The sequence below is a fragment of the Ochotona princeps genome, chromosome 21, assembly GCF_030435755.1.
Source record: "Ochotona princeps isolate mOchPri1 chromosome 21, mOchPri1.hap1, whole genome shotgun sequence".
Lineage (NCBI taxonomy): Eukaryota > Metazoa > Chordata > Mammalia > Lagomorpha > Ochotonidae > Ochotona > Ochotona princeps.
Genome location: NC_080852.1, coordinates 29,175,456 through 29,234,511, shown reverse-complemented (window position 1 = coordinate 29,234,511; position 59,056 = coordinate 29,175,456). Strand labels below are relative to the sequence as shown.

The following is a 59,056-nucleotide window of genomic DNA, read 5'->3' as shown; positions in this document are numbered from 1 at the left end:
TGACTGTTATCCTTCACATCAGAAATCTGATTTATACCTTTATCATGATAATTCAGTGTTTTTCTTATGGACAGCTATACTCAGTTGTATGCAGTGCAGTAAGATAACTGGATATATGTATTCAGTGTGTATTGATCAAATAGGTGAAAAGATGGAATTGGCATTTTACCCTCAAATATCAAGAACTGCTGGGTGGCACTATTTGACTTGTAGCTCTTTGGGATACGTCATAAATGACTGAAGGCTTTAGGGACCCTGCTAGGCTGTGCCACTCCAGAATGAGTGGATTCATTAACTGTGTTCAGGCATCCCCTAACCTCCCTCCACCTCACGCCTAAACACACGCTGCTGGCAGCTCTTTGACTTTTTACTGGAAAGGTAGATTTTAGAGAAACAGGTGCCTTCCACCCACTGGTTCACTTCCCAATGACTGCAGCAGCAGAGCTGAGCTAGTCCAAACCCTGGAGGCACCTCTGGGGCTCCCGTGCAGGTACAGGCTTTGGGCCGTCCTCCACTGCTGTTCCAGGCCACAAGCAGGAAGCTGGATGGGAAGTGGAGCAGCCGGGACACGAACTGACGCCCGCATAGGATGCTGGCGCTTGCAGACAGAGGATTGGCTAACAGAGCCATCATATATACCCAGGAGTGTGGCCAATTTTAGTCTTTTTTTTTTTTTTTTTTTTTTTTAGGTGCCCTCAGGTTTTCCACCCTGGCTTTACGAATGTGATTTCCCTCCAACAGTGGGCAGGAACAGCCCTTCTCTGCTTCCTCACCAGCCTTTTTGTCCTAACTTATGGGAACAGCCACTCCAACTAAGACTTTTCACACACTTTTGCTTTACACTTGGTAACTATGGGGCATCTCCTCATACACCTGCTGGCCACTTCTGTGTTGTTCTCAAGACTTGTTCATGCATGCAATTGGTCCACGGTAGCACTGGAGCTTCCCTTGTTGAACTCCTTATATACCTGGACCAGAAATCCTTTTAAAGTGAGAGGTACAATCTTCTATCTGGTGCAGCAGGATGAGGTTAATTTAGGGTGGTAGCTGCACTCTGGAGCCTTGCAGTGTAGGCTCTCGGTTGTCCATGAGTTAATTCCCGAGTTCTCTCCTGCATTGGTCTATACAGTGATTTTTATGCCCACATCACAGTGTTTTGGTTTCTACAGCTTTTAGCATATTTTGAGATTGGTATTGGGGTGTTTAAAAATTTTTTTGCTCTATTATTGTCGCATATTTTCCCATTCTGTTTGAGTATCAGTGGCGAGGAACGACGTTTTGAGGAGGACTGCATGTTAATGTTAATTTTACGTGAGAGGACATGGAGTCTCTTTGGGTGTGTGGATGTGTTCCCGCTTAAATTGATTTCATCAGCATTTTAACCAGAACTGAAAGTGCTCTGTAGTGAAAAGTATTAATTTACTCATAGGATTTTTAGGGGTGACCTCTGTACGCCCGCTTGACAGCTCCCCATTGTGTGAAGACACGTCACTGAGTCCTTCAATCAGCTTCAACAACTTGCTGATGGAGTCTTCAGGCTTTTCCATATACGAAATCATGGATAACTGACTTCCTCCTTTAAACTTAAGTTCCTCTTTTTTTTTCTTACCTAATTGCTCTAAGACATGGATTACTGTTTAAGATTTATTTATTTATATTGGAAAAGCACATATACAGAGGAGGAGAGAGCAAGAGGAAGATCTTCCGTCCAATGATTCATTCCCCAAGTGACCACAACAGCTGGAGCTGAGCCAACCCGAAGCCAGGAGCTTCATCCGGGTCTCCCACACAGGTGCAGGGTCCCAAGGCTTTGGGCTGTCCTTGACTGCTTTCCCAGGCCACAGGCAGCGAGCTGGAAGGGAAGTGTGGCCACCGGGATTAGAACCAGTGCCCATATGGGATCCCGCCATGTTCAAGGTGAGGACTTTTAGCCACTAGGCCACTGTGCCGGGTGAAATTGTAACCTGTCTCCACTCAGAGCTTGTAGTGAATTTTCGGAAATACTGCTTGGCTTGTCTTGAACAGCCGCATCGTGTTGAGCTGTGCTCCCTCTGTGTGCTTCTGTGGCATGAGATGGGACGGTCACCGGGCTTTTCTTCATTCTGTTGAAGGGTTACATGTGATTTGCAAATGCTGACCTATCAGGATACCCCAGGGGAGATCAGGTGTGTGGTGTTCTGGATGTGCTATTGGGGCTGGCTGCTATTGTGGGAAACTCCCCGTCTGTATGCATCAGGAATACTGGCGTACAGCTTGTTCTTGTGTAACTGTTGGTGAATAAGGAGTTTAGTAAGTTTCCACGTACCTTTGTCCTGTAATCCAACTTGAATACATCTGCTAACTTACTGTTTGGATGAAGGGAGGTGCTAAACTCCTAACCCGTTACTGTACTGAAGCCCGTGCCTCTGGAGTTAAGACGCACAGCTCCGTGTAACTAGCGACGTCTGCCAGCTGTTTACTGTTGCTGGCACTCTGAGTGTGCTGTGACTCAGGGCTCCTGTCTCCCCTCAGTGCAGCCCCTTCATGTGGCCCTGTCACAGCTGACAGCGCCCAGGGTCTGATATGAACCTGCCTGGTCAGTGGAAAGGTCCAGGCTTTCAGGGTTCAGTGGTAACTACTGTCCCTTCACAGCTGAAGGCCCCGTCAGCCCTTCCTGGGAGGCTGGCTGAGTGGTAATTAATTCTGAGCTGAAGTCTGTCTAGACAGACGCCACTCCTGAACGGTCGCTGCTGCAGCTAACATTATTGGCTGGTGTCGCCCCGCCCTTTTCAGGTAATGTGATCAGACAATGATGGTTTCTGCTGGGGTATGTGCTTATATAATAAGGGAATTCCCTCCAGCCTGACTTAATGCCTTCTGCCTTGTCTGGTGGGGGGAGGAGGAGGAAGGGGGAAGATGTGGACCAAGCGAGGGAAGCAGCAAGCACATGGGCAGGCAAGGCCAGTTTAGAGTTTTCATATATAATGTGAGGGCTCAAGTTAGCAAACTGCAGTAGCCCATCACAAAAATGTGAGATGATTAATCTACAGTAACCATTTTTTATTTAAATATGAAAAGAGGGATGTCATGAAGGCAGACAGCCTCCTGGCCGCCGCTGGGTTGAGGGCTGTGCCTGGCAGCCTAGTGGCACCATGGATGCGGGACACTACGGATGGTCTTGAAGATGCTGGCTTCCTTGGTGCTAGGAATGGCCAGGAGTTAAAGTAGAAGGTGAGTTAACATTTGATCCCAAAATAATTACGATCAAATTTGAAGTATTTCTTCTAAAGAAAAGTTATTTTTGTTGCAAAGTCAGACATACAGAGAGGAGGAGGAGAGACAGAGGAAGAGCTTCCATCTGATGATTCACTCCCCAAATAACTGCAACGGCCGGTGCTGTGCTGATCTGAAGTTGGGAACTTCCTCCAGATCTCCCACACAGATACAGGGTCCCAAGGCTTTGGGCCGTCCTCGACTGCTTTCCCAGGCCACAAGCTGGGAGCTGGAAGGGAAGTGGAGCTGCTGGGATTAGAACCGGTGCCCATATGGGATCCCGGCGCGTTCAAGGCGAGGACTTTAGCTGCTAGGCCACCACGCCCAAATATTAATTATTTCATCTTGGTGGGCTTTAGCTCACCACAATTTTTTTTTTTTTTTTTTTTTTTTTTGCAATAAAGTTCAGGATTCTCATATCCCTCACTGAGAAGGTGCCTCTTTGCTGCTGGTCAGCATCTCAGTAAGTTTATGGAATCAGTTTCTTGGGAGATACTGCGTTAGACATTCTTGCAAACATGGATCACTTGGCACAGCCAGAATTTTAAATAATAAAAGATATACTTACTTTTACAAGGCAGATTTAAATAAAAATATTTTAAAGAGAGAAGGAGAAAGATTTTCTACAGCTGACTTCACTCCCCAAGTGGCTGCAATAGCTGGAGTCAGGAGCCTCTCTAGGTCCCCCACATGGCTCCAAGGAGTCGAAGCACCATGTTCTGTTACTTTCTCAGGTTATTAGCAGGGAGCTGGACTGCAGGTGGAGTAGCTGGCGCTTGAACCAGGCCCATGTAGGACTGCCACACCACGGCACTGTTGCGAACCTGTTTCTTCTTGTTATAAGCTTTCCCATATAAGAAACGAGCATTGCATCTTCTGTTTGCAGCTGCCACCTCAGGCATCCTGCAAGCATCCCACATGAGTGCTGCTCCACTTCTGATCCCTGCTAAGGGTCTGGGAGGGCAGAAGATGGCCCAATTGCCTGGGCCCTTGCGTCCATGTGGGCAACCCAGAAGCAGCTCCTGGCTTGAGACTAGCTCTGGCCACTTGGGAGAATGAACCAGCAGATGGAAGGCCTGTTGTCTCCTTCCTTCTGAGTCTGCCCTTCAAATAAAAGTAACTCTTAAAAGTACTCACTCTCGGGCCCAGTGGCGTGGCCTAGAGGCTAAAAGTCCTCGCCTTGAATGGCCCGGGATACCATATGGACACCGGTTCTAATCCCAGCAGCTCCACTTCCCATCCAGCTCCCTGCTTGTGGCCTGGGAAAGCAGTCGAGCACGGCCCAAAGCCTTGGGATCCTGTACCTGTGCAGGAGACCCGCAAGAGGTTCCTGGTACCTGGCTTCGGATTGGCGTGCAACAGCCATTGCGGCTCACTTGGGGAGTGAATCATCGGACGGAAGATCTTCCTCTCTGTCTCTCGTCCTCTCTGTATATCTGACTTTGTAATAAAGTAAATAAATCTTTATAAAAAGAAAAAAAAGTACTCTCTCTGGGCCTGGCACAGTAGATCCTCACCTTGCATGCAGGTGGATTACCTATGAGCACCAGTTCCTGTACCCGACTGCTCTATTTCCAGTCCAGCTCCCTGCTTGTGGCCTGGGAAAGTAGTGGAGGACGGCCCAAGGCTTGGGACCCTGCGCCCACGTGGGAGACAAGGAGGAAGCTCCTGGCTTCATACCGTCTCAGCTCTGGCCGTTCCAGCCACTTTGGGAGTGAACCAGCAGTTGGAAGATCTGTCTTTCCTCTGAAAATATGCATTTCCAATTAAATGGGCTCCTGTGTGGGAAACAAAGTGTCTCCTCCCGAGTTTTTAGGGGTCTGTGCTCAGGGTCCCCCCACAACACTCCCAGCTCAGCAGTGAGAACACGAAGGCCGTCTTGGCTAGTGACTTGGTCAGTGCATGCTCTACGCTACTAACATCAACCTGGCCTCAGCTGCAGAGAAACAGGTGAAGCCCCCTACTCACCCACTTCCACCGTCTGCTTGAGTTGTGCAGATAAATCCTGTTCAATTCATAGCATTACCTCACCCCCACACACTCTGCTTGTCCTAACATCAGAGTGCACTGTTCACCCTCACTCCCACAGCAGTGTCATTTAAGACCTTTTGCTTACTGGTTTTACCACTCACACCCCATTCTGGGGTGCCTGGGCTCAGAGTCCTGCTCGGGCTCCCAGTTTGCAGCTACTGGCCAGTGTGGGCCCTGAGAGGCCTGGGTTGAGTTTCTGGCCTCAGCTTTGACCACTGCTGCATTCTGTGAGTGACCAGTAGAGGGCAATGCTCTCTCCTGAAACAGTATTCGCATGGCCTATACTTCAAGTACGCCGTTAGAGATGCAAGGAGAAGGCCCAGCGGCGTGGCCTAGCGGCTAAAGTCCTCGCCTTGAACGCCCGGGATCCCATGGGTGCCGGTTCTAATCCCGGCAGCTCCACTTCCCACCCAACTCCGTGCTTGTGTTCTGGGAAAGCTGTTGAGCACGCCCATGTGGGAGACCTGGAAAGGTTCAGTGGCTGAAGTGACTGAAGTCTTCAACCTTGCAATTAATAAATCCCAATTGGGATCCTATATGGGCTCCCGGGGCCCACTTCCCCACCCCATCCAGCTGGAGGATGGCCCCAAGGGTCCCTGTACCTGGGTGGGAGGACCCGGAAGAAGCTCCTGGCTATCCAGCCTTGTGGGAGTGAATCAGTAGAAGACGTTTCTGTCTCTCCTCTCATATATTGTCTGTCTATAATATAATAGTCTTGTCTCTGACTTTGTAATGGGGAGGGATTTCACGGTACCTTGTGTATTCCAGGCGCCACCATGCTCCCACTGTGCTGCAGGCTGGACAGTGTCCACGCCAGTCCTGAGAGTGACCATCAGTATCAGACCCAAGGGGGATATGTCACCAATATGTCTCCATGGAACAAAATGAACAGGAAAGGGAGCGGGCTTGGCAATGGGTTCAGCTGCCCTGAAATGATCATATGGATGCTGTTTTGAGTCCTGGATGCTCCACGTCAGTCCAGCTCCCTGCTGACAAGGAGAAGATGGCCGCAGTGTTTGGGCCCGTTACCTGCAGGTAGCTAGGATGGGGGTTCTAGGCTCCAGCCTGCTCCAGCCATTGTTGTTTCAGTGTTGTTGAATCAGTGGGTGGAGGTTTTGTGTCTCCCTGCCTTCCAAATAACCTTAAAAAGCCACAGCTATAACCTATTTTTTATTTTTAAAAAAGGTTTATTTTATTTTTATTGGAAAGTCAGATGTACTGAGAGGAGAAAAAGATCTTCCACCCAATGATTCACAACAGCCAGAACTGAGCTGATCTGAAGCCAGGAGCCCAGAGCTTCTTCCAAGTCTCCCACGTGGTGCAAAGTCCCAAATCCTTGGGTCATCTTCAACTGCTTTCCCAGGCCACAAGCTGGGAGCTGGATGGGAAGCAGGGCCACCAGGATATGAGATGGTGGCCATATAGGATCCCAGTGCATGCAAGGTAAGGACTTTAGCCACTAGGCTACTGTGCCAGGTCCAACAGTAACACTATCTTTATAAACTTCAAAAATGAAACCGTGGCTGGCACTGTGGCATAGTAGGCTAAGGTCTGTGGTGCCAGCACCCCATAGGAACACCAGTTCGAGTCCCAGCTGCTCCAGCATTCTACTAATGGCCTGAGAAAGCAGTGAAGGATGGCTCAAATCCTTTGGCCCCTGCTCCTATGGGGGAAACCCGGAGAAGCTCCTGGCTTCACATCAGGTCAGCTCCAGCTGTTGTGGTCATTTGGGGAGTGACTTATTGGATGGACGATCTCTGTCACTCTCACCTCTAACTATGCCCCTCAAATAAAGTCATAAACAAAATAGAGAACCAATACACTTAGCAGGGACAACACTCTCAATGGCCTGAAGTACTGAGCCGGTCAACTGTCAGAGTGGACTTGCAAACAGGATCCTGCTTCCACTGAACCTTGACCACAACCTTGTAGGAGACCCTCAAACAGGATGGAATTCTTCAAATCACTCAGTGTGGGGATAATTTGTGACACAGGGAAGGGTACCTGAGGCACTGAGGCCTCTCTCACATTCTCTGCAATCCCCAGTTCGAATCACACAGACACTTCTCAATACATTTTGTTGAAATTATTACACTAATAAACTGGTAAAAGGGATTCTGCAAAGTTTGAAAGGCTTACTGTAAGCAGGGTGGGCATGGTGCTGCAGAGGGCTCAGCTGCCGCTTCCAGCACCGGCATTCCACGTCGGAGGACCTGGGGGGGGGGGAGGAGGGCCCTGCCTCTGCTGTCCCAGCTTCCTAACACACCTGCGAGGCAGCAGATGCAGGTGAAGTGCGTGCGTCCCTGTCGGCCATGTGGGAGAGCCGGGAGGAGGTCCTGACTCCTGGTCTTGGCCTGCTTTGCCCCAGCCATGGGAGGCATGTGAGAAATGAACCAACAAATGCAAGACCTCTCGGTCTCTCTCACTATACCTTCCAAATGAAAAACAAAAGTATTGTGTGACCATATGTACAATTTTAAGACATGTCTCTGTACTGTGTGTCACCTCTGAGGGATTTCCTCTCATTTCCCAGGTAGGTGAGGACCTTCTAGGCCCCAAAGTATTTGCGTCAGATCTTTCTCATGCTCACCGAGACCTTCCCGCGGCCTGGAGGGGACATTTTCTAATAAGCAAGCATTTTCCCACTAGTTTGTTACTTGTTACCGTAGAAACAAAACAACAACAAAAAACATAATTCTTAAGCGGGTGATACCTTTTCTTAGACATTATGCTTTAGTAAGTATTTCCCTGGTTTTCTCAATAACTAAAAAATAGCCATGTCTTTAGTAACTGCAATGCAGATTCCAAAAGCAACTGATTTTACTTACAATGTCTAATTCTTCTACAGTGATCATGTACAAGCTTTAAACAGAAAAATTACCAAGACAAAAGTACAGGAATGATACCAACAAGTTAGAAAAGGATGGCATTTATTCACTTATGGAAGTACAGTACATGAAGTAAGGAGAGCATCACAGGGCTCTGGACGACTGAGAGCTTATGGTTACCACGACGGGATCCGTGCACGCCCTGCAGAGCAGCCAGCAGCAGCTCGGATTTGGTCTTTGTTATTACAGCTCGTCATCAGCTCTTACTGTAAAATGCCCAGTAGCATTTGAATAATGTATCACAGCAGATGTGAACTAAGTTTCAATATTCCTTCTTTGGAACAATTTATACTTATTTACATGTTAAGAACAGGTGGCTCTACTTACTTACCCTACAGTGAGTGTTCATGACTGACTGGTAGCTTACAGAAGGTTTCTCTATTACTGCCTTTACAGCCTAAAAGCGACAACTCTTAATGTTTGTAAAAGATGTGGAAAAAAAGCTGATGCTAAAATAAAGACGCTTTTAGAAATATTTAAGGACAACAAAGTAAAATTATTAGAAAAAAAGTATTTTCAAACACAACACTGAAGTATTACATCAGTGTTTCACTGAATTGTCTTAAAATAGTGATAATTCTACTACCTTACATACAGTTCTAATATCTAAACTTCATAATTACAATTTGAATGTACAATCTTACAGTGAGAACTATGCGCAGCTTTCTGAAGCATGTTGTTCAGTTTTGCTTTTGCACATAAATTAGAGTTGGTCCTTGATTGGAGTAACCATCTGGAAGCACTGAATTTTAGACACACTTATTGACGGCCAACACAAACCCTGACCAAGTGAAAAGCATCTACATTGCCATGCATGAAAAAGCAGCTGCCGCCCCCAGGGCCGAACCCGCTCTGCCCTCAGAGCCTCTCAGAGGCCTGCAGAGTCCAGAACGGACGGGAGGCTGCAGCTGGCCAGCCCAGGGGACTCTCCACCTGGGACACAGTCCTTAAAACGAGAAGGCTTTGGACCTTTAGCATAAGAGAGAGACTTTACATTCTTTGATTTCATTTACACCTTTTAAAAAAGATAAAGCATATCTGAGCTCTTCCACTGGACCTGAACTGCTGGCGCGCTGCAGCAGCTCGAGCTGAGGTCACGAGGTGGCCCACCAGAAACAGCGCAGACCCCAGACCATGTGCGCCTCTTCCCCACTCATGAGGTCACAGACCACAGCGCAGGCTACACGGGGTCTGTAAGGGGCCTGCGTTTTATAAGCGCAGTAGAGTTACCTTATTGTTAAGCTTTTCTTAAGGTATGTGGAAAAGTACGTTTGCCAACAGTGACAGCTTCTACAATGACAACTATGCTAGAAAAATAATTTTGCTGTTTTAAATAATGAAAGAAGCTAAATGTTTAAAATATATTACTTATTTCTGCAGCAGTTGATTAAGCTGACAATGTGTAGATTCCTTCCATTGTGAGCTGAATTCGGGTACATTTTAATTACAACATAGCTTCAAATTATAACCACGCCAACAGTAAAGAGATCATCCAGGCAATAATATCGGAACAATTCTAGACCGTCAGCCCACACAGAGCACGGGGCAGGGAGGCTGCTGGGAAAGGCTCTAACCAGACCTCAGGCTGCTGTGGAAAGTGGGTCAGTAAAGACTCCAGCTCTGCATCGTGGAATCTTCCAAGCCAAGCCGCTTTCCACAAACACAAATTCAGTCTATCTTTTCTTTCTGGACCAATCTGGGAGCATCAACAAAATCTTTGCCATTGTAGAGAATAATTAAAAATGTTCCAATGCTTGCAACTCCCCAGAAGAGCACATATGCCAGTGTTTCCGTCCAAGTGTCACCTGTTGATATTAAAACAACAAACAACAACGACGTCAATACAGACACTGTTTCATGGGGCTGCACTGACTTGCCAGCGGCTGAGCTGGGCACATCTTAAACTTCAGTGGCATACACACGGGAAAAACAGAAGGACTTGCTAACTATGATTAAGCCAGCAGTCTAGAACTGGCTGGGACCAGAATCCTCTGCAGGACCAGATAAGCATCCACTGCTGGGCCCCAGCAATCAGCATTTTTTAAAAAAGATTTATTTATTTTTATTGGAAAGGTAGATATATAGAGAGGAGTAGAGACAGACAGGAAGATCTTTCGTCAATTGATTCACTTCTCAAGCGGCCGCAACGGCTGGAGCTGAGCCAATCAGGAGCCAGGAGCTCTTCTGGTCTCCCACACGGGTGCAGGGTCCCAAGGCTTTGGGCCGTCCTTGACTGCTTTCCCAGACCACAAGCAGGGAGTTGGATGGGAAGCAAGACCGCCGGGATTAGAATCAGCGCCCATATGGGATCCCGGCACATGCAAGGCGAGGACATTAACTACTACGCTACCGTGCCGGGCCCGCAATCAGCATTTTTAACAAGTCAAGTCTTCAGATGATGCCGACACCACAGGTCCAGAGGCCACACTCTGAACAAGCACCGGACTAAATCTCATATCCTGCTATACAAATGATAATCATCGCTCGACAAGTCACACTTTACTAATAGTTTAACTCATCATTCTATCGGACAGATATGAGCCATCAAAATACCCACAGAAAGATACAAAATGCATGTTTCATAAAATGTTTCATACATGGTTGCATATTCAAACATAGATAATAAAACCCAGTGCTAGTTAGCACACCCCTGCTAACAGGCATTTTTCCCAGTCCAGAGTTCCTGCAGCGCCTGGCAGTGGCGGGCAACGCCTGGCAGTGGCCTGCTGTCTTACCCAGGACAGCTGAGCCTCAGGCTGCTGCTCCTGCATCCAGACCCTGCTAACGGCCGTGGGAGACGTGCTCTGCTCTGCTGCTTACTGCCTCCAACTGAAGGGGAGGGCTGGACGCTGGACACCACGTGCCCAAACCACAAAGGTCATTATGTCACACTGACCTGACAAGATGTTACCATCCACAGCGCTCACAATCTTTATTCAAAAGTACTCCAACCTGTGCAACTGCTACTTCCCACAGATTAAGTTTTTTTTTTTTTTAAGATTTTATTATTATTGGAAAGCCGGATATACAGAGAGGAGGAGAGAAAGAGAGGAAGATCTTCCATCCGATGTTTTACTCCCCAAGTGAGCTGCAACGGGCCGGTACGCGCCAATCCGATGCCGGGACCAGGAACTTCTTCCGGGTCTCCCACGCGGGTGCAGGGTCCCAAAGCTTTGGGCCGTCCTCAACTGCTTTCCCAGGCCACAGGCAGGGAGCTGGATGGGAAGTGGAGCTGCCGGGATTAGAACCGGCGCCCATATGGGATCCCGGGGCTTTCAAGGCGAGGACTTTAGCCGTTAGGCCACGCCGCCGGGCCCAGATTAAGTTTTAAAATTGTTGGTGCAAGAACCAGGGCAGATTTTTCTCAGTCCACTCTGGCCTCCCCAAGAGACTCACTACTCCACTCAGGGTGAGTTAACCCTCCCTGTACCTCTCGAAGTCTTTTAAGGTGAATGTGGGTATAGTAAAAGATGAGAATGAAACAATAAAACAAATCGATTTAACCGTGGCATGGCTCCCAGAAAATGGCTCCACTGGGCAGAGCTTAGAGAAGACACAGGGCCAGGGCAGGGTGCAAGCAGCTGCTGGCCTCAGGGCTCAGCATTCCGTCCGTCCTCCTCGGTTCTGAACCTTCCCCAGGACCGGAGCCAGGCACTCACAGGCAGGTCTCGTGCCCTCAGCCTGTTTTTGTACTGTGAGACAAGGATGGTTTCCTATTTCTAAAGGGCCGTAGAAAGAAAAAGGAATGCCGAGCAGAGACAATGCAATCTGTAAAGACAATAACATTTACTTCCCGTCTCTCTCAGAAAAAAACATGCTAACTAAAGTAATGCTAACAGGACTCCTCCCCTACCCACAGTGCTGACTGCACACTGAGGGGCATCAAGCATCCCACCCCGCCGCAGGAGGCTGCACACACCAGGGTGCAGGTGATGACACGGTCATGGTGCTGGTGGCAGGGCAAGCTGTTAATTCAGTAAACACAGGAGGGCTCACTGCATCTCACAGGGGATAAAACAAGGAGGAAGACAGTCTCTGCTTTCGACCTGCTGCTGATCCAGTGAAAAAGGCAACAAAAAAGGATGTCAAGAAATATGCCAATCGTTACCACATGGAGAAAAACGCCCACTGAGTCTGTACAGCAGGGTCTGAGTCTGCCCATGAAAAATCAATTCCTGGGTGTTCAGGGGGCTCCAAAGGAAAGTGCTGAAGAGAGGCAGAGAGAGCACAGTGCCCGCAGCAAGGGGGGAGACGGCTGCTGCCAAGGCTGCCACGGCAAGTCTCAGAAAGTACGACAGGGCATGGAGACGAGAAGGGGCATTTTTCCAGAGTGCCCAACGCTGCTCCTCAAAGGTGCAAAACCACCAAGTCACAGACTTAACTCCCAAGCACAAGTTACTACCTAATGAGGGTAGACCTTAAATATGTATTAACCTAGTAGCAACAGGGAAGTACCAGGGTGGGGGTGGAACCCAGATAGCCTCTTGTCAGCTCTGGTTTGTTGGTAGTTTTACTCCCAATCTATAATAACTAATGTCTCCATCCATAATAACACTTATTTGTTTAACCAACAAGTGGCGGGTTAAACAGGCTACCTATACATAAATGGAATACTCTGCAGTCATTAAATAAAACACGGGACAATATTCATGATGTTCCATAAAAAGTAAGTTACAGCAATGCATAATGCCTTACTTTTGGAAAAAAAAATAAGTGAAGATCAAAACATCAAAATGTGAGAGTTGGGGCTGGGTACTGACACAGTGGACTAAGCCACTGCCTGTAACCCAATGTTTGGAATGGGCACCAGTTTCAGTTCCAGCTGCTGCACTTCTGACCCAGCTTCCTGCTGGTAAGCCTAGGAGAGCAGAAGACGGCCCAAAGCCTTGGCCTGCACCCACAGGAGATCAGCTCCTGGCCCAGCACTGGCTCTTGCGGACAACTGAGGAGCAAACCAGTAGATCAAAGGTCTCTCTCTCTCGCCTTCTGCCTTTCAAATAAATTAATAAATAAATCTTAAAAAAAGCTAATAGTGGGTGGTTTATCTCTGGCAGACAGAATACTGCCTTCCTCTCTGCCTTTCATTTTCTTTAATTGCTGTGTACTGTTTTCATCACAAGAAAAACATTTTCTGAGTCTCAATTACAAACTATTACATTATACATCAATCGACAATCTACTCCATTTTATTAAGTAAAGAAACATCAAGCATTAAGTACACTCAAAAACTTAAAGATGTTCTACAAAGTTCAGCTTTCTAAGAAATAAGTAAGAATGTGAGCTAACAGCAGACTTACCAGCCATAAGCAAACAGATAATGCACATTGAAAAGGCAACAACCATGATGATAGGCAACTGGAAAAGACCACAAGAGAAGGCATCACTTCAGAACGCTCACCAACGCTTACACAATCAGGTGTGCACGCCGTGCTTACACATTATGTTTTCAACAAAGCATCACTATTGAAGGGTTTGAACACAACCCTGGTCTTGGCACAGGCTCAGAGGCCAGAGCGAGGGAGCAGGCCCATGTTCCCGTCCCAGTCAGCGAGTGCTGGGTGGACGGGGCCTCCAGGCCTCTCTGCCATCCCATGGCACTTCGCTCACTGGAATGCGAGCCCAAGGAGGCTCTTACAAGATCTGAGGAAGAGAGGGGTCAGCAAAAACTTGCTTTTTATTTATTTTTAATCAAGTTTGTCTCTGAGAACTTCCTGAACGGAAAACTGGAATCTTTCCGAGGTGAGAATTCCTTCCCATCCCCCTGCCTCACAAGCTCCCACATGGAAAGGATGCGTGAGGTACGAGGGAAACAAAACTGCCAAGTGCTTTACTCCTTGCCCAGTTCTGTCTGGGGAAACCCAAGCAGTTACTCAGAACAGGAAACACTATTTCCAGAATCAGCAGCTGGCACACTTTCAGACAAAGCTTCCAACAACTGAACAACAAAAGTTTCTTACGGCCAGGAACTTCCAATCCCTTGGAACGCTTAAAGGACTATGAGATTCTAATTCATCCACTGAATAGTTTCCAAGAAATAAGTCTATGGAATCCTAGAACAGAAAGAAGGAAAGTTGTTACCTGAATTAACCACACTGTCAAGGAACAATGCAAAGATACAGCCACCTACTTAGGTAAATGAAGCACCAAATGCAAACTTACTTGTCTAAATCCATCTGAAAAGTTGTTCTTGTAATATCGTATTAGTGAGTTCCAGCCATCCATTATAAGTCCCAACTGAGTTCTCTTCCCAGTTCTGGTTGAAAGAGGTCACATTTTAAACACATAACTGCATACTACATTCTCACACTGTTTTATAGTCAAAAGCATATGGTGTGGAAATAGTGGAGTTGAAAAGCTTTTAACAAGGACTCTCACTGTGGCATAGTGGGCTAAACTTCCACCTGTGGCACTGGCATTAAATCCTGGTTGCTCCATTTCTAATCCAGCTCCCTGCTAATGTGCCTGGGAAAGCAGTGGAAAATGGCCCAACTGCTTGGGCCCCTGCACACACATGGTAGACCCAGAAGTGTTTGGTATCTAAAATATCAGATGCAATGTAAATGCTGTGTCAATCAACTACTACTACATTGTTGAGGGAATAACTACCCGGCCCAAAGCGACTAGACGCTTCCTCTGTATTCAGGGAACTCAGGCAGGAGTCCCAACCCCCAAGACCGGTTCCTTTCTAGCCTAAGGCAGCAGCGCCCGGCGCTTCCCGGAGGCGAGGCCCTCAGGCCTGCCAGGGCCTGCTCCACAGCACTGGTGGGTGAGGTGCACAGTGAGGTTTGAGAAGCACTGGGACTCCGTGGTTCTCAGCCCTCCCCCGCATCAGAACCCCTCAGGAAGGCTCTCCTCTCCCAGGAAACCTGACTCGATGGGCCCTCACGAGGCCTAGGGTTCAGTGTCTGCGCCTGTTTTCTGGAAGCTGCCACCTGACTCTAAGGAGCATGTGCACTGTGGGCTGCTGCCGTGGGACGCTAACGTCTGTGCGTGGCTTGCCTGGTGAAGTCAGTCTTCAAGGCACCGGTTCCCGCATACTGTTTGGCACAGGCATTTGCGTTGTCAGCCCAGGCTGTGGAAAAAGTCAGAAAGAGCTGCTGATGATTAAAATGACAACCACAACTCCAAGTGTAGAGTAGCAAGCAACTTTGTTAAAAAAAAACACCTACCATTTTTGTAAATCTTCTCAAATTCTTGTTGTTCTTCAAGCTTTTGTCCCACGTTCAAAACGCCTAGTCTCTAGAACAACAACCACAGCCACGTTTGTGTGTGACAGACTTCAGCAGACACGACACAGCCCTCACATCCCCACTGCTCCTGGCTGCAGCCACACACAGGGCCTGCGTGCTCTCCCCTCTGCGGAGCCCCTCCCCTGCTTCCCACCAACCCCCACCTCCTGCCTCCTGCCTTCCCGACCCTTCAACAGCTCAGCTAGCCCCACCCGGCTTCACCTCTACCCTAGAGACCTCAGGCAGCCTGAGCGATGCCGCATCTGTCAACCTCCCCAAAACACACCAACAGCTCTGGGCAAATCACCTCGGAGCTGCTGGCCCTGAGCACCCTCTCTGGACCCACCCTCTGAGGGCCCAGTGCCCATCGAGGAGCAGTTTTTGTCTCACACCATCAACTCTCACCCCAGATGACCCCTCACTGTCACCCTCAGTCACAGCACTAGAGCCACCCGCTGGGACTGTCAACTGGGGACACATTCTGTCCTCACAGTGGCGGGCAATTCTGCCGGACAGGCGCCTGCCCAAAGACTCTCTACAGCTTTGTAAGGTTTCATGAAACCACACTCAGCACATACAAAATTTAATTAGACAAGTTCTGGTTAATCAGTCTTGGAACACAAGCATTCCTAGTGCAGCTGTTTCTGAAAACATCTAAGATCCTGGCACAGACCTGCTGCTCCGTACACTGGCTATCAGACGTGGGTCCAGCCTTCAGTGTGACTAAGATCCAAGAACCCGCTTGAAAGCAGGTGTTTGGCCTCCATGGTTTCCTTCTAAGCATCACAAACTTAACAGATGAAGTTACATGAAGGACACCATCTAGGACACATCCTGTCTGCCGCTCACGACAAATGCCAATACGATTTAGAAATACACATTGGACATATTTTCAATTCCAAGTATCAATAGGCTGGACATTTACTTCTGTTTTTCTCAGAAGCACTGTGGCAAAGCAAGCTGTGTCGAAATGTTCTATCTGGCATTAGCAAAACAGATGCAAATGAAACAATCCTAAGGTACCACGTTGTAACATTAAAACAGGAAAAAAAATTAATGGGATTATCTACCGTTGGAAAGAATTCCATGAAATGGATTTACTTATTCACCACAAATACTCATGTAAATTGGTATGTATGACTCACTGGGAAAGTAACATATTCATTCTCTTAACCCAATAACTACATGTCTAGGAATTAATCCAAAGAAAATTATTCATATGAATAACCTAAATGAATACATTTTCTATAGTGTTTTTAAAAAGTCAAAGACACAACAATCTAAAAGGCTTAGTAAATCACAGTAAAATATAATCATAAAAAACTGATGACACAGGGCCCGGTGCGGTAGCCTAGTGGCTACAGTCCTTGCCGTGCATGTGCTGGGATCCTATGTGGGCACCAGTTCGTGTCCTGGCTGCTGCACTTCCCATCCAGCTCCCTGCAGGTGGCCTGGGAAAGCAGGCGAGGACGGCCCAAAGCCTTGGGACCCTGCACCTGCGTGGGAAACCCAGAAGCAGCTCCTGGCTTCGGATCAGCTCAGCACTGAACACTGCAGCTGCTTGATAAGTGAGCTAGTGGACAGAAGATCTTTCTTTCTCTTTTTCTCTCTGTTAATCTGACTTTCCAATAGAAATAAATACAACTTAAAAAAAAAAGCATATGACACAGATACTAAAGGAACACATAAAATTCAGAACTTTCTGGAAACTGACACCCACAACAACCAAACAACAAAATGTGAGGAATCACTTTAGGGTGGGGACAATGTAAACACTGTTTGTGCCTGGCTTCAAAAGATAGAGTTTCCTTAATTTTTTGTTGCACTTTTCCACTAAAAAAAGAGAGAAGCAAAGGACTTCACACCTGAAGCTGGGCCTGAAGCGAACGGCGAGCTAGCAGGCTCTGGATCACGTTGGTTCTGTCCAGACAGTCCATGCAATTGCTGCGGAACACGCCCTCCTGGCTGGTCACCACCTGGCCCGCAGAGTCCACTAGGAAATAACTAAAACACATTTGTATAAGCACTCTCATACCAAGTAGGTTAAAACTACTAAGGACACAGCTCGTAGAACATGGGTCTCATTTCAGGGACATTACTAAACAGTCAAGCAGGAATGCCCAGTCAGGCCTATCTCATTCTCCTAGACAAAACACAAGTTGGAGTGGCTGTGGCTAACCAGCCTGCTCTCTAGAACATGGCTGTAGTACTGGAGGTCATCTCTCGCAGAGCTGGGAGCAGCGCCAAGGTTCCTGTGGACACAGTGAGCCCTCCCAGGCCAGAGCGGGCCGACTCTGACCTCCTGCTTCCGACTACACCCGTCTGCATTAGGGTCTCTGGTCCCTCTACTGTCTGTACCCAGGTGCTCTGTGTGTTTGTTACATCCTTGGCCTAGAGAACAGCAGAGTCAGAATCTCTAAAAAAGGAGCTGCATACTGTGCACCTAAAGACATGTCTTCCTTCTCCTAGCAGCTACCACATGCAAACAGCACAAACTGTGCAAAATATGACAGGTTCCGAAGAATGTGCTTTCCCTTCTCTCACTCACGCAGCTGTCTTCCCTAAGCAGACTGCTGCCAGCGCCCGAGCTTGCTTTATTTCTAACAAGGTTCTCAGATGATGCTAAGCACTAGATCGACACTACAAACTCACTCGACAATGACTGGCAGCAGTCTCAGCATCTGGGTAACTTCCTCACTGGCAGTTTCAAGCACCGAGTTTTTTCATCATGAAAAGCAGGAGACAGCACCACCACCAAGCTATCCTCCAGCTCAACACGGTCGGGCAGAATGCGCCTAAGGCACACCGCATGGTGGCTGCAACACAGCATGCCATCAGCGTCACGTACTACGAACTCCCTGAAACAATAACCCAGAAGGAAATGCAACACACTTGCCGACGGCTAAATGAGTATCACAACATCAGGAAGAAAGGATTCAGTAAAAAAATATACATGAGGCTCATACACAGCTGGTGGAGCTTATTTACAACTGGCATGGACATGTGTGTGTGTGTGTGTGTGCGCGCGCGCGCATTGGCAGCCATTTGCACTTAGAAGATCAACAGCCATGGCCTGGTGGGTAAGGCTGCTGCTCCTGCCACTGGCATCCCATGTACACGCGGGTTTGAGAACCAGCTGCTTCAATTCTGATCCAGCTCCTTGCTAACGTGCCTAGGAAAAGCAGTGAGAACGCCCTAGCGTCCGGGCCCTGGATAAAGCTCCGGGCCCCTGGCTGACCCTGGCACAGCCCTGACCACTGCAGCCACGCAGAGAGGATTTGTCTCCCTTCTTTCAAAGGAATTAATAAACAAAACAAAACAAAACAAAAAAACACTTTTATAAGTCTTACTTCTGAAACCACACCATGAATCTATGGGATTGGTAATTTTTTCATTTTACAAATAAAGAGCCCAAAACTGGAGATAAATGGCCTGTGGGTCACATGGCTGATATGAGGTAAACGGACATGCACAACAGGATGTCTGGTCCCCAAACATGCCACGGCTCGAGAGCTTCAGTCACTGGGGAAGCTCACTGTCCTCGCAGAGGACCGTGTGGTAAAGGAGAGAGACTAACTTCAGCCCCCTTCTTCCCTGTAACACTGGTTTACTTGAAAGTTGAGAATGAGAGAGGAGAGACAGGGAGAGCTCCCCAGATGCCGCATTGGCCAGAGCTGGAACAAAGCAGAGCAGCCGGAACTTGAACAGGTGCCCACGGGGGCTGGTGCTGCAGGCAGAGGCTCATCCTGCAACATCATAGCATGGCTCCCTCTATGATGTGCATTTCTGTATGACAGCCACTAGTGGGCGAACTCGGCAACTGCCAGGCCCAGCTAGTCAGCGCTTCCTGTAAAAGCCTAAAGCAGAGGGCCAGCTCCCCCACGCTCAGGATAAAATCACACAGGAAAAAAAGCAGAACTGAGCAAATGTCAGAGAAGTTGAACTACATGACCCTAACATTAGAAAGTACATTTGAGTGGAGAGCTTTACAACCATCACTGAGGCAACAAAATAACAAAATGGCTTACACATTCCTTCTTCTGACCTTTGAGTAAGACACATGTAGAGAGTACAGGAGATCTGTGAACCAGTGTGATAGTACGTAAGTCACATGGTGAAAATACTACCAAGGTATTCAGACCTTCATCCCGTCCATCCTACTCTGTGAAGGACGGGGGGACAGGGAAGTGACAGTTCAACAGAAGCAAAACATACTCTTAACATCCAGAAGGGCTCACTACGGCAGCACAATCTTTCTAGAAAAACACAGGAGATAGATCAGATGCTCAACGTGAAAAAAAGCTTTTCATAAAACTATTTTATGACACAAAAGCCACTCAGGATCATTACCAAGACTATGCAATGTTTACAACAAATGTTTCACAAAAATCATTAAATATAAGTATAAAGAAACCATGTTCAACTATCTAAAGAGCTGTACATGTGTGAAAGATAACACATAATATAAAAAAAACCCTAGCCTTGCATCATTTTTAATTTAGAAAACCAGTAAGACTCATTTTCCGTAACAAAAAATTTTCAAGAGTAAGTCAGAATGGACAAGCACTGCTAACAGTTCACTGTATTGTATTTTAAGTTGACAAGATAATGCAACAAACACAACTGGTCTATACATGTCTCTCCTCCCCTCCGTGTTAAGACATTTGACACAGCTTACCTTAACTCATCTTGCATTTCTGCTACCTGATCCAACAGAATACTCAGGCGATCCCATCTCATATTTTTACATTCCTTATGGAAATCAAAAGCAATGTATCTATTGAAAGAAAAGATATTCAATACTGATCAGAGAGGACTCATTTTACTATTAGTTTCTTAGTGGCTGCTGTCCTCTCTGTATCAAAGCACACATACTTCTTAGGAACACCGGCGCCTCCTTTACTATGGGCTTCCCACAAAACACACGCTGCACACATCAGACAGGAAAAACCTAAACACACGCACACATCCACGCTCCCCTGTTCTTCAAGGGGGCCTCAGCAGGAGGACAAGCCCAAACCACAGCCACGAAGTCTGTGCTATAAGGCACAGCCTAACTCAACATCTAGCGTGTATTTATTCTCCATCCCCATGGGTAAGGAACAGAGATCCTTTTATTGAACCACTTTTCAAGGTGACAAACATGTTCAACACTCACTTCAGTCCGTCCGCTGTGTATGGGGGTTATGACAGCAGGCAGGGTTCCTACGCTGTGGTGAGAATGGAGGCAGCAGTGTACTGGCCTTCCCAACGCAAAGGTCACAATTTTGGATTTTAATTTATGTCTCAAGTTCTCAAAGTTAGCTACAGAAAACTCCAAATTCTTCAAGTCAACACTGTATGCAAAGCCTATTTATGGAAAGGAAGCCCATAGAGACAGAAAGTCTGGACCAGGGCCTAGATAGAAACCAACAAACTTTTTTCTTTTCTTTCTTTCTTTCTTTTCTTTCTTTTTTTTTTTGAGTACATACATGCTGGATTTCAAACCCAGAGACTGAGACTGTTCAGGTCTGAATGTACAAGCTGAGTAAGGTCCTCAAAGGCTTTCCACACACGTTTTTCAGGAATCCCTTCTCTGAATCACGCAAGATGTGTGTGGTCTAATCGACAGTCAGAAGGTGGAAACGAGGATGGAGTGAGTGGAAAATCAGCTAGAGCTTTCTAATTGGGAGAGATACTTAAATTCTTTCCCCAATTCCTGTGCATGCTTGAAATTCAACTTGTATTTGAAATTTCAAATACAAGTTGAAACAATTTATCCCCAAATAAAACCATACTCCTTTTGGGGGAGAAGCTGAAAAGTTTTCTTCAAATGTGCACGGCCACTTCTTCACTACACCACACTGCCAGTTTCCTGCTAGAGTGAGCTCTTGGCAGGCTGAGCTACCACCTGGCATCTCCTCATGGAGAAACTGGCCTTAGAGGAGGGCCAACTTTTCACAAGGCTGCACCCGTTTGCAACTGCTGCCTGGCAACTCACAGGAGGGCAAAGGTGTTGCTCCTGAGAAGGGCACCAAGCAAGCAAGAGCTCAGCTGCTGCAGCTCCTGTGGTGCTCAGGGCCCCTGAGAACACACGAGCCAACCGCAAGGAGCAGACCCAGCAACCACAGCTCACAAAGCCTCACAGGGACAGTCATGACAGGTCAGTCAGAGACCAAGCTCAAGTTACAACCCGACTGCACAGGCAGGTGTCTGGCCAAGTGCTTAGGATGTCGGTGTGAAATGGCCAACTTTGACACCTGGTCCCACTTCCAGGCTCCAGCGCTCTGCTGGGGCAGCCCAAGCACTTGAATTACTGCTTCTTGAGTAAGTTAACTTTAAAGACACTCAGAAGTTACTCTGCAACATCAATGTTGGAGAAAATTTCAAACCAACAAACCATTATTTTACTTCATCTACTATTTTACAAAAACACAAGCTAAAGTTTCACAAATCTAGTGAGCTCTCATGTATATAAGAGTTTTTCAAAAGATTTTGGAAGCCAAAATAAACTTGTATTAACATATCCTGTTTGAACAACATATAGCTGGAGGCGCTAAGAAACGTAGCAGTTTGAAAAGATCCCCTCTGGCATTTGGCCCAATGGTCAAGATGTTAGTTTTGTTTTCATATTCCAGGTCTGAAAACCTGGTCTCAATGTGCACCTCCAGATCCTGACTCTAGTCTGCTGCTAACGCAGATTCTGTGAGGAAGGAGAGACGGCTCTTGCTGAGAAATCTAGTTTCCAACTTTTTATTTTTATGCTTTAATCACACATTTCCACAGGCTTTTTTGAGGTCCCCTCATATATATAACTGCACATCTGACCGGAAAAGACTTGCCACAGTTTTCTAGGGAGGTACCTGATCATTCCACTTCCCAAGGAAGACACCATTGATGCAAACGCTTGTTCAAGTGGCTTCTCTGAACCCTTCTGGTTTACCTGCAAAAACAGAAAAATACCAGTAACTTTCAGTTTATTTAAATGCAACAATAACATCAAGAAAACCAGGGAGTTTTAAGCTTTCATTCATCCACAGAAACATTACCTAACAAATGAAAAAAATTTGGAGACTATCTGAATGAACTTGGTAGGAGCTCTGGAGAGACATCAAAGGTTTGTAGCAATCAACCAAATGTCCCATCAAGAAAAAGCCACCTTCAAAACAGTGGGAAAGTTTTGTGTCTTTCTTCGTCATCTTTTCAGCATTCTTGCCCCAGAGCACAGAACGTTCACAGTCAGTAACCAGGCTCTCCATTTTCCCCTCACTGAACCAGAGGAAGCCAATCCTCTCGTTATTTGTAAACACTTAGTTCATCTGCTCTAACCTGGAGGACGAACCTGCTTGTCTCTGTGCTGCCTAATCTGAATACTGCTTATAAAAGGCACAAAAAGATTATGAACAAACAGACATCTAAGGTTGCTTGGGGAGTCGGAGTGAAGACGCTGGGAGTCTGGAGAAGCAGTGTCATGGTGCTATTTTGTAATAGATGCCTGCTCTTGAGGTGGAAAATTCAAGAGGAGTTCAAGAGGAAACTTGAGCAGGCAGAATAAAAGGCAAACTTGAAGACATCAATTCTCAGTAAGAGAAAGGAAAATAAACGTCAACAGAGCCAGGGGATTTGTGGGACAGCATGTGCGTTCAGTACCATGGGAGGCCCAGAAGGAAGAGAGGCAGAAAAGGCATTATTTGAAGGAAAAAAAATGACCTAAAATTTCCAAAGCTGATGAAAGACATAAATCTCCAAATTCAAGAAGTATACTGAATTCCAAGAAGGATAAATCTAAAAAGAATCATACTGAAAGCATTATGATCAATGGCTAAAACAGAATTTTGAAAACAATCACACACACCCATCTGCAAAGACAGAAGGGAGAAGGAAGAAAGGAGAGTGGGGAGGAGGGAGGAGAGGGGAGAGGAGGAGGGAGGAGGGGGAAGAGGGAGGAGGGACAAGGGGAGAAGGGAGAAGGGAAGAGGGAGGAAGGAGGAGGGGAGGAGGGAGGAGGGGAGGAAGGAGGAGAAGAGAAGGGAGAAGGGAGGAGGGGAGGAGGGAGGAGAGAGGAGGGAGAAGGGGAGGAGGAGAGGAGGGAGAAGGGGAGGAGAGAGGAGGGAGAAGGGAAGGAGGAGAGGAGGGAGGAGGGGAGGAGGGAGAAGGGAGGAGGGGAGGGGAGAGGAGGGAGGAGGGGAGGAGGAGAGGAGGGAGGAGGGGAGGAGGAGGGGAGGGAGGAGGGGAGGAGGAGAGGAGGGAGGAGGGGAGGAGGGAGAAGGGAGGAGGGGGGAGAGGAGGAGGGAGGAGGGAGGAGGGGGAAGAGGGAGGAGGGACAAGGGGAGAAGGGAGAAGGGAAGAGGGAGGAAGGAGGAGGGGAGAAGGGAGAAGGGAGGAAGGAGGAGGGGAGAAGGGAGAAGAGAGGAGGGGAGGAGGGAGGAGGGAGGAGGGGAGGAGGGAGGAGGGGAGGAGTGAGAAGGGAGGAGGGGAGGAGGGAGAAGGGAGGAGGGGAGGAGGGAGGAGGGGAGGAGGGAGGAGGGAGGAGGGAGGAGGGGAGGGGAGAGGAGGGAGGAGGGGAGGAGGAGAGGAGGGAGGAGGGGAGGAGGAGGGGAGGGAGGAGGGGAGGAGGAGAGGAGGGAGGAGGGGAGGAGGGAGAAGGGAGGAGGGGGGAGAGGAGGAGGGAGGAGGGAGGAGGGGGAAGAGGGAGGAGGGACAAGGGGAGAAGGGAGAAGGGAAGAGGGAGGAAGGAGGAGGGGAGAAGGGAGAAGGGAGGAAGGAGGAGGGGAGAAGGGAGAAGAGAGGAGGGGAGGAGGGAGGAGGGAGGAGGGGAGGAGGGAGGAGGGGAGGAGGGAGAAGGGAGGAGGGGGGAGAGGAGGAGGGAGGAGGGGAGTGGTGGAGAGAAGAGACAGACTGATTATATACAAAGCTTTCTCACACAGAATTATGTGATTTCTCACCAGAACTCTCGAAGACCAGAAGGCAATAGGATAATATATTTAAAATGCTGAAAGAAATTCTCGCCAACCAAGAATTCTATACTCTGAAAAATTATCTTTTAAAAGAAAAAGTTAAGACATTCCTGTATAAACAAAATCTGAAGGAGTTCATCAGTACTAGACCTCATCTGTAAGAAATGCTACAAGGAGTAGCTCAGGTAACTTAGAACCACATGGACTATAATGACCTCCAACAAAGGTAACTACAAAAAGCTAAAATCATTGTATTCTTGTTTTGTAATACTCTATTTTCTACAGGATTTAAAAGTCAAATATATAAACAATTATAAATTTACTGAGACACAGTGTATAAAGATGAACTATGAAAATATCAATAACAAAAGCAAGGGGCCAAACTTCATAGGAATAGCATTTTATATGCAATGAAATTAGTAATGAATAAAATTAGATAGTTACAGATTACAGGGTGCTCCCTGTAACCCTCATGGTAACCAAAGGAAAACAGCCATAGAATATACACAAGAGGAAATAAGATAATCAAAATACACAACTGCAAAAAAGTCAACTAAACACATGACAGTAACCGAGAAAATAACAAAATGCTGTAAGACAGACAACAAACTGCAAAACAGCAGAAATAATCTTCCTCATCAGTAGTTCACATGTAAATGGACTAACTCTCTGACCACAGGAAAAACACTGGAAGAATGGGTAAAAGACACGACCCAGACCCAACTAGTCTGCTCTGAAGAATTATTAAAAAATAATTTCCCAAAAGAAATTAAAACTACATATGAGAAGGGGACCTGTAATCCTATATTTACAGCAATACAATCTACAATAGCAAAGACATGGAAACAACACAGATGCCCATCCAAAGAGGAGTGGCTAAAGAAACTGTGGTACATCTACTCCATGGAATATTATTCATCCATTAAAAAGATGGTCCCAACTAGAGACCATTATGAAATTTATATTACAATTGATGGTCCCAACTAGAGCCCATTATGCTTAGTGAAATAAGCCAATCACAAAAAGAGAAATACCGTATGTTCTCTCTAATATAAGGAATCCACCATGCAAACTGGAAGGTATAGTGACGGAGTCATGAAGATTATCAGATCCAGATGTGAAAACACAATGCAACATGCATCTCTGCTTCCAAACAAAAGATGGACTCCCAGTGAAAGTGTTGGATGTGTCTAGACAATGGGATGATACACTGTCTGTACCAGCAATGTCGGGGCACACTTAAATAACAGACTGATGGAACTGTAACTTCTTATGAAGAGCTGTGACATGAGAAAAATCAATCGGGGTTGGAAATTGGAGGGGGGGGAATCTCAGACTACACAGAATTGTAACATAAATTAAAAAATAAAAATAATAAAAAGAGACTCTAAACAAACATTAACATAAAGAAAGCTAGAGCAGCCATAATAAACTCAGTAAAAAACCCTGGTAAGAGAAAAAGAACCTTAAGTTCTGGTCTCTGTCCTTCATGTACGTCTTACAAGTATACATGGAACATTCTCCTCAACAAATTTATTGGTGGGCTGGAATATATATAAGTTCCAACACATTTAAAAAATAAATCATGGTGTATTTTCTGATAACAATGAAGCTTAAAAATAAAAGTAAAACTAGAAATGTCCACAAATTCTTAAATAATCAGAGTAAAAGGAAAAATATCAAATTTAGAAAACACTGGAAAAATATCACATCAAATTAAAGCAGCACTAAGAGGCAATAAGCAAACTTTAAAAAGAAAACCTCAAATCAATAACCTAACTTTACATTTTAACAACTAGACAGAGCAAACAAAACCCAAGCTAGCAGAAGGAAGGAAGATTTGAGCAGAGATAAATAAAACAGACAACAGAAAACCAACAGAAAACATCCATGGAACTCAAGGCAATCCTTTGAAAAGATCCATAAAAAAAAAAAAGAGCCCAGCACAGTAACGTAGCAGCTAAAGTCTTTGCCTCACACACTGGGATCCCATATGGGCACCAGTTCACGTCCCAGCAACCCCACCTCCCTTCCAGCTCCCTGCTTTTAACCTGGGAAAGCACACGAGGACAGCCCAACGCCTCGGGACCCTGCGCCCGCGTGGGAGACCCGGGAGAGGCTTTGAATCGGCTCAGCTCTGCCCGGCAGCCTCTTGGGGAGTGACTCAGCAGACAGAAGATCTTCCTCTCTGTCTCTCCTCCTCTCACTATATCTGACTTTGCAATAAAAATAAATAGATTAAAAAAAAAAGTCAGCTTCTCTGGGCCAACTTGCCCACAGACATAAAACAAATATCCCAAAACTGAGCTTTTATTTAAAATGACCAAGAGAGAAACCCAAATAATTAAAATGATAGTAGAGATATTACAAGCAAGTTTTGGGAAATAAAAATAAGACAATACTACATGAACACTAATCCACCAACAAAGGCAACACCCTACATAAGAACAAATGCCTAGAAAGACAAAATCTACAACAAAACTGAATCATGAAAAAAAGGAAAAGCTGAATAGACCAATAGACAGAAAGGGGACTAAGTCAATAATGGAAAGCTTTAAAAAAAAAGTCTTGGAGCAGATGGTTTCACTAACAATCTTTATCAATTTTACAAAATTCATCCAAAGTCAGTTCGGTAGATATATTTCAGTTTAGTACAGTGAAAATCCGTGGAACTGGACAGCACCGATTTAGATCCCTTATGCAACACTTAACGTCACTGAACTGCAATTTAAAAATAATTCAAATACTGCTTTATTTGAAGAAGCAAAGATCTTCCCCCCCCCCCCAGAAATACACACAAAACATACCAGATTGATTATGACCTGCTTTCCATAAATAATCACTTGTGAGTCAAAATGCCTTTGGAAGCCATCCATCTAGAGGGGAAACACACAAATGTTGATGAGATTATATCACAGGAGTGTCTACATGATTTATTTAAAGTACTCACTTATCTGCCCTGTTTTGATATGCAAGAGATGAAGGCAGGTGGAGCTGTCCTCCAGATGTTCTAATTAGATCCATTCTAACTGGACCTGCATCACTAGCAGTTTATGAGTAAACCTCAGCGGCATATTGGTACCCTAACTGGCACAAAGCTGCAAACCTTAATGAGACTTCTCAAAACTGTATTTGCCATTGCAGCCATCAGTCTGTTTTTCAACCTCTCTACCACGCAATCTACACAGTCTTGCAGGGATGGGGGACCTTTTGGTTGCCAAGTACCATCTAGATATTAATAAAGCCCCTAGGTATTAATAACACCATCTGTGGGTCACACAAAATTATCAGCTTAAAAACAGGCTTGAGGGCCTGGCGGCGTGGCCTAGCGGCTAAAGTCCTCGCCTTGAACGCCCCGGGATCCCATATGGGCGCCGGTTCTAATCCCGGCAGCTGCACTTCCCATCCAGCTCCCTGCTTGTGGCCTGGGAAAGCAGTCAAGGACGGCCCAATGCTTTGGGACACTGCACCTGCGTGGGAGACCTGGAAGAGGTTCCTGGTTCCCGGCATCGGATCGGTGCACACCGGCCCATTGCGGCTCACTTGGGGAGTGAAACATCGGATGGAAGATCTTCCTCTCTGTCTCTCCTCCTCTCTGTATATCCGGCTTTCCAATAATAAAATCTTTAAAAAAAAAAAAAAAAGGCTTGCTAGGGCTGGCATCATGCCATGGTAGGTTAAGCCAACACGTTCAACACAACCATCCCAAACGAGCATGGGTTCGTGTCCTGGCTGCTCCAGCTCTGATCCCGCTCCTGTTAGTGCACCTGGGAAAGCAATGGAAACAGCCCAAGTACTCGTGCCTGGGCCATCCATGTGGGAGATCCAGAGGAAACTTCCCACATCAGCCCTGCCCAGCCCCAGCCTGGGGACATAGAGAGCTAGCAGATGGAAGATATCTCTGTCTTTCCACCGGCCCTCTAACTCTTCCAAATAAACAGATAAATAAATAGTAATTAAAAACAAAATACCCTGATAAATTTATTGATTCCAGGCCCTGCACATGGCTGCCTTGGCAGTACCACACCAAATGACACTGCAGGCTTGTGTGGTCCACGGGTCAGTCATTCCCCATCCTCGGAGACTTCTTGTGTACAGAATCAAGGAAAAGGGGCTCGATAATGGTCAGTCCTGACTTACAGGAATAAATACATGGTCTACATGCAATCTAAAGCACTACTGTACTTCCATTTGTAGCCAGGGAACAAAGCATGGATACCCACGTGATTTGCCACTTTGTTGATCTGTGGAATTGGTTTGTACTTGAGGTTTGGTCTTTGGGACCAAAAAACAGGTATTGATCCTCGAGACTAAAAGAGAAGAGAAATGTGAAAATAAACCCCCTCAAGCCTGCTTTTCTCCACTTATTCATTATTGGGGTGTATACACACACACGTAGTATACATGTATGATTTCACAAAGGAAAAAAATAACACAACCTACCAACTCCAAAAGAAGTCCACTGTGAACCTGCTCCTAAAGTTTGTATTTTGGGAATACACTCGCGAAGAACTTCTTCACTTCCTAGTTTAACAAACACTGTACTTGTGTACTAGTTAATTCTAGATCCCCTCTAAATTCCTGGGGTGGGTGGGAGACTGGGTGGGGCTTCTCCCTTAAAATCCCCTTTAATATCAGATTATATTAAGGAAACAATACAGAACTAATTATCTTGCCCATCTTCCCGTAGCGCTTGAACCTTTTTACCCTAATTATGTCAAGATTGACAAAAAATAAAAAAATAAATATATTACACAGTAAAAAAATAAATTCTAAAACAAATCAGTGTATCCACAACTAAAAGTTAACAGATTACATCTATAACTCAGCACTCTGGAGAGTTTAAACTGCTGTATGCATTCTGAGAGGCATGCTAAGCCACTGGGGCTCTGGAGCAGCAGGTGGTCCACAAGGCAGGAATTCTCCCACAGAGCCACGCACGGCAGGCCAAGTCAACCACAAGCCAGCATCCCCCTAGATCTAAATGGTTCAACTGGCCTCACCACTGGCACCTCCTACCTATTTGCTTTTCCTTTAGGAATTTAAGGGTAAGGAATGCCAGCAGATCAGTACCGGGTTAAAGAAAAACCCTTGGGCCTGGCGGCATGGCCTAGCAGCTAAAGTCCTCGCCTTGAACGCCCCGGGATCCCATATGGCCGCTGGTTCTAATCCCGGCAGCTGCACTTCCCATCCAGCTCCCTGCTTGTGGCCTGGGAAAGCAGTTGAGGACGGCCCAAGGCTTTGGGACCCTGCACCCGCATGGGAGACCCGGAAGAGGTTCCTGGTTCCCGGCATCGGATCAGCGTGCACCGGCCCGTTGCGGCTCACCTGGGGAGTGAATCACCGGACGGAAGATCTTCCTCTCTGTCTCTCCTCCTCTCTGTATATCTGACTTTGTAATAAAAATAAATAAATCTTATAAAAAAAAAAAGAAAAACCCTTTTTTGCAGTCAAGTTTTTGCACAATGTAGACAAAGATACTATTTTGAAAAGGAGGGGAAGGAAGAGAAGGGAATTTTCCTCTTGACAAAACACCCTCGGAGCAGAAGAGGCTGACGGGCCAGGGCTACGGGGTCACTTGCCTGCACAAACGAAGCCCTGCTCCCATTGTAGTGCACAATTTGTTCTGTTTCTACGAAGTTAGCTGCATGGCCTTCAGAATCAATTCCTAAATTAAAAATAGTTAGGAAATACATTTAGTACATTGGAAACTTCAAAAAATCATGAATTCAGGGTGACTTGGAAAGAATTAAGTTCTAACTTGCAGAAAAGTACTTACAAACCTAAATATCAAGGCACAGTCCACCACCAGAAAATGAACAAACTCGCTCTTTAACGCATTATTTATACATACAAAATCCTTCTAAAACACCGTTTATACAGCTTGACATATCTTTGAAAGAAAGCAAAATTCCCTAGAGAACATGTCCATAGATTCCATTTGTAAAAATACTATTATGAAAAGCAGGACTATGACTCTGGGGTTGGCACTGTGGCACAGTAGGTGAGCTGCCGTTCAGCAAGCTAACATCACATACGAGCATCCGTTTAGTCCTGGCTGCTTCACTAACAATTCAGCTCCCTGCTAATGTGCCTGGAAAAAAGCAATGGAAAAACGGTCAAGTACTTGGCCCCTGCCACTAGTATGGGTTCCAGTTGTCTCACCTCAATACGGCCCAGTCCTGCCTGGTTACTGCTGGCATCCGGGGAGTCAACTAGCGGATGGAAGCTACTACCTCTCCCTGTCTGTCACACTGCCTTTCACAAAAATAAGCTTTTAAAGACAAATACTTAGGGGCCCGGCACAATAGCGTAGTGGTTAAAGTCCTCGCCTTGCACACACCGGGATCCCATATGGGCGCTAGTTCTAATCCTGGCGGCCCCGGTTCCCATCCAGCTCCTTGCCTGTGGCCTGGGAAAGCAGTTGAGGACAGACCAAAGCCTTGGGACCCTGCACCCACATGGGATACCCGGAAGAGCTCCTGGCTCCCAACGTCAGATCGGGAGTCACTTGGGGAGTGAATCATCGGATGGAAGATTTTCCTCTCTGTCTCTCCTCCTCTCTGTATATGTGCTTTTCCAATAAAAATAAATATGGTTTCTGGCAGATGCTGATATTGACATCCACATTCAAAATGAAAACAAAAACGATACCGAATCCTACAACTTCGCTAACTCCTGAGATACGCTCATCATCTTGATGCTAATTTCTTTCAAGTATCTGAAGAATTCCTTTATGTATTTGTGTAACAATCTACTTTAAATTGCAAATACAAGTTTCAAGCTAGTTATTGACTCAAAACTCCATTAATTTATTTCAGATAATTTATCTGTCCTAAAAGTTGTTTTTTTTTTTTTAAATAACAATGTACTCATTTATTTGAAACAAGTTGCAGAGAGAGGAGAGCTGCAGAGAGATGTCTAATCAGCGGGTTCACTCCGCAAATGGTCCCAGCGGCCTGGGCTGGGCCAGGAACCTCAACTAGGTCTCCCACCTGGTTACAGGGAGTCAGGCACTTGAGCTAGCCTCTGCTGCTTTATCAGGGACATCAGCAGGGCCCTGGAATGGAGGTAGAACGGCCTAGACTCAGAGTGGTGCCCATAGGGATGCTGGCATCACAGGCAGCAATTTAACCCACTATGACACAACGAAGGCTCCATATATATTTCTTAATATTCCTTCTAACTAATATATTTTTCAAATATAACATGTTGAGGTGTGTATTGTTTTTTTCTTAATATATTACCAGGAAGGGACAACATTACTAAGTCAAATCAGCAATGATGCACTTCTCAACCTTTTTCAGATTATTTTCAGCATGGACAACATTTGTTTCTTTTCCTGGGGGTGGAGAGGTACAGGTAGACACCTCAAGATATTTACGAAACTGTCTTTAAACATATGTTAGATAAAAAGAAAAAAACAAGGTACATAAATATAATCTGTGTCGACAAAGGGAGACCACCACCTATCTGTATTAACTAAACCTATGCAGAAGGATAAACAAGAAACTAACATTTGCTTAGCCATTTGGAGGGTGAGAATCAAGCAAGCAAAGACAAAAACAGGAAATGTTTTTCTTACGAGTTTAAATTTTTTTTTGTTATTTGAAATATGCAAATGCATTGCCAGCTTAAAAATTCAAATTATAAAATCAGCTTCCATTAAAAAAAATCTAGTTATGAAAAAGCTGATAGTTCTAATTTTGATGACATGGTATTGATCGTGCCCCTCAATGTCTAACTTTGCAGTAACATCTGCAAAGTGTATCCATTTGTAAATCAATATAAACTTTTGGCCCAAAATTTCTAGTCTGTTTATTAAAATTTTAATGTACCGTGGCTTAAAAAAGGGAAAAGGGGGCTAACATTGTGGCACACTAGGTTAAGCCTCTGCCTGTGATGCTGACATCCCACGTGGGCGCTGATTCGAGTGCTTGCTGCTCCACTTCCGACCCAGCTCCCAGCAGATGCAGTCCTCGGGGCTCTAGCCCATGTGTGAGACACAGAAGCAGCTCCCGGCTCCCGACGGCCCCACCCATGGCCACTGCAGCCACTCAGAGAATGAACCAGCAGAGGGACGATCTCTCTCCTCCCCTTTGTAAAATCTGCCTTTCAAATAAAAATACATCTTTAAAAAAAAAAAACAGAAGGAAGAAAAAAAGGAGAAACTCCATTCTAAATGACAGTTTTCACATTTCCAAAGCAGGGCTTGAGCAAATCTGCATGCAGCTAGCACAAACCCTACAGAGTAAGTGCTATGTTTACAGCTAAACTTCTAGCTTTATGCAAAGAAACCAGGAATAAACAATAAAACAAATTATTTTGGGGCAGTTGTTTAGGTTCCTGAAATCTGCACTGAGTTCAATTGTGTGCTGTGAAGACAACCCTCCAACATAAAGTTCCTTAGTTTAATAAGCAGCGCCTACACCGTCACATTAACATTTGCAATGTCATTCCAGTAGCTGGGATAACGGTTACAGTGAAGCAGGACGTAAACACGTAGGCAGGCTGTTAAGTGATAATGAAAATAAAATACAAAAAGTTGTAACCATATCTAAGACAAAACATTAGTGACAGGACCTAAATTGTCCTGATGAAATTATTCTCACCTCTCACGTAATAGCGAACACCAGCTCTGAAACAACTTCTCCTCGAGATGAGAATCCAATCAAAGTACTTTCCATTAATTGAACAGGAGTGCATAGTAATAACTCAACTATTAAGAAAAATAGAACCGATGTAGTGAATTCTTCTACCCTAATAAGAATGAACTGCCTTTAAGAAAAAAAAGTGGAGAACATAGAAATCCTTTTGTTGCTTTAAAACTATCATCTTCAATTGTGAAGTTCTGTCAAGTTGTCCAAAATCACCTAGTAATTATACTTTCCCCCCAAAATGGGAAAAAAAGGCCAAATCCCCTGAAAGTTTTTCTTAAAATATAATTTCCCAAAATACTAGTGACAGCATATGTTATACAAAACTCATCACCACTCAGTAAGAGAATCATAAACTAGAGTAAATACAAAAATTCATTTAAAAACTGAGTTCAAAGCTTATTGCAATATTAAAAAAATTTTAGGAAATCCATGCAGCTTCTCTTGCGCTAGGCATGTTCCATGAGGCATTTTTGTTTTCCCAAGACTCCTCAGACATGCAAAGTCTTTCCACTCAAGCTCCAATGGGAAGGCTGGAGCTGCCTTTGGGGTTCACACATCCGCTACCTTAAATAATGCTCTCATTGAAGAGTCTGAGAAGCGGAACATGTATCAGGTATACAAGTAACTTCAAAGATATCCTGTACTCAGAGCTGCTGCCTGACTGGTACAAATTCTCTAACTGGACTGATGAACACCTTTTAAAAGTAGCAATGATGACTTTACGACACTATGAACACAATTAATGCCACTAAAGTGGCAAGTTATACGCCAATCCTAAGGGCTTATGATAAAGAATGTCACACAGACCCTTGGTTGCCCAAGCAGCATCTCCGGGATTGCTGCAGTCCTTGTCCACCAGGTTCTATCCCTGTCCTCTGAGGAGAAACCAGGACCCACTCAGACCACCACTGCCCTGCCTGTTTTGTTAGTTTCGCCTCTGATAAGTGTTTGGTCTGAAAGTTCTGACTCTTCTCCATAAAAGGTATTAGTTCATACACAGTTTTTTGACTTGCTTTATTCGTTCAACACACTCCAATGTCTAGTTCATTTCTGTGACTCTCCCACCTGTTGGCATAGCCATAGTTCACTCATCCATCTTACCACTCATGATCCTGTGGGATGCTTGTAGCTTTTGCTATAATAAACAGTGTTACACAAGAATTCTCTGTATCTGAACAAATGGAAACGGCTCTCAGGGCATATTACTGCTGGGTGACAGAATACATTCAGCATGTGACCTTATATAAGGCTATGCCACATTGTTCTGACAAATCCTTTGGCTTCTAATCTTTACCAACACTTGATATCCTCTGCTTCTTTAATGTGTACCAGACTGGTTGGGGTTACAACAGGTGGACAGGTTTATCCTATGCTTTTAAAAGGTCTACTCCTGTTTCCTACATCATCTAACTGAGTCTACCCTTATGCTTCCTATATGTAGCATTTAAAAATATAATTTGAGCTACTATAAAGAATAATAGCATAAAAGTATCTGTGCATTTACAATGCAACTTGAGAATGGCACTACAACCCTGAATTTAGTCAAAGCTTTTCACCTAATAATTATTCTCAAGTGTGAAGAACATTCTTTGGTCTTTTTAAATACATAATGTCTAGCAAACACAGAGCCTGCTTCCAAGTTTTATAAAAACACACTTCACTTTGGTTTGTCCTGCGAGTTCCCAAGATTCACCCTTATGCTGCATGAAGACCAAGTATGATTCCTCTTCAGTGTTATCTGCAACCTAGAGTGATCCCACCACAAAAAGAAAAAAAATCTGTTGACAGAACTTGTGATATTCATAGTTCTGCTCTAACACGAAACTACGAACATGTCTATAGATCCCTCCTGACATGAAAATATACAGGAGAAAGGCCTGCAAATTCATCTAGAATGCTGAATAATTTCTAATCAGTGGTACTGAATGACACCAGCAAGACGAGATACTAATGATTCAATCCCTGTGCAAGCTTGCATCACCAGACTTAACAATGGCTCCTCTGTTACCAATACATTTTCCTTTGAAACCCACAGTCTAGAGAAGATTCCAAAGCAATATTTATTCATTCACTTACCCAAATTACAAGGATGAGTAAGCCGTAAGTCTGCTCCTAGAGCTAAATCTAGCAGACAATGTAGCTGACTGCTTAATGAATCACTTTGCTATGATTATAAGATGTGTGTGTGTGAGACAGAAACACTTCAGAAAGCTACAACTAAAAAATGTGAATGTATTTACTTTTGGCCTTTTATCAGTGAGTCACAGGGCAATCCACTCCCACTCTCCACCTGGCCTTTTCACACACTGTCCTCACCTCTTACACACCTCCCTCATCCTATGCACAGCTCATGATACCATCTCCTATTTCACCTTGGAAATGCTAAGCCCTTCACATTCCCTTAACGTGTGTGTGTGTGTGTGTGTGTGTGTGTGTGTGTATGTGCGCGAGTGATCCATTTATCCACTAGAACCCACATCCATATTCTCTGTTTTCCATCTATAATGACAGACGAGAGGCCCATGTCTGACCCACAACTGTAGAGAGATCCCCAACTCCCTCACACTTACAGACAACACACTAACATGAATATTCTCCAATTTCCTGTTTCTCTAAAACCTTTCTTACTGGCATTTGGTAATACACCTCTTTGGGGGAGAAAAGGCAGGCACCTAAGCTCCTTCCTCAAGGTCATCATAGTTAAAAAATCAACCTTATAGCAGTTGGCTACATCCTCCTTGGAAACATTTTCTTCACTGGCATCTGGAATATTTCTCTCCTTGGTCTTTCTCTTCCTCAGTCAGTGGCTTTATTAGCTTATCTTCATTTCTCCAATTTGTAACTTGGGAGTAACCCTACAACCTGCCCCTTTGGCTCACTCACCCTGGATCCCTCACTTCCTAAGTCCTGTATCCTTGGTGAGGCCTACAGTCCATGGCTTTATTATTTCTCATAATGAGGCCATCACCTGTCTTTTCCCTATAAACCTTCTTTCCAAGGACTCTCAAATTTGTCTCAGTATGAACTTCCTTCCTGAGCTCTTATCTCACTTATCCAACCGCCGTTAGCATCTATATTTGGAGATCTGAAGAAATCTCAACTTTAACATGTCCAGACAAAAGTTCAGATACCTTCCTGCCTTCCTTCTGCCTCCAGCCTCTCTGCCACCTGAGTGGATGACTTCTTTCCACTTACTCTGGCCAAGAACCTTAGCGACACACTAGAGGAAACGTCACTATTTCATACCCTACATGTAGTCAACCAGAAAAATCCTCAAATCGGTCTTCAAAAGCAACCTAGAACCTGGCTGCTGCACAGCCTCACCACTGCAACCATCCTGGTCACAGAGAACTTCACTTCTCTCATGGGTGACTGCCATGCCTGTTTCTCGCACCCACCCTTGCTCGCCTTTCGTCTGTATGTGCTACAGTCAGAGTGATCCTGTCTACTGGCAATCCTCTTCCCAACTGCCAACAGCTCCTTGTTCTAAAGTAAAAGCTACAGTCCTTCCACACCTAGGAAGGACTTGGATAATCTGGGCCCAAGTATTTTTATGCACATAGATCCCATCTCTCCTCTTCCACTGTGTCTACCCCAGTCCTGCTCCTGCCCTGGGCCCTTGTACTTGCTGACCTTCCATGGAAACCTGGTTAAAGCCCCTGGCTTTGGCCTGGCCCAAGTCCAGCTATTGCGGGTCATTTGAGGAGTAAGCCAGTAGATGGAACTCCTCTTTCTCCCCTTTCTGTCTCTCCGTAACTCTGCCTTTCCAATAAAAGAAATCCTTTTTTTAAGAAAAAAGAAGCATGGGATCAGAGCTCTAGTCAATGAAATGTATTAAACAAAAGTTCCAATAAAGCTTCAAATTAGGCCCAGTGCAGTGGCTTAGCGGCTAAAGTCCTCGCCTAGAACTTGTTGGGATCCCATATGGGTGCCGGTTTTAATCCCAGCTGCTCCACTTCTCATCCAGCTCCCTGCTTGCCTGAGAAAGCAGTTGAGGATGGCCCAAAGTCTTGGGACCCTGCACCCACATGGGAGACCTGGAAGAAGTTCCTGGCTCCTGGCTCCGGATCGGCGCAGCACCAGCCGTTGCAATCCCTTGGGGAGTGAATCATCGGATGGAAGATCTTCCTCTCTTTCTCTCCTCCTCTCTGTATATCTGACTTTGCAATAAAAATAAATAAATCTTAAAAAAATAAAAAGCGTCAAATTAAAAATTAATGGTTAAACTTTTCTAAAAATCACATACAAAAAGCAGCTCATAATCTCACTTGATAATGCTCCACTAATAGCCTCATTTATTTAAAATACAGTTGTCCCAAACATCTTAGAGAATTCTTATTTCTGTTTTTACTGTATACTGAAAGAAACTTAGGAAGCTTTCAGTGAAGGGGGAAGACTATAACAACAAACAAAAAACAGAATGAATTAGAGCTTTGATTCTGCCACTCTGTTACTCCCCACAGTTTGGAAAAGTTTTTAATTAATTAAGCATAGTTAAGAACAAACTCCCTTCACCTCCCCTTACACTACACTGTCTCTCACAAGGGGGGGCATTTTGATACTCAGCCTACAATTAGATAAATACTGCTTATTTTGCATTTGCACAATTTTGCCCACTTTCCCTTGTACTCCACCTATTTTCAGCTTTTTGCTATTTCAAATGACAAAGCTTTTCATTGTACTTCATCTGAGTTGCTGATCTCTGTAGCTGCTAATTTTTTCAGTCACTAAGGAAAGGTATTCCTTCATATCAGAGAGGTTCAAGTAACTCTCTGCAATTTATTGAAAACGTCAAATTCAGGCAAATAGGGCATACATGTTGTTTCTCTTTATACCACCAGAACCAAAACTCTTCAGTAGAAAATAAATCAGTCTAAAGAAGTCATTCACTATGAAAAATATAATCCTTTACAGTAAGTATTCTAACATGTCAATCAACTTCACTCTCCTAGAAAAGAAACTTACTAGTTTTGAAACATTCTTCTTAGACAGTATTTAAGCTTGTCTCTGAATCCGTTACAATAAAATGTAAATACAAACTGCTAGAAACTAGAGAGTTACAGAAGTTATATGACTAATTCTATTTAACTGCAGCGTTATGTAAGGATACAGCCATGTAACACAGGGAGAGCAAAGCGATGCACCTGAAAGAAAGACAAACACTTAGAACTGATTCAGTGTAAACAGAAGGTTCTTACGTGACCGATATTACACACAAACAAGGTAGCAAGCTATGCGTCAATAGTCATCTTAAAGGTACTCCTTTTGAGTGGCATTAGTATGCATTCAGGTTGACTATCCACAGCCTGGGGGATCCTAATAAATGCACAGAGCTGCAGAAAGCTTACTTCCCCTTTGTCCAGCTTTGCCTACACCAACTCCACTGGTCCAAGATGCTGTGCTAACTGGATGCAGCTCAAACCATCCTTTTCAAAAAAAATTTTTTTAAGTACAGGAAACAACGAGAAATGAAACAATCAGACACATCAATTTTTTAGAGTCCCCCTGTAACTTCTCCTTAGCTGGGCCCCCCTGGCCTCATGTGGCTAACCAGAAAACAAAGGCAGGAGTGTCTCCTGGGTCACTGTTGAGAGTCACAACCCCGAGAAGATATAAGCAGACACACACACACACACACACGCCTGGAGGCCTAGCCTTTGCTCTTGTTTCTCTGACACTCATTCACCAACATCCACTCTGGCTTTCTGACTTGGAGAAGGCAATGTATGCTTATTTGTGGAGTCTACAGGAGCGTAGACAAAAACCACTAGGCTTCTTCAACTAAGTCAGAGTGTAGACCTGATCCAAGTGTGCAAGTTCAACACAGACTAGACTCCGACCCACTGATCCACCCCTTGGTGACTGCAGTCATCTTACAGTAGTACTCAGAACAAAGCACACGGCAGCACATTACCTCTGGCTGAGCAGAAAGCTCTCTCAGAAGATGACCGTTCCACACAAACCGCTGATCTGCCTGAGAGAATGTGGAAAACGGAATGAAGTATCTCCTGCCAAGTTGATTCTCCACAGAAAGACAACCACACCCTTCAATGTTCATCTAGCAACTAGTACATTCCCCTGACATGCTCCAAAGAGAACAGAGTTTTGTGTGGTTTTAGGCATGTTTCTTATGTGTGAGTATCACACAGTGTCCTTACCACACTAAAGCAGCTAATGTGTTACTGAGTGACGCAAGAGAACGGGATCAGAGCTGGACACGCAGACCCAGACAGCATCCAGCAGGCTTGAATGTCCATCGTCCACCTCGCAACCTTGCCCCTCCTCCTGTATTCCTCATGCCACACACAAAACCTGGGAGTCCTCTCAGGCTCTTTCTCTCCCTTCTATTTGGTCAAGTATGTAGGAATAAACCTTCAAATCCCCTCTTAATTGCTCATTTTTGTTCCATCACCCTCGGCTGACACTTGAGTCTAGCCTAACTTCCGAGTCAGTTTCCCCGCCCTCGATTTTTGCCTTTGGCGCTCCCTGTCCACTAAATGCCAGGTCTAACAGTCCTTCCTGTATTCCACCTGCTCCAGATTCTCCATCGCTGTCTTCTAAAGATTCCAGTCCTGGCAGTGTTTAATCTACTCTGGCATCTGGTAAATCCTATCAAACTGATCTCTGCTTCCCTAGCAAACTCTAGGTCCCCATACGGGGCAGCAGGGCTTTTCTCCCTGGATCCCCTGGAAGACATTTCAGAGACACTTGATGAAAAAAAAACCTGAAGAATGTTAACCATGGGTTATAAAAATAATAGTCTCTGTTTAAAGGCCAAATTCTTTGATTGCTTGGTTTTCATGCAATTAAGCACCTGAACCCGCACAAAATTTTAATAGGATTATAAAACCTGGGGAAAGATATTAGATGCAGTTAAAGACACCCCTTGGGGAGACGCACTTCCTAGTTGGGGAGTATCTGGGCTGGAGTGCTGGCCCCACTCCTTACTTCAGCTTCCTGCTAAGATGTATCTTGGGAGGATCTGGTGACTGCTCCTCGCCACCCACATGGGAGATGTGGGCTGAGATCCTAGTTTCAGACTTTGGCCAGGCCCAACCTTAGCTGCTACAGGGACTGGGAGAGTAAGCCAGTAGAAAGGAGATCGATCTCCCTCAGTTTCTCAAAGGAAAAAAATAAAGCAAAAACAAGAGAGGATTGGGGATGCTATAAACCTTACCCAAATGAGTCAGTCAACTAAAACAGTGAGACAGATTGAACTTTATGAAATCATTCTTTAATTAACAAAAATAGCCAATTACTGGCAATATCATATGGTCCAATCTAAAATGTAACAGAAAGGTAAATTCTGTTTGCTCCTTAAACATATCTAAGATTGGGGGGGAAAAAAAGCAGCAGTAATTATCCATGTCTTCCAAGCCCAGAAACTTTGAAGCTTTCAAGGCGAGATCATATGAAATTTTTCTAAAAATGAAACTATGGGGCTGGTGTTGTGGCATAGCACATCGGGCTGCTGCCTTATACCCTGGCTTCCCATATAGGCGTCAGTTCATGCTCTGGCTCCTCAACTTCCAATCCAGCTCTCTGGGAAAGCAAGTAAGAGTTTCAGAGAGAAGCAGAGACAGAAAGAGATCTTCTATTTGCTAGTTCATTCCTTAGATGGGCTGCTTGTGCCACCTCCGGCTGCTTTCCCAGGCCACTAGCAGGGAGTCGAGCTGGAAGCAGACTGCAAGGACATAAATTGGCACCTATACGGGATGCCAGTGTCACAGGCAGCAGCTTTACCTGCTAGCCCACAACGGCCAGAATTGACAAAATCAATACAAGTTTTTATGGATGAAATGTTTATGGATAACTCTTAAAAATTAAACAAAAATAACTGATGATCAAGCTTACCCTTTCCAAGAGACTCATTTCTTGAAATTCTGGACTGGTGTTGGATAGGCGCTGCAAAGTATGTGTCAAATCGTACGTCGTTGAAAAATAAAATCCATCCACACTCAAGACATGGTTTAACATGGCTAGGAACGTTTTATTATCTTGCAACTGTAAACAAAGGAGAGCTGGCAGTTAGTATCTCATAGCTCAACAGGAAACTGTTGGAATGAGAAAATAATGAAAACAAAGCCCTCTAAGTTCACTAAGTACCACTGGCACCAGGACTGGCCCAGAGGTGGGTGCTGATCGGTTCCCCTGGACAGCTCTGGACACACAGAAGATGGCGAGGAAGCACTGCCAGGCTTGGCATGTGACCTGTCAGGTAGGACTCCTTCCCTCCCGTAGCCTCCACAGCCTCTACTGGCAAGTGCCAAGGAGCTGAGGTTACTGCGTGTCAGACACTGTCCTAGCTGGTCTTTCGCTCTGCATGGGAACCCTGCAACGCCTGTATAATTATGCTCATTGGACAAGTGAAACACATATTTGTGAGTGGCCCATAACATCAAAAGTAAAGAACAACCTACATGCTCATTCAGCTTATGTTTCTTTCACTTTAAATCAGAAATTTGAAAGAAAAACACAACAAAGACAGTTATTTTTGGATAACCATTTTCACTGGTTTTCCCCTTGGCAGAGACAGCAGGGGTCCTAGCTCGGCGAACTTCACTGAGGTGTGCTGAGCTCAGCCTGTGCTCTGGGCCGCCAGCATCCTTTGTGCCACTGAGCTCTGGGGCTGCCTGACGGCATCCCAGCTAAGTGTGCCAGCGTTCTTGGCACCAGCCACTTCTCCTATGCTCCCTTCAGGTTCAGTTTCAACTTCACATCAAAAGTTGTCACTTAGTTTCTTTGTATTTTCCTCTTTGCTGGCTGATTCTTTAGCTAATACATGACAGGAACTGACATTTAAACCATGTCACCCAGGCACAGGTATTAACTAAATCATGGTGACTGACACATGCATATATAGGAACCACAGAAACGTTAGACTGCCTGAAAAACACATTCACTGCGCGAGCACACACACACTTAAATCTACATGTGATAAAAGTGAAGAAAACTTCTCCATGGAGAAAGAGATGAAATGAGCACAGTTTCAAAGCTACCTTATATTTTAGTCCTATGTATAGGAGGATACAAAATTAAATCTGGGTGCTAAGTACATGTACATTTTCAGTTTGCTCTTTTCTCTCACAAAATTTCCTAATTTTTTGAAAAAATTTTTAATGGCTAGGCAGAAAGGTAAGAACAATTTTTTTCTTCTTACATAGGCTGGTTAAAGGACTAGGCTTAGCATAAAACAAACATTCTTAGTATACCACAACCCTCTATCTCAGGTAGAAATGGGTTTTACGATTCACTGCTTCCAGTTATTACCTGAATATCAGTTAAGTGCAACATTGTCTTCTTATAAGAAAGGACATCGAAATCTGTTGCTTTCCAGATTACATGATTGAAAAATTCACCAATTTTTATCTTTTTGGTAATGACAATGAGATAATTACCTGTAAAAAGCAAAACCAAACACATGTAAACATGAAAAAGAGCCACTCCAAAGCTGAAAGCAGCCGCCCTGGGACTGGGCGGGGTGCCTGGCGTACCAACCCTCTGCCTGTGGCACTGACAAACCACACGGACTCTGACTCTATTCCACTGTCTGTCGCTTACAAGTAAAATAAAATAATCTTAAAAAGAAAAAAAAGCAGTCCTTACTGTGTAAACTTTAGAGGCTGACAAACATGCTTCTCAGACAAAAAGCCTGTTTTTTTTTAAATCAATTTTACCATTCATGAACCAAAAGACCAAAACATTATTTACAAAAATTCCCACTGAAACATTAAGCTTCTGTTCAAAGAGATAAAAGCAAAAGTTCTTAATAAGAGTGGCCATCTCAGCAGATGGACATTAGAAACATTTCCCTTTCAGCCCGACAGGCAGAACTGTGCTAAGTCACAAGACCTGACTGCTGCAGGACCATGGCCTGCCTGCGTCCCTCCTCTGTCCTTCACAGCACTCGCAATGGCAGGGAGCACACTGCGACAGCCTAACTATCAGGTCCTGCAACACCACAGGATGAGTGGCCACAAACCAAGGCATCATCGCAGCCTACGCATGGTACATCAGTTCTGGGCCTCAGCCACCTCCTCCCACAATGAATCAGAGCACCGCCCCCTGCATCAAATTTTAAGGTCTGTTCAATGCTCTACCCACAATGTTTGCCTGCATACGTCTTCTCCTCAGACTGTCACACCACAGTGAAGTGACACACTACTCACACACCTATCTCCCCAGACTGAACTGAAAGACAAACAGATTCCTAAAGCAGCGTAAACCACAATGTTGAAGCAGCAGCAACTTCTTAAAAGTTCAATGAAATGAACTTCAGATTATACTTACTAACTCAGAACCACGCTACATTCATTAACTACATTCATAGCACTGTGTCCTACCAGTATAGGGTCCAACAATACTTCAGCCCCAATAAAGCATTATAATTATTTAAATATTTGTGGAATTTATGAAAACCCTCTACCTGAGTAGGGGTTTCAAAATGAAACCAAATGCGTAACTTTTTTTTCTTTTAAAATAGAACCATGGCAGGGAGGGGGCACGGCGGTTCAACAAACTAATACCCTGCCTTGTAGCTCTGGCATCCCGAAAGAGCACCATTTCGTGTTCTGGCTGCTCCACTTCCAATCCAGCTCCCTGCTTAGCCTGGGAAAGCAGTGGAGAATGACTCCAGTCCTTGGACATCACACCCATGTGGGAGACTCTGAAGAAATTTCTGGCTCCTGATTGCTTAGTTCTGGTAGTTGCAGCCATTTGGGGAGTGAACCAGCAGATGGAAGATCCTCTCTACCTCTGCTTCTCTATGTAAATCTGCCCACCAAATGCAAACATAAACCTTTAAATATATATACATATATAAATGTAGACTATATATATATAAATGTAGACTAATAAAAGCCAACCACCAGCGAAACATTTTGGAAGTCAATGACTAATACCTAGCCTGCACTGACATGAACTATATCTTCATCTTAGACTCTGACACCGGCAATCTGATCACCATTCTTTGCCAGTTCAGGTCATTTTCCCTTACCTGCCACCAGATGAATTGTGCCCAGTACGCCGAATATTGGTCTTGTGACAGCTGAAGGAGGAACATCTTTCTTGGCTTTGAAATTTAAAAAACCAGAAGAAAAAAAGAAGAAATGGAAAAAGCAAAGCTCATTACCGAAATGGAAATTCAATTATTCAGTCTGAACTCAACAGTCACTTCAGCACAATCAACGTGATCTTTTATAGCAGGACAACGTCCCTTGATGAACATCAGACTTCTACTCTGGGCTCACAAAATGCAGACGTCCTCATGACATGTCAAATAAAGGTCTCTCTGTCTACCTAGAATATAGTCAAGGTAACCAAGTTCAGCTTGCTCACCAGCTAACTGTGAGTTAGTTGTAATCTCAATTTTCAACCAAATTTATCCAAACTTTTGTCAGAAACTACTCAGCCTTTCTAAAGAGTTAGAGAGTAAACAGAAGTGGGGGTCTGAGACAAGATTTTCCCCTCAACATGCAGCTATCAGAACGCAGTGCCAAGATTCGCCTGTGTACTGAGGCCTCCAGAGATGGAGGCAGAGGAAGGCAGGCTGGGAAGAGAAAGGCAAAGCCTCCTCCTGAGCCTCACGGGCATCGGTCCAGGCACACAGGGAGGGGTCACCACTCACCCCGCTTTTAGCAGTGATGGCCTCATGCACAAAACAGAGCCTCAGATCACAGCACTCTTCGCAATTACAAAACTTGAAAATAATGTGAGGGCCCGGCAGCATGGCCTAGCGGCTGGGGTCCTCGCCTTGAACACGCTGGGATCCATGTGGGCGCTGGTTCTGGTCCCAGCAGCTCCACTTCCCATCCAGCTCCCTGCTTGTGGCCTGGGAGGGCAGTCGAGGACGGCCCAGAGCTTTGGGACTCTGCACCTGTGTGGGAGACCTGGAGGAGGTTCCAGGTTCCTGGCTTCAGATAGGTGCAGCGCCGGCCATTGTGGTCACTTGGAGAGTGAATCATCGGATGGAAGATCTTCCTCTCTGTCTCTCCTCTCTGTATATCTGACATAAATAAACAAATCTTAAAAAAAAAAAAAAAAAAAAAAGAAAAAATAATGTGTTTCATAAAACAAACTTTGCAGTGATCTAATGTAGAAAAGAAGGTCCAAAGCGGAACTAGAAAGAGGCCTATCATCAAACCACCTAATTTTTGCCGAGTGCCAAATTACCTCTGCTTTTCATAGTCCCAACACACATTAGAACAAAGGCTCTGAGAAAGAATAAAGAAAGCTGTTCTCCTGTTTGAGCTACAAAATCCCAAAATTACACGGCTGTAAAACTTTTCCTTCAACTAGAGCTTATTCTTCTCTGAAGCCTACTTTAGAAACACTGCTACAAATCCAAACCCTGGTTCTTAAAGGTGGTCTTAACAGTTGATGCTTAGAGAAAACCAAATAAAAAATCAGCTCTAAAACAAATAAAAACAGTTAATGCCGTTATTCCGACTAAAACGATTATGAATATAATTTAAAAGTTACTTCCATTTCTCTTAATTAGTGCTATCTCACAACTAAATAACATGAAAATTAGGAATGTCAGTAAAATGAAAAGCTCAGAAAAAAAATCTTAATATATTAAGATTATTGGATAAGCCTAAAGGTAGCATTAATAGAGGTACTAATTTTATTAACCACAGTATAATTGCAATAAAACTGTGGTCATTGCCACAATGCACACTAGTTGTACATGAAAGAAAGAAAAACAAAAAACTTTTTCTGCAATCCTCATGATAAAAAGAAAATGGCCAAGAAACTTCTAGCAATGCAGGTCCTTATCACCATGGACTTTGGGTCCAAGTACTTCACCACGTAACTACCTTTGACCTCTTGGTTTCATCATCACATTCCAGCTATTCACCACCTCTAGCCTTTAGTCTAATTCAACAGGTTTACAATCTCTACGGATAAATGTCACTGAAAAATGAAACGGAACAGACAGATATCCACATTAAAGACAATGTGAAAGATATAACGTGATTAAACTATAGGAAAAGTGCGCTATCATTTGTCAGAATCAACTATTTGGGGCAGCCACTCACAATGTCAACTGGCAAACTAAAACAGAGCTCAACCTCCATCCGATCGAAGGAAAACCACAGCTGGTCCCTGCCAGGGTAATCAGCCAAGGAAATGAAAGGTTTCCGTCCACACTATCTTACTTGCACTTCACTAACTCACTGAAAATATGTTCCTATTTTTGTTTACCTATTCCTAAGATATTTGGTGAATATCTCCTTTGGTTACTGAAACATTACACTTTAAGAAAAACAAAGATGGAGACTTGGAAGCGAACTGGCATCTCTACATGGTATATGGAATTCTTAAAGTGTTATCATGTGGCACCTTAATTTGTCACCAAGTAATTGATCTATTTGGAAATCAAGAATGTTTCACATGAGTCAAAAACAAACAAACAAAAATCTTTTTTTTCCACAAAAAAGCAAAACCAAAATATAACTGCATAGTTACTAAAAGTTAGATACCTTTGTTGCTAAATATATTTTATTCTTTCAACTATGAAATTATCCTCAGACCAAGCAATTTCTAAATAAAAACTGTTAAAGTTCCAAACAGTGAAAAGTCAAAACTTTCACAAATACCTTAAATCTTAGGGCTAGAAAGGAGCTTAGATCCGTAAACTAAACTTGTTAGGACATGGGTAAGGGAGCAAAAAAAGAAATAATGACATTTTTAAATCTTTACAGACAATAAACTGCTACTCAAAACTTTCAAGATCACTGTACCTCTTCATAGAGAAGAGAGCATAAAACTCATCCATAAAAACTACACAACAGCAGAAACTGTAAAATCTTACTAGTAAGGCACTCCCAGAGCCACATACTGACAATTTTTAGTTACTGTAATTCACGTATAAAATCTCAGAGAGACACTTGTACACTGGACTAGGAAATACCTGCGAGGGTCACTTCTGTGGATACGCGGTCAATGGTCAGCACGTCGTCTGCTCCGTCATCGCAAGCTTCCACATAAAACTTCTCGGGTGTGATATGCCTGGGAAGAAATCGAAAAGCACACATCGCTAAATCAAAAGAAGTGAAGACTCCTAAAAATCTGCGCCCGGATGGGGCCCGCGAAGGAAGCTCCTGGCTCTGGATCGGCTCAGCTCCAGCCGTCACAGCCAGATGCGGAGTGAACCAGCAGACAGGAGAGCTTTTTGTCTCTGCTCCTCTCTGTAAATCTGCCTTTCCAATAAAAACAAACATTTTAAAAACAATCACAACAAAAAATAATATAATAGAAAGTACTGATGTCTGTGTAATCCAGTTACTTAAATAATTGGACTCTGATAGAATGTTACTGGAATTAAATGATTTCTCAGTCCAAACACACTGTTCAAACATAACTACGATACATGACATATTAACTATATAATAATGCTTTAATTTATATCTATCTCCAGTTGCTTTAAACTGATAATTTTAGTACACAGGAGTACTTCAAAAAGCTCCTGGAAGATGGAACCTAAAAAAACAGCTTATTTTGGTGCAAACATTTTTAAATCAGTCTTCTCACAATACACATCTTTATGCATTTTTCCTCAAATGTATGGATTTCTAAAATTTATACCAAAATAAGCTTTTTAAAAAAGATTTATTTTTTGTATTGGAAAGTCAGATTTACAGAGAGAAGGAAAAACAGAAAGAAAGATCTTCCATCTGCTGGTTCACACCCCAAGTGGCCACAGCAGCCAGAATTGAGTTGATTCGAAGCCAGAAGCTTCATCCGGGTCTCCCAGGCAGGTGCCAAGGCCTTGGGCCGTCCTCGACTGCTTTCCCAGGCCACAAACAGAAGCTGGATGGGAAGTGGGGCTGCTGGGATTAGAACCAGTGCCCATATGGGATCCTGGCACATACAAGGCGAGGACCTTACATCTCACCAGGCCCAAATTCCCGGTGTTTACCCAAAGTGAAGCCATCGGCTCACACAATGCATGGGACATTATTCCACAGACACGTAGCTGTACACCTAGTGAAATACTGCACAGTCATTAAAAAGGAAGGAAATTCTGACACTCATACCACATTACGGTGAGATAAAACAACCACAAAGGAAAAAATAAACTAATTTGGGTACATGAGGAACCTAAAATAGTCAAATTCAGAGACAGAGAGTAAGATGGGGTTGCTAAGGACTGAGGAGACGAGAGATTAACTGTTTTCTGAGTACAGAGCTTCAGTTTGGCGAGACAGAAGGCAGTGTAACGGTCGTTCCACAGAATGTGCCCAACGCCCCTGAGCCGTACTGAGAAATGGTTAAAATCGTAAATTTTATACGTTGCTAAAAACAAAATGTGTTCATTTATCTGAGGCAGGCAGGCAGGGAGAATTTCTATCTGCTGTTTCACTCCAAAAATGCCTATTAACGGCCAGAGCTGAAGCCAGGGCCCAAGAACTGAGCGCAGCCTCCCTCAGGAGCGGCAGGAACCCGGGCGTCTGAGCCGGCAGCAGCGCCCTCCAGGCTCTGCACTGTGGGCAACTGGAGGATTCACACCCAGGAATGCTGATGTGGAAGGTAGGCTTCTTAACCGGTAAGGGTGTCTGTATGTGCTTGTAAGCACAAACAATAAAACTGCAGACAGCTGTAGAAGAGTCTGTTTAACTGTACGGATGGATTCCACTGGTCTTCAACCAGAGTAGCCTAATAAGAAAGTAGCCTTCCTAAGCAGGTAACTTCTATTTCCTAGGTGCCAAGTCGATGCAGCGTGCTTCAGCACCTAAAGGAGTCCTTGCCTCACCTTAGTTTCAGCTGACTTTTTTAAAAGAAAAAAAGGAACAGAAACTACCTTCAGGGACCCGACGTGATAGCCTAGTGGCTAAAATCCTTGCCTTGCATGCACCAGAACCCCATATGGGTGCAGGTTCTATTCTCGGCAGCCCCACTTCCCATTCAGCTCCCTGCCTGTGGCCTGGGAAAGCAACTGAGCACGGCCCAAAGCCTTGGGTTCCTGCACCTGCATGGAAGACCCAGATGAAGCTCCAGGCTCCTGGCTTTGGATCAGCTCAGCTCCGACCGTCACGGCTGCTTGGGGAATGAATCAATGGATGGAAGATCTCTGTCTTTTCTCCTCTCTGTATATCTGACTGTGCAATAAGAAAAATAAATCTTTAAAAAAAATTACCTGTAATGTATCTGGTAATATGTTCCTATTTTTGTTTTGCCATTTCCAGTTCATCACGGTCTGACATTGTCCATGTTTACACAAATGTTTTTAAAGCAAAAAAGGAGTTGCCACATAGAATATTTAGAACTGGCTGGAAGTTTAAAAAGTATGAATTTCACACTGTAAACATATCAATATTCCATTTTCCATGTTAAAAATCCATTTGGATGGATCAACTATTTTCAGCTGTAAGTAACTCCTTCTGACACATCCACAGACTAGGGCAAGGGTAATCCGAGAAGAGGAAGCAACCCGAGTACCACCGCGGATGGAAAGATCACCAGCGATCCAGCAGTGTGCCAAGGTCAGCTCTCAAGGACATGACTGTGCGGCCAAGGACAGTCCCCCGACCGTCTTTCACAATGACAGGATATATATCAGCCAGTGGCCTCACTGAAGCATTGGGAAGACAAATGTTCCGAAGAATACATGCCCCATGTCCCCAAACGTCCATGCTAGCAAGACTCACTGAGGAGCATCTGCCAAAGCTGGACATTGGGAGCCCAAAAGGACTCAAGAAAAGGCTCATTGTAAAGATGCTCTCTAGGGGCTGGGACTGTGGCACAGTGGGCTGAGCTGGTGCCACCACCAATGCCAGCATCTCATATGAATCTCATCTCATGTCCTGACAGTTCTACTAACAACCCAGCTCCCTGCCAGTGTGCCTGGCAGAGCAACAGAAGATGGTCCTGCACCCACATGGGAGACTCCCACAAGAAGCTTCCGGCTTTAGTCTGGTCCAACCTTGGCCATTGTGACCACTTGGGGAGTGAACCAGCAAACAGAAGTTCTGTCCCTTTCAGTAATTCTATTTTTTTTTTTTACTTTTATTATTATTATCATTTTATGATACAGTTCCATAGGCCCTAGAATTCTCCTTACCCCCTCTCCAGGACCCCTCCACCCACACTGAGTTCCCCTATATTATTACTATAGTATAGTTCTTCATAAACAGTCATATGTCCATCACTGCGGGCATGGACAATGGCAGAGAGTCCAACATTCAATTGTCAAGATATGGTTAAGTTTCATTGGGAGTCCATCTTTGATCTGGAACTAGAGATGCATACTGCATTGTACCCTCACATCTGGATATGACACTCTCCATTAGTTACTGAATACCCCCTTAAATGAAAAGCCACAAAACAAAATCAACAGAAAGAATAAATTTACAATGCCATAAAGTCCTTTAAAAAAAAAAGAAGAAAAAAGTTTCTAATGCATTCTAAATAATCTGTAAGATGATTGGCGAAATTAAAACATAAACATGACTTCATCATTTCTAGGTGGCAAATGGGCGGCTCTCACAGTGCTGTGGACTGTTCATTCCGGCCTCCGTCCCGCTTGTCCAAATTCACCGGAAACCAATCCTGAGATAGAACGTGTACGTTACCCGGACCTTGAGCATCTAACACAGCAAGAGCAGCTTCCCACGGCGGCCCGAGGGCCTGCTACAGAAGCTCAGCCAGGGCAAGGTGCAGGCAGAGCTCAGGGCGGCACACTGGGCCCCATCCCAGCTGTCAAGCCAGAAATACCTGTGCAGTGCTAAGATCCTCATTTTACATGAGAAACTCACTTACGAGGTTAAGTACCATGTCCACCTAGATCCATACAAACCAAGCAGGAGGTTGCGATTTAATCCAAGCCTTTCCTGAGTTAAAAACCCTGGGATCTCTAAGGCTCCACCATGGAGGTGATCAGCACACGAAGATCCAAACAGAAAGAAATTTTCCGATAAAAGTCTCAAAATAAACCCAATCTTAATGCCAGATGTTAGCCAAGTCTGGCAGATGTGGGGAAATAAGGTCAGGGGGCAAACTGTGAGAGGCTGAAGCATGACGGCTAAGAAACGATCCAACGAAACAGACATGATGAGCGGGGAAGTGGAGGATGACCCCAGGCCACAGGAAGGCGCGCTTCACCAGGGCAGAGATGGACCAGAGAAAACGGACAGTAGGACACAGGGTTTCCGTCTAAAACCCCACGCACTTCAACACCTACATAAACTCCACTGCAATACTAGGCAGAGACAGACAGCCAGGGCCAAATCAGGCCAACGTCGGCAGCCAGACACACACTCCAGATCGCTCCCATGGGTGGCAGGGCCTAGCACCTGAGCCATCCCCCGCTGTTCCCAGGGTGCACACGCAGCAGCAGGTGAAACTGGAGGCAAAGCCAGGACGCCAACCAGGCACCTGGATACAGGCTGCAGGTGGAGCAGACGCAGCATCTTACCTGCTACACCAAACACCTACACCAGGATACTTCCATTAAAAAAAGATCCAGCTTTTATACACACGACTGGCTCTTCATGTACCTGCAAGGCTGACACCGAGAGCTCTTCCATCCACTGGTGTGCTCCTGCAATAGCTGCACTGGTAGGGACCTGGCCAGCTCAAAGCCAGGAGCGCTATCTGGGTCTCCTACATGGGTGGCAGGGGAGCAAGGTTCACAGGCCATCTCCCCCTGCCTGCCTGGATGCATTAGCAGCATCAGAGCAAAGCAGCCAGGACTCAAACCTGCACTCTGATATAGGATGCTGGGTGTCTGTACACTCACCCGTTTTTCTTAAAACACATCGGGGGGGGGGGGGGGGGCAAATGAGATGGCACAGAAGGTCAATCCTCCACCTGTGGGACCAACATCCCACAGGGGCAATACTTCAAATCCCAGCTCTTCCACTTCTAAGCCAGCTTCCAGTTTATGGCCTGGGAAAACAGTGGAGGATGGCTCAGGTCGTTGGACTCCTGACCCGTGGGAGACCTGGAAAGAAGCTCCAAGCTCCAAATCAGCTCAGCTCTGGCCATTGCAGCCATCTGGGGGTTGAACCAGCAAACGAAGATTTCTCTCTCTCCCCTCCAATCGCCCTTTCTCTCTCTCCCTTACTCTGTAACTCTTCCAAATTAAATAAATAAATCTTAAGCAAAATCCTGCATCTCCTGGCATTTACGTCCTGCTTTGCTTTTAATGTTTACTTACTCATTTAAAAGACAGTTACAGAGACAGGAGGAGAGCCAGAGACTGAAACCTTACATCTTCTGGTTCACTCCCCAAACTGCTGAGTTGATGCCAGGAGCTTAAAACTCCAACCATCCAACCACATCTCTCCCATGTGAGTAGCAGGGACACAAGAAAGCAGGCCTTCTGCTGCTGCTGCTTTCCCAGGCGCTCGAGCAAGGAGTCGGATAGAGTCAAACAGCTGCAACTCCACCAGGAGATGCTTACAGCTGCTGCGCCTCCTGGGGCAAGCATTCAGCCTATTAGTTAAATTACCTCTATCTCACTGGGTACCAGGGTTCGAACCCCAGCTCCAGCTCCCTGCTAGTGCAGGCCCTGAGAAGCAGTGGTGACAGTCAAGACATGGATTCCTGCTGTCCCGTGAATTGGGCTCAGTTCTCTAGCGGAGCCCAGCCATGGTGGGAAGCTGGGGTGTGAACCAGCCAGAGGAGAGCTCCTCTCTCCTTGGAACTACAGAGTTACTAAGTCCTACCAATTCTTAAATGAGCCAGAAACCAATTCTACTTTCAAACGTTCAGACAGGATGCCTTGTTTTAAAGCCTGGAACAACAGGCTTTGGAGCAGAAAGGACCAAAGTGGAAAGGAAAAAAAAAAAAGAAGGAATTGACTGCAATCGACAAACCTCTGGGTAAAGGGCAACAAAGTGGCAACTTCCGGCACTTACAGAAGGCGAAGCCCAGTCTCTGACCCTCAGCCCAAGGGAAAGCAGGCGGACAGAGCTAGCACAGGACTTCTCACAGGACCCTGGGCTGACTGTTTCTCACAAAAGTTTATAGTTTCCTGTTCTCACAAAAATCAACACACAGCCATTATCCTCACCCTTCAAAGCCCCCTCGTGGATGGATGCAGAGGGGCTTGGGGGTCGTAGGGTGTGCACAGGCAGCTCCAAAACAAGCAAGGTACTTCTGGAGCCGTTCTAGCTAGTTGGCCAGGAGAAGCCGATAAGCAAATGCTGGGCTCCCGGCTGGGCTCCCCGCTGCCGCCACGCAGGTGAGACCTGGGGAAGGATCCATTCAACTCCCCCACCCCGCCTATCAGAAACAATAAGCTAATTAGCCCAGCTGTAGCCAACTCAAAGCCTCCATTCTTCCAGCAAGCAACAGGCCCAACAAGTACCTTGCAAAAAAGGCAGAGAGAGAGAAGAGGCAAGGTGGAGCGGAAACTGGCTCAAGTGTCCAGGTTTTCAGGAAGATTTACAGTCAACAGCAGGAACAAAACGGGGTGGGGGAGCTGAGGGGACAGAACTGTACAAAAAGTCACCTCAATTAGTACTGTAAAATATTAAGACGACCTTTCTCCCAATTCTGCACCGCAGGTCACACTGAACCTTCTAGAAAGTCAACTATCGGGCTTGTGGCTGGGGGCGGTGATGGGGGCTCAGAAGTGCCCAAATCGCATTTTGCTGTCCTCACTCCCTCCCCCACCAGGGAAATAGGATCCCCGTGCCTCAGTAGCGAGATATTTGTTCACTTCTATACAAGACAGATACACTATACGGCCACCAGGCTTTCCAGCAGCCCGGAGGCAGACACAGGCGTCACCGGGACGAGCCAAGGCTCTCACTCCACGATTCTCAGCGCCGCAGACAGCCCCTCGCACCCCCAAAGCTCAAGCACCCGGTTTTAGGAAAAAAAAAAACAAATTGTGAGAATTCTGAAGGGCGGCCCTCGTCTTGTCCATCAAGACAGGAAGCTGCTCCGAGGCGGAGCCACATTTAAACCAAAGGGATCCTTCCGGATCCTGACAGTACTGACTCCACTTTTAAACTTTCCTCGTCTTCTTGCTCCCTGAGACTGACGCTCAGGCAGGCTTCGACGGCCCAACACGCCGTGCAAGGTTAGGTCCGTGGAAAACAACAGAAAGCTGGCGGCTTATTGCTTTTCTAAAAGCCGTAAGGACAAAACACCGCCACACCGAGCAGGGAGGTGCATGCCCTGCAAAAAATAAATAAATAAATAAATAAATAAATAAAATAAAAAATAGGTGTGTGTGGTGGGGGTGCTGCACCCCGACAGCACCGAGGCCGAGCCTCCCGGGCGGGGCCTCTCCGGGGCAGCCGAGGCGGGCCGGGCGAGCTCCCGCACCGAACCTGCCGTCGTCCTCCCGCCCGCCGCCCTCGGCCCCCGGCGACTCACAGCTTCAGCTGCTCGTAGGCTGTGGCCGCCATCCTGCGCTCCCGCCACCTCGGTCACCCCAGCCCGGTGGCCGCAGCGCCCGGCCTAGCCGCACCCCTCGGCCCGTGGAAGCCCACGGCAGGCGGCCGCGGACAAACCAGTGAGCCTGCTACGAAACGCGCAAGGCGCCGTCGGCGCAGCGGATTGGAGCGTGCCTCCAGAGCGCCGTGACGTCGCCGCCGCGGATTGGTGGAGGGCAAAGGCGCCACGGAACTGCGGCTGCGCGCCACGACGCCGGCCTGGAGGGCTGGTGCAGCCAGTCTGTAGAAGCTGCGTCAAATGCAGATGAGGCGTCGCAGCAGAGGCTTCTGTAGCACGGGGCCAGTGGCGCAATGGATAACGCGTCTGACTACGGATCAGAAGATTCTAGGTTCGACTCCTGGCTGGCTCGTCGTGTTCCTTTTTTGCCACGTTTGTGCCTCAGAGGGCTTCTTTGGAGCGGACTGGGACAATACTAAGATTCAACGTCTTGATTTTCAACGCCTCTCCTGGGTCCCCAGGGTGTTTTTTTTTTAACTTGTATCTGCGGCGCCAGGCATGCACATGACGCGTCTCTAATGGGGTGCAGCCCTCCTTTGGTCCCCATTACCACGGAGCCTCTGCAACCCCCGTCCTGACGCAGCTGTCCGCTGCGCGCGCCCAGCGGATCCGCAGGGGCTGGGAGTCTGCCGCCCTGGCCCAGGGGGAGACCCCATTCCAGACCCGAGCCCTCGAATTCCATCGGGAGGTTTGGGCAATGGAAGGACCCTGCAAATCTAGCCAGCTCCTGTTCTTGGTTCCACAGGTGCCCCGGCTCGGAAGCCTGGAGGACACGAAAGGGCCGCCAAAGGCCCCGAAACCTCGCAGTGGCCACGTCCCTGTCCACTACTCTCCGGCCCATCAGATAATTCGCACAATACATTTTAACTCAAAGAAATTAAGATGATCCATAACGACAGATTATTGAGCATAAAACTAACGGGAAATAAGCTCCCAAGATCATTACTACCAACGCTATTAACACTTTTTTTTCCTTATGGACACCTCCCTTCCCATTTATAAACAAACATACCTGCGCGTGTATTTTTCCATTTGGGGCTACCATGTCTTCCTTAAATTTTTGTCTGAGATTTATGATCATCAAATATCCTTTGAAGATATTTCCTCAAGGAACAAGTTTTTTTATTATCATATTTTACATATAAAATATTTTGTTTTTCTATATAAATAACCATTAACTACAGGAAATAAGAATGACAGGTCACATGTCTGAAGTATAATTTATGTTGAAAAAGTAGAATAAGACATTTTGGTAATATATCAAGCCATTCCATATACCTTTCATTCAATTCTACACATTTCAGCACCTAGTTCTCTTCACTTTTGTTTCCAAGAACTAGGTGTTTTTAATATAACCCTTATGCTGGAAATTTAGGTTATAACCAGTTGGACATGATTTTTATATATGATGCTATTGTTTTGTTAAGAATTTCTAGATGTAAAAATGACTCAGTGGACATTTTGAAGAATCACTTTATGAACATTCTAAGGATTTTTTTTGATACATGTTTTCAAATAATTGCTCTCCAAACACACACACATTCTGGTAGTATCTTTTTTTTCTCATAAATTGTATCACTTCCTGAAATGCAATACTTTTTTTTCACACCTATTTAAACGGAAAGGTTTTTTATTGTTGTTGTTGGCCACATCTACTTGGAGCTTTTGGTAGGGACAGTCCACACTGCCCACATGAACCATCTCTTTGGAGAGGATTCTCCCTTCCCAGCTAGTGTCCGGGGTCAGTGGTTGGTCTCATGCCAGCACAGGCCCACCGTCTTGTCCTGGACAGCTTGGGCCACTGGAGGGGCGGTCCCTGGAAGCAGCCTGTCCCTGGACCCTCCTTGGCCAGGGAGTTTCTGACCACTCTCCCGTTTCCCCCACACTTGTCTATGTGCACTGCATTCTGGAGTTCAACCCAGAGAATGCAAACCCCACTTTTATCCAGCAGCCTAGGAGGGAAAATCCATTCTTTTCATAGACTGCCCGAGGGTTTGGCTTGTGCCGGCCTACTCTCTCTAGGGGTCTTGGTGCTTTACCTTGGGCCTCTCATTCATCCAGAAACAGTTCCCCGTTCTCATAGTCTGTCATCACACCTGCAAAGTCTCCTTCCTCTTCACTGGTCTCAGGGATTCGTAGGATGGAAGACAGGGACGTGCGTGGCCCAGCTTTGGCTAACGAAAGCATGCGTGGAGTGAACCAGTGGATGGAGAGGTCTTTCTGTGTCTAACTATGTCACTCGATCTCCAAAATACACAAAAACAAACCTTCGCCAAGAGAGGAGCTCACTGCACACACACAAAAGGCCCACGAAACACCATCATTATGTTGGCGAGCACTTTAATAGTCTACAAATTGGTGTTGTTTCATTGTCATAATATTCTGGGTAATTTTGCAGAAGAGTAGAATTTTGAATAATTTTATACTAAACAAAGAGGCAGAGGAAACTAATTCCCTGGCACGGTGAAACTTGCATGCATCGCATGGCAACCTCCTACATGTGAAAGGTAGCTTCTATTTTTCACTCCCTTTCTTCCTCTTTTTCTCTCCTGCTCAAGTTACTTCCCATACTACCTGGGAAGTGAAGACTATTTCTTGGCACACAAACAGAGTACAGAAGAGAAAGTGGGTCCTAGTAGACAGAGGTTTAAGACCCGGATCTCAGGCCCAGCTGCTGTGCAAGGCGCCAGTGTCCGCACAAGGCCCCCTTTCAGGGATGCAAAGCCCAGTGTTTCCCGGGCTGGGAAGGGCTGTCAAGTTCCCTCCCCTCTCTCAGGCGTGAACACTGTCAGCTTTCATGGCGCACACGGGACTCAGCGTCCACAGCCTTGAGGATGCGGGGAGGTGAGCAGAAGGCCCTGGTTATGCTGCCAGCTGCCCAGGATGCCGTGGTGGCGAGCAGGCGACTCGGGTTGACTGGAGCTCTGACCTGGAGAATGCATTAGGCTCCTGTGCAGGCCTCGAGCTGGTTGGCCCTGGTGAGGGACCAATGCTCTCTCCTACTATAGACACAAGAGGGGAGGGGGGGAGGCTGGCTCTGGGAGCTTGGGTCAGACCACCATCCTTGTTTTTCTGACATCTAAGAGGTGCCCGGGATACTGAGCAACAGCCACTTATTCTAACTTCTTACCAAAAATGTCTACATCTTGCTGTATCAGGTCTTTGCGTTTTCCTATTAAGTACCCACAGATGCAATCCTGTGACGATCCTACTTAGCTAAGAATTTCTAGAACAGGTGATCTCTTCACAGCTCCTGTGCAAAGGACGCTCCTGAGACCAAAGAGAGAATTTCAGATTCCTGCCGCATGTCCTCTTCGGGGAAACCGAGGCAGAGCAGGCAGCTGCTAAGGGAGCTAGAATGTGCAGAATCTTCTTTAAGGCTCTTAGTTAAATAATGCAAGATGCCATTCTCAAAAGCATTTTGGCCTTGATAAACCAAAAAATCAGTGATTTTTAGACTGATTACCCAATTTGCACACCAGTTCCTGCTATTTCTCATGGTGGGTGCCAACACAGTTTTTCTTCACGTTGCTTGCCTCAAAAGTGGAGCCAAGGAGGGGTCAGGAGGGTTGACATTCCAGGCTGCCAAGGGCAGGTGGGCAGACACGGGTGGTCTCCATCTTCCTCCCTTTCCCCAGCTTTGCCAAGCTGAGCCAGATGACGCAGCAGGAAGTCAGGGGAGGGGCCCAGGCTCAGGATTCAGCTCCCCAGCCCTCTGCATCCTTTGGGGTTTCAGGAGGCTTGGTCCTGTGAATAGGAAGTGAGGAAGACACACAGCTCGCCTGAGCCAACACCTGGCCAAAGGACTCAGACACACTGTGTTCTTTCAAGATGGAAGAACCAGTCCGCAGTGCATGGGCGCAGTCTGTCACTTGCAGGTGACAGCTTGCCAGTGAAGTCAAGATGTGGCCTGTGAGCAGCCTGACCTGGTACAGTGCTGGCTCTCACAGGCATGGCGGGGCTCAGCTCCCCAGCGTGGGCAGTCCAGCTCCCGGGCTTCTCAGATGGGGCTGTAAGGCGATCCAGGAAAGCCGGCAGCTGGCGATGCAGAGACAGCCCCGGCCCTCGGCCCTCGAACCACCGAGCCACCGCGCCAGGCAGTCCTCCCCACAGGCTGCAGGGGCCAAAGTCCTTGTCCTATGTAAAATACCTGTGGCCTCCAGGGTGTAAATTGCACCTAGGCTTTCAGGAGGTAGTCCTGAAGTCCAGCCCTTGTCTCCCCAGGGTGCCAGCATGCTGAAATGCATAAGACAACGGCCATGAAGGTCCACTGGACCTACTCCCAGCCGGCCTTCAGCTACAATCCTGTCAAGGCCAGCAGGGCTGGACAATCCGAGACCTGTGGGAAGGTCACATTGCTCCTCGATAAAGTGTGATTTGGTGAAGCTGCACCTGTGAGGTATTTCCTGTGCATGGAAGACTGAAAGTGGAAGGAAACATCTGGAAATGGAGTGGACAAAAAGCAGTGTACCTTGAACTGGTTTCTTCCAACATAATGCCTGTGGCCAAGAACTTGGAATGCAGCAAGTTCTCCCAAAGTGCGTCCTTCCATGCTGGCTCACGCGTGTGTCACACACAGAGCCTCCCCTTGTCTCTTGGGAACTGTTTCCCAGTTTCTATGAGGACAGGAATACCCAGAAGCCAAA

The 59,056-nt window shown here is 45.7% G+C and overlaps 1 protein-coding gene and 1 non-coding gene across 2 annotated transcripts; one reads left to right on the top strand and one right to left on the bottom strand.

Annotated features, from left to right (window-relative positions):
• Nucleotides 1–9,043: 9,043 nt before the first annotated feature.
• On the bottom strand, nt 9,044–54,392 carry SACM1L (SAC1 like phosphatidylinositide phosphatase). Its single transcript, XM_004581398.4, has 20 exons — nt 54,333–54,392; nt 46,912–47,009; nt 43,993–44,067; nt 42,267–42,394; nt 40,851–41,000; nt 38,911–38,970; nt 38,107–38,140; nt 32,949–33,050; nt 29,919–30,004; nt 28,560–28,646; nt 27,144–27,212; nt 22,243–22,322; nt 20,079–20,177; nt 17,266–17,404; nt 15,341–15,410; nt 15,171–15,243; nt 14,331–14,424; nt 14,129–14,221; nt 13,469–13,526; nt 9,044–9,976 (listed from the first exon to the last, which is right to left on the bottom strand). Exons 1-20 carry the CDS (start codon nt 54,362–54,364, stop codon nt 9,840–9,842), a joined length of 1,764 nt encoding a protein of 587 aa, XP_004581455.2. The 5' UTR covers nt 54,365–54,392; the 3' UTR covers nt 9,044–9,839.
• A 297-nt stretch (nt 54,393–54,689) lies between these two features.
• TRNAR-ACG (transfer RNA arginine (anticodon ACG)) lies at nt 54,690–54,762 on the top strand. The gene has a single exon. It is a non-coding gene; the product is annotated as a tRNA-Arg (tRNA).
• Nucleotides 54,763–59,056: the final 4,294 nt, after the last annotated feature.

What these genes read in the sequence shown, in the direction of transcription:
- SACM1L (XM_004581398.4), bottom strand. Translation starts at nt 54,364, where the DNA reads ATGGCGGCCACAGCCTACGAGCAGCTGAAGCT. An exon ending in TCTCCCTGTGTTACATGGCT is followed by an intron (nt 33,051 to 38,106) that starts GTATCCTTACAT and finishes TTAATAGTTGAG; the next exon opens with TTATTACTATGCACTCCTGT. An exon ending in TTGAAGACTGACTTCACCAG is followed by an intron (nt 14,425 to 15,170) that starts GCAAGCCACGCA and finishes TCTTTCAACCAG; the next exon opens with AACTGGGAAGAGAACTCAGT.